The following is a 60948-nucleotide window of genomic DNA, read 5'->3' on the forward strand; positions in this document are numbered from 1 at the left end:
AGACAGACAGACAGACAGACAGATAGATAGATAGATAGATAGATAGATAGATAGATAGATAGATAGATAGATAGATAGAGAGAGAGAGAGAGAGAGAGAGAGAGAGAGACCATAAATTTAAAAGTTAGTTGAAAAGTTCTAATTCTAAGAGCAGTTCTAAAATACATATATATGTCTACACTTAAACAAACTCTGTCACTTTCTACAGACAAGTGGAGAAAAGGAGGAGAGGAGGACCTGGTGTAACAGACTAGAAAGATGTCCTTGGAGAAGACTCTAATGCGATTATGAAAATAAAAAAAGTTCTTCCTTTAAATAATTAATGTTCCTTCTGAGGCTTTAGACTTGTATAATATACAGCTTTGTTTATAATGAAGTTAAATAAATTGCTGGAACACTCATTTTAATAAGGCACACGATTCAATTCAGTTTTGCTGAGATCATTTATAAGGCTTAAGTGTTTTCTCTTCGTGTCTCTCCAAATTCGCTCGAGTGTTTTTTCTCTCTTTAATCACAAAGTTCCTCCGTCATAATGGAAATAAAACGGTGCCTGATGGGAATCGTGATTGGAGCAGATATGATTTTCATCCGTAATTCTATGAGCTCAGACGCGACTTGAACACATCCCTCAGTCTCTCTGGTACGAGCAAATAAATCTCCAGCAGGGCTCCTGAAGTCCAGCTTGCCTTTGGGGTTGAGTCGTCATGAGGAAAAATAATGAAATTAATTTACATACAATACCAGAGAAAACTTCTAAAAATGTATTTCACAGTCAGATCTCAGATTAGTGAGATCTCAGATCAGTAGATTAAAAAAAAACTAACAAGGGGTTTAAAATAATAATAATAATAATAATAATAATAATAATAATAATAATAATAATACAATTATAAATACCTAATAATTAACAAGATCTTGTAAAGGACAGATAAAATAATAGTCTAAATAGTCAGGTTAATAACAGTTTAAAAATAAAAGATGAAACAAAAAAAACAAACAAACAGAGTAGAGCCTAAACATCAGTCCATGAGGAGTGTAGATGATACTGAGGTGTTGTCTGGTGAAAAAAACCCCTCAAAAACTGGTGTTCCTTCAGATCAGGTGTGTTATTTGTCTCCAAAGATCAGATTAAAGGTGAAGTCGATTCCTTCAGTTATCCACAGCAAGGCAAGCTGTTATCTCTGAGTTTATAACCTAACCATGTGTTCACACCTAGTCCGCTTCCTGACTCTGAATCAGTTTGTTTGTTTATTTGTTTTTCTTCCTCAAGCAAAAAAGCTAAATGCTTTGAGTGGGTGAAGAGTGTGTAGAATTGAAAACCATTAAAGTAAGCAGAACTTTGCAGGGCAGTTCTGGTGTGGGGGACGACTAGCAGGTTGCAGGGCTCTCCACAGCATTCCGTATGGTAATAATAATAATAATAATAATTAGCCTTTATTTGTCACATATACATTACAGCACAGTGAAATTCTTTTCTTCGCATATCCCATCCTTTGGAGGTTGGGGTCAGAGAGCACGGTCAGCTATGATACAGTGCCCCTGGATCAGAGAGGGTTAAGGGCCTTGCTCAAGGGCCCAACAGTGGCAACCTGGTGGTGCTGGGGCTTTAACCCCTGATCTTCCGGTCAATGACCGCTTTAACCACTGGAGCCACCACCGCCCCACAGCAGCAAAGAAGTACAACATGGAGAGCTGGGGTGCTATCCGGGGTGCTGAACCACCACTGTTTGTGTTTTGGAGGGAGAGAGACGGGACAAAGAGTGGTTTTCTTTTTCCTTGACATAGGCTGGTTTTCAGCTAGGAATGAATTAACGGACCTCTCAATGTATAAATCAGGAAATCGTGGAGTGAAAATGCCTAACACGGTACATGTAGCATGTTTTTTTTTAATTTTTATAATAAATAAAAAGAATAAATAGTATATAGAATATAGAATACTAGTGTTAGTGGGTCAAGGTTTTTTTTATATAATATATAAAAGAAATCAAGTAGGGGTAGCCTACAAGATTAGCAGTCTGGTGGATTACATGAATAGGATGGCAGCAGCAAAGGTCCTGGGATTGAGTCAAATTCCCGGCCTGATTTATTGTCCCAGTCCGCCATTGCATTGACGACATGACCATGGTGGAGAGATGGATAGATAGACAGACAGATAGACAGACAGACAGAAAGATAGATAGATAGATAGATAGATAGATAGATAGATAGATAGATAGATAGATAGATAGATAGATAGATAGATAGATAGATAGATAGATAGATAGAAACAATAGTAACTAATTTAAAATTCAAAGCTGTTTCTTGCACAAGTGTCAGTAGCTGAGCTATAAGCATCAGCTGTACAGATTTGCTCCTCAGTAATTCTGGCTGTCAATTGAAGATGTTTCAGTGGTGTAATGGTCTGGATAACGGCTGGGTCTTTGGTTAGACCTTTTTATATGTTCCGGTGATACAAGTGTGCTGTGCTTCTGAAAGACAAATCATCACCTCAGGCTTTACTTACAGCAAGCGATGGCTTCATGGTGCGTTCGATCGTCACTGATCTGGCTGGAAGATGTTTTTTTTTCCTCATCATCTTTCACATGGGGAAATAACTTCAGTTTCAATTTGGAGAGTGCTACTTTTAATGCTTGGCCACTTCACTACAACAAAAACATGGTGACTGATGACTTCATGGTGTGGACACGTTGCCCAGACACGCATTTAATTTTTGTTTAGTGCCAAAAATGATTCATTATATCTGAATGCAAGGTGGTCTTCAATCTGTAAATTCATAAAACACACCTAAAATCCACAGACATGGTTGAGGTGAGAGATCTGGTAGCTGGTTCCTCCAAGAACCTGAAGAACCTCCAAGAAATTCACACATTCACTGAAAGAACAGTCCCTTGTGAAATTGAAGCTAACCTGTGAAATTAAAATAATCACATTTTTTTTCTCTCTCTTGGTGGGCAAAGATCTGTCTACAATCTGTTCCTGCCAATCAGAGCGACATTAGTCAATGATGTCTGTCTGTTAGCTCATGTATGTGGAAGAGAGCAAAATAACTCTTTCCTCTGAGAGTGTTAAACTGCCCCGGGGAAGGTTATATACTCTTCTTCACTTAAGCATGAAAACAGGAGGGGATAAAGTTTCAAATTTCAATTCTGAATTTAACATTTTTTTCAATAATCTACAAGCAACAAATGAATTTTATTACATTACAATTAGATTACATAACATATTCGAGTATATGTAGTATAGAGTAATTCCAGACGTGGAAAAATCCTGTTCCAATTTCATTATTAAAATGGTGAGAAAATAACTAATTATAATGAATATTAATTACAGTGCAGCATGTGTCTTGTTCCTCTGGATATCGAAGTTAAATGTAATTTCGATGAGTTAATAGTCGCAGATGATGTTTTATTGCCATGGTGTTGCTTTGTCTCGATGCTTGAATGTTTCTGCTGATCGAAAATTCTAGCCTTTGGGATGATCTATTAAAAACAGCCTGTTTACAAGAGCTTCATCTCTTTCTCTCTCTCTCTTCTCTCTGTGTCTGTCTCTTTCTGTCTCTCTGTCAGTCTAACAATCTTTCTGTCTGTCTTTCTCTGTTTCATTGTCTGACTGTCTCTCCCTCAGACTCTCTCTCACTCTGTGTCTCTCTTTCTGTCTCTCTCTTTCTCCCTGTCTTTCTGTCTCTCTCTCACTCTTTCTCTCTCTGTCTTTCTGTCATTGTCTTTCTCTCTCTCTCTCTCTCTGACTGTCTGTCAGTCTCTCTGTCTGTCTCTCTCTTTGTCTGTCTGTCTTCCTTTCTCTCTCTGTCTGCCACCATCTCTATGTGAATGTCTCTGTCTCTCACTTTCTCTCTCTCTCTTTCTGCCCCTCCCCCCTTCTCTTTGTGTACCCCAGTATTCAGGAGCTCGGTGTGAAGTTAATGATAGTGCGTCAGCAAAGAAAAGATCTGACCTTTTTTTGAATACAGTGTAGACGATATGAAGGTTATATAAGAGATTTACAGCAGCCATAACTGAAGAATCACTGATTTCAGCACAACCGTTTTTCATTTCTAGGTTCCAGGAGGTTGAAATAAAACAAAAAAAACCCTGCTACTCAAAAAAACCCTGTAATAAACTCTAATGATCTTGAGATTCAGCAGAAAGATGACAAACTGAGAAGTGAAGCTGAAGTGTTGGAGCATGGAAGCTGACAGAATCTGAGCAGACATGTAGAAATGCTTTTTAATGTGGTGTTATTAATACACTTGTATTTTGTGCCAGTGTGTCAAAGTGGAGTCAAAATGATAGACATAAAGAGGTTAATCGGCACAGGTTTTATGTTCTAATGATGTTAACATGAAGCAGCTATTTCTGTTATAAGTCTGTTAGCTGCTAATGAGTGTCACAAAACAAATGTTAGTTTATCATAGCTAGCTAAAATAATTACTAAGTATTGAATTTAATATAAAACCTAAAAACTTTGACTACTGTGAAAATGTTCACTTTTGCCTGAAAATCATGTAGCTCATGTTTCTGTATTTGAATCTTTATTGAGATTTTATGGTAGACTCCTGGTGGTGCAGCAGATCCTGCGCTCTCATTGCTATGGCCGGGGTTTGATTCCCAGGCAGGGTGTCACCCCAGCCACTGCCACAGCCACTCTCAGTGCTGGTCCCAAGCCTGGATAAAAATGGGAGGGTTGCGACAGGAAGGGCATCCGGCGTAAAACCTGTGCCAAATCATGTGGATCGAATGATCTGCTACAAAACAGCAGACCCTGCCACTGTGTGAGACAAATGCTAGAAAAAAAATGGGGATTTCATGGCTGTGAGTTTTTAAAATTTCATAACTGTAACCTGATTTTTCAGCATGATTCTATTCAATTCTAGCAAATGAAAAAAAAAAAGAAGCAAAAATATAAATGTATTAAATATACACCAGAAACAAAGTATTTCTTATTTCATTTGTCATGTAGATCATATATACAAAAAATATTACATTTATAATCAAACACTTTTGGGAGCTTCCAAGTTCCATCATAGGCATCATCTTGGACAGCAAAAAAAAGAAAAGAAGGAAAAAACAAGATGTATAGAACAATCTAGAACGTTCTTTTAACAGACTCTCCCTCAGTCAGGTCTAACATCAGTCACTTCAAAAGTGTTCAGTGCCAGTGTGTGAAGGTGTGTGAAGAGCATCATTTTAAATGGGGAGTCATCCTGAAAGAAACCACGCCCCCCAGGATAAAAACGTTAAACATAACGGATAAACATGAACGATCTCAAGAACTCTGGATTGGATTAATTTGCAGTAAAGCTTTCATCTAAAGGGGAAAGGAAATGAGGAGACTAATCATGTGAGCAAAAATAAATGCCCCCCTATGGCATAACAGAGTACCATTGATCTGCCTCCGCTTGTTCTGTTGATACTACTCAAACATGTACTAATGTGTGTGTGTGTGTGTGTGTGCGTGTGTGACAGAGGTTTTGGATGATGCCCTTAATGGATGTTTTTAAAATTTTCATACTGGAGCATATTATCGTTCCAACCCATAATCCCATGTCTCTGTCTCCTAGCAACACCCACATCCTCGCTGACCTGTGTCTATCAGACCCAAACTGTAATCACAGGGAGATGCAGCCAAACAAACAATTTCATTTCAAATGTCAATACATGTCGTCGTCATTGGGAATTAATGTTGACTTTTCTACTTTTGGGGAAATCATCAAGTGGAATCAGGTTCTGTGGCATCATGGGCCTTTGTTTGGGTTTAAAAAGCCCAGATTATGGTTTAGAGGAAATCATATCAAAATCATAAGTGTGTGTGTGTGTTTGTGTGTGTGTGTTTTTACATTATATAAAAAATACTGAAGACTGTTTTGAAACTAAAGAAACTCACATGCAGGCTTCTTTCTTTTCCCCACCACTTTCACCATTCCAGAATTAGCCCAATTTGGTATAGATCTGGCAACCCAGGTTGTGGGGGAGCGCTACTATAATGTAAGTTATAATACGAAATAGATCAGAATCAAAAATCTATATAAAGCTTTGGATTTTTTTTCTCATAACTGAAATTAGTAAATGCAAAAGAAAAGAATAACAAGAAATGACACGGCTGTTGGTGTGTTGGTGCATGTGGTCCGATGTGTTGGTGCATGTGGTCCATACCTGGCGCTTTGTGTTTTGTTGTTTATCATAACCCAAAACCATCAGAAGGCGGATGGTGAGATGGCGAGACTCTGAAGTGCAGTCTGTGTTTTGAGCCAAAACTGTAATGTTCTAATTGACTGCTGCCAAACGATTCCGAACAATAAGTCTGCCGCTGCGTTTTTCTCTTTCTCGCTTCACCCTCCACACTCTGCTTTAACCACGATTGCTTTGTTCCCCATTCTCTTTGGCTGCTTTTTCATGACGAGAGCCATCATCTAATTTTTCATGCTGCAGTAGGCCGAGCGTCTCTCCGTCCCCTCATTAGATCCACCTGTCTATCCCTTTCACCCCGTGTTCAGGTGTTCAGACAGATAGCACTTATAATAAGCGTGATTCTTCCTGATGTTCTCTCGCAACTCCACTCTTTCTCTCTCATATTGGGTTCAGGTGAGAAGACGTGGAAATACTGTAGAGCAGGAAAGAGATGATACCGTATAGGTGAAATTGGAAACATTATTTTACTTTAATTTGTCACGGTGCTGAGATGCGTCCAGTGCAATCGCACTTCTTCAAGGCATTTAGTTCCAAATTTTTGCTAAAAATCTGCACTGTTTAATTTGGCTCTCAAATAAAAAGAAAATTCATTCATTTTTCATTCATTCATATAAAACCCAGTGATACTGGAAAGCTCTTTCTGCCCTCTTCCACATACACAAGCTCAGAATTGGTTGGTTTCACTGTGTTTGGCAGGTGAGCATATGAGAATGAGACCCCTCCTACCCTTATAGCATGGCTAATTTTCTCTGTCAGTTGCTAAAATGACTAAAATCACATGACCAAATCTTTTCCTTCATAAAGCAGCTGATCTTTTAATATTATAAGTTATTTAATGAGCAAATTTATTATGCTATAAAAGGATTTTTTTTTTTTTGCCTGAACATTCACAGCTATGCAGTAGACTTGACTCCAAGTCGCTTCCTGGTAACAAAGCGGAAGCGGGAAGAGTTCAGCCGTGCTTCACTGCTCTATCGTTCCACTCGAGCGCTCAACCTCACACTGATCTCCACAGAGGACCTTCTCTCTCACGCTCTAGATGTACTTAAGGTTCGCTTCCTTGCTTCTGCACTCACTTTCGCACACAGGTGCAGTTTTTCTGTCGGGTTAAGTGGCTCTGAGTCTCTGTGTGTGTGTGTGTGATAGATGGTGATTATCTATCTCTCATAGGTTCAGTGGAATGTAACAGGCAGCTTCTCTGCTCCTGCTCTCAGCAGAAAGGTCTCGTATCGCAGGGGGGTTTGCATATTCAAAAGTTTTTACGCTCGCTCAGCAGCGTTAATTAGAGAAGTAATAAAAAGAGGAGTGTGTAAAAGAGAATAGAAAGTTAAGTAAATCCCTTGTATCCTTTGTATGACTGCACAATATTTTAAAGAATGCATCATTATGAAAAGAATGAAAACTCTCAACAGGGATTATCTCAATGTTATGCAAATTAGGGATGAAGCTTTAAAGCAACAAATCCGGACGATTCGCTTGGATGATTCTGCAGACGCAACCCAACAACTTTACTGTTTACTGCACAACAGTGAAAAGAAAGTGGGATGTGGTAGTTTAGTGGTTAAAGCATTGTACTACTAATTGGAAGGTTGTGAGTTCAACTCTCCACCTAGCATACTAACAAGTCCACCTAGCATACCCCTGCTAGGCCCCTGAGCAAGGCCCTTAACCCTCAGTTGCTCAGTTGTATAAAGTGAGATAAAATGTAAGTCGTTCTGGATAAGGACATCTGCCAAATGCCAGAAATGTACAGAAAATTTATAACTGTGCTTTCATCTTATCCTCTTAGCAAGCCTATAGGTTTCTCTAATTAAAGCAAAAAGATTTACATGACAGTTATTTCACTGGCTTTATAAAAAGCTGGCTAGCTAGCTCACTCTGATGCGTACATTCCCGTTAAGGAATGTTACATGACCATCCGCACCAGAGCCAGCAGGTTCAGGGCCAGTTTATTCACAAAAACCATACAACTACTGAACTCTACAGTAAACCAACTAACCCACTAACATGTCACTGCGTGTATGAACTTAAAGTTCTGCTCCACACTGTACATTCTGCTATGTCTCTACATAATTATATAACTATATAATATATAAATGTAAATTCATTGCTAAGACTAGACAGATAGTGTATATACAAGCATAACATATTGACCACTGACATGTGAAGTGAATCACACTGATTATCTCCTCATCATGGCAACTGTTAGTGGGTGGGATATATTAGGCAGCAAAGTGAACATTTTGTCCTCAAAGTTGTGTTAGAAGCAGGAAAAATTGGCAAGTGTAAGGATTTGAGTGAGTCTGACGAAGGGCCAATTTGTGATGGATAGACGACTGGATCAGAGCATTTCCAAAACTGCAGCTCTTGTGGGGTGTTCCCGGTCTGCAGTGGTCAGTATCTATCAAAATTAGTCCAAGGAAGGAACAGTGGTGAACCGGCAACAGGGTCATGGGCAGGTCAAGGCTCACTGATGTGCAAGGGGAGCAAAGACTGGCCCGAGTGTTCCGCGCTAACAGACAAGCTACTGTTGCCCAAATTGCTGAATAAGTTAATGCTGGTTCTGATAGAAAAGTGTCAGAATACACAGTGCATCGCAGTTTGTTGTGTATGGGGCTGCATAGCCACACATCAGTCAGGGTGCCCATGCTGAGCCCTGTGCACTGACAAAAATGCCAACAATGGGCACATGAGCATCAGAATTGGACCAGCAAGCAATGGAAGAACATGGCCTGGTCATGTTTTCTTTTGCATCACGTGGATGGCTTGGTGCACGTGCGTCATTTACCTGGGGAACACATGGCACCAGGATGCACTATGGGAAGAAGGCAAGCCGGCAGAGGCAGTGTCATGCTTTGGGCAATGTTCTGCTGGGAAACCTTGGGTCCTGCCATCCATGTGGATGTTACTTTGACACGTACCACCTACCTAAGCGTTGTTGTAGACCATGTACACCCTTTCATGGAAACGGTATTCCATGATGGATGTTGCCTCTTTCAGCAGGAAAATGTGCCGTGCCATAAAGCAAAAATGGTTCAGGGATGGTTTGATGAGCACACAGCGAGTTTGAGGTATTGGTTTTTTAAATCCTTTTTCAATGAATAATCGACATTCTTGTCATTCAGCTGACATGTGATTCACTGAACTCACCTCCAGCGAGGAGAGCTGTCAATCATCCACAAACAGAAATCTAGATACACTTTGCTTGTCCTTATCCTTTACCTTGTAGTCAGAATGTCCAGGTGTGAAGGAGGAGTGGCTGTGACTCTCAGACGACACCGTTAGAGGATCAGCGGTTTGGAGAGCAGCGACCTGAAGCAGGGTCTAATGGCTGACGGCTGGAAGCTCGCTGATTACTGAGTCCAGGTGCAGCTGCACTTCAATCAGTGGTACATTTAAAGCTTAAACACTAACGAATCCCTTCCTGTCTCCATCTGCAGGTTGCCTCAAGCGAATCTGAGAAAATAAGACTTTCACAGTGGGGTTTTAAAACTTTTCCCTAAATGAAGCCAAGTCTACTTTGTGTGGCTCAAACTTTTTTTTTGTTTAAATTCACAGTTCTATTAGTCACCACAGTTACTACCGAAGTAGTTTCTTATGTTATGAGCTATTATAAGCACTGTAATGACTCTTGAGCTAAGTTCACGCACCAGTCACTGTACTGTGAAGTCAACAGGAGGCATTCCTACAACTGGTTGTCATAGTTCTAACGCAAAGCAGTGGGTCATGCAACTAGCATTGCAAATTTAATGGCTCTAAATGACATCCTACTTATTCCACCACTATGTGAATTACATTTAAACTCTAATAAACAGGAAGTGACAGGATGTTACCAGAAAAGCCAAGGCAAGAAAACAGGTCTATGCTAACCAAGTGAAAATAACAGCACTTTTCCCAGTATGTTGTTCTTGATGCCCAGTTACTCTGTCATTTACAACATTGAATTCCTGAAGCATTTATCTAATAAGCTAATGAACTTGTTAATACACTTCGATTACATTTGCTAACATTATATATATAAAGAGCAAGTCTAGTAGAGTAAGCTCATGAACATGTACATGTATGCTTTTCATGGTTACTATACAAACCAGGGAAACACAAGCACAGCTAAATTAAACCATTGATTATTACTAAGAAAGTCATTCATTTTAGTATGAGTATGAATGAAACCCTCATATCTGCTAGCTAGCAACTTGTTCCAAAATATTACAAAATGTTCCAAAATAGTCCTAGCTAGTAAACCTAGAAAATATTAGAATTTCAACATAAACATTAAAATGTAAACATTAGAATGTGTTCTAAACAGTAGGAAGCTAAATAATAAATGTAAGAAAATTTCCAAATTAGAATGGGAATGTTCCAAAACAAAAATAGCTAGCAAACATCGAAAAGTCCCAAAATAGACCTAGTTAGTAAACATTAGACCATGTTCCAACACAAAGATAATTAATAAACATTAGATGTTTAAAATGCTCAGAACAAAACTAACTAGCAAACTTTTGAAAATGTTCAGAACAAAGCTTGCTAGCAAACTTAGGAAAATGTTCCAAACAAATCTAGCTAGCTAGCATACATTGGTGTTTGCTAGCTAGCTAGCTAGCAAACATTGGTGTCTGCCAAATGCCAGAAATGTTAAGAACAAAGTTATCTAGTAAACTTTAGAAAATATTCCAAAACAAACTAGCTAGCAAACTTTTGAAAATATTCTGAACAAATCTAAATGGCAAACTTTAGAAAATGCTCTAAACAAAGGTAGCTAGCTAGCTTCCACTGGAGCTCAGGCACAGTTGTTGATGCAGTTGGACTGGTTTCATGTCTGCTGCTGTCTTTGTGATGCACTGTACCATGCTGGAAGTAAATTCCTCATCACTCCATCAATAGCATCCAACTTTATTCGTTTCTCTGCACATTTCAGGAATCAGACGGATGAGTGCAAGCATGTGCTGCGGAGTGAGCTGATGGATTTCTAAACCTCCAGCTTGCTTTTCCAGCTGATTTGCGCTGCCTGGATTTCACTGGAATTACACAACCCTCCTTTTCACACAGGAGAAAGTTGGTTTCAAATGTGAGTCTGTCATTTTATTGCAGAGTGATACGTGAGGAGGAGAGCAGGAGTGTAAACAAGAAGAAAAGTTTAAATCATCTGCACGCCTTGTCAGTCTTGAGCTATGAGTGGTGGTGTCATGGATTCTGCTTTTGTTTATAGAGCTACAGACATTTAGCCTGCAGACCCCTGGGGAATTTAACACACTCTTTATCACAGAAGATACAAAACTTTAGCCTTCAGTCATACAGATGGGATGAGGAACATTGTGAAGTGACTGAACAGTTCCAGTGTGGCTCATAGTTTAGATAGAATGCTGTTAAAAGTGAAATAAAGTTAGAAGTTCTAGCAAACATTAAAACATGTTCCAAAACACTGCTAGCTAGTAAAGATTAGAAAATGATTTTTAAAACAGTTTAAAATGCTAAAAAGATAACTAGTAGATGTGAAAAAGCTAGCTAACAACCAAAATATATTCCAAAACAAAGGTAGCTAATATACAAAAACATGTTTCAAAACAAAGCTAGTTAACAAACAGAAAATGTTCCAGAACAAAGCTAGCAAAGATTAGAAAAAGTTTCCAAAGAAAACTAGCTATCTAACACAAAATGTACCACAACAAAGCTAGCAAAATTAGAAAACTGTTCCATAGTAAAATGCTCTAGAAAAGATTCAAAAATATTTCAAAACAAAGCTAGATAACATACAGAAAATATTTTTTTTTAAAAACCAACAACAAAAATCTAACAAACAAAAAATATTTGAAAACAAAGCTAACTAGCTAACAGAAAATATTAAAAAACAAAGCTATCTAGCTAACAGAAAATTTTCCAAAACAATGCTAACAAATAGCATATATTCCAAAACAAAGCTCGCTAATATACTGAAAATGTTCCAAAACAAAGCTAGCTAACAAATAGACAATATTAAACTAGCAAACTGGCAGAAAATGTTCCAAAACAAAGCTATCAACATTATAAATGTTTCATAGTAAAGCTTACTAGCAAAGATAAGAAAATGATCTAACACAAAGTTAGCTATCAAATTTAGAAAATGTTCCATAACAACATGAGCTAGCTAACAGAAAATGTTCCTAAACAAAGCTGAAAAAAATTAAACTGATTAAAGTCAAGCACAATGTGTTGAACAGAACGTTTTTCTGAAGTTATTTTCAGATGTTACAGTGTGGTGATCGTGTCTCAGTGATGGGATGCTGTTGGTTCTGGGTGTTTCTACAGTCTGAAGTGCTGATGCTCATGTGTTCAGCCTCCGGCACACAGACAATGTGATATATCTTCAGTCGAGCTGGAAGACGTGAGCAGGATCGATGTGAAGGCCTTTCTGGGCTGCACGCCATGTTCCAGTAGTCTGTCTTTAAATGCCATGCCAATTGCCCTCATGCCCCTGCACCCCTCCCCTGCCATCACGTAGAATCTCCTGTAACAATTAATGCAGCCAGGTTAACCACAGCCCTAATGAGGTTTGTTTCAACTCCAAACAAGAGCAAGCTACTCCCAGGTCATGAAAATTTCACACTTGAATAATCACATGATGGAATTTACATATTTTTCATATCTAGTACACAATATTTTTTAAAATATTTCATTTTAGTATTTTTTTTCATTTGCATGTACCCGCTATTTTAACAAATTTTAGAAATATCACATTATTTACACGCAATTCATTTATTGTTGTTTTTCTACACAACTCTTTAATTTTTTTTCTGATTTTTTACACAATTCTTTTATTTTCATCCAATTTTTTTGCACAATTTATTTATTTCTATGTGATTTTTTTAACACAAATAATTTATTTTTTTAATGATTTTGTAATATTAATTATTTTCCTGTCATTTTTAGATGATTCTTTTATTTTTATGTGATCTTTTTCACAATTCTTTTATTTATATCTTTGATTTTTTTTATTCCTCTATTTATTCTCCATTTAATTAGTTTTACACACAATTTATATATTTTCATATATCTAATTATTGACTTATTATTGATTAACTGAATAGTTCTCTCACATGATCCATTTATTTACAAACCTGTTTTTTTTGTCAAACAGACAAAACAAACAGCTAAATTTCACGTGATTTAGAAAAAGAAAATAATTTGTCTTTATTTATTATTAATCATGTCAATTTTTTACTTTTTCATTGTCCAGTTCATTCTCTCTCTCTCTCTCTCTCTCTCTGTTTCTCTCTCTGTGTTTCTCTCTCTCTCTCTCTGTTTCGCTCTCTGTCACTCTCTCTCTCTCTCTCTCTCTCTCTCTCTCTCTCTGTTTCTCTCTCCCTCTGTCTCTCTCTCTCTCTCTCTCTCTCTCTGTTTCTCTCTCTCTCTCTCTCTCTCTCTCTGTCAGTATCTGTTTCTTCTTCATTTTTCCCTACTTTTTTCTTTCTCTCTTTCTGCAGCATGGTAATGAAATCACAGTGTGTAATGTGTGAGAGGCTGAGGGCCATTAGCTCACAGAAATCAGATTATAGAGTCAGAGACAAAGGCTAATTTAACAGATGCTCGCTTACATCCCACAGCTTCACACACACACTCACACACACACACACACACACACAGTGAAGAAGACCAGATTCACATGAGAATGAGTTCATTTGAAAGTGTGATACAAAGAAAGTAACCAATCAGGCGGTTAGTGGTGTTTGCTGCTCACCTACTAATTACCATATTAGTGCTGCAAAGTGTACCACCCCCAAGCTCCACCTCGAACCATGAAAACAAATATGCATTGGCTCGGAATGCGTTTTCAAATTACAAGAGGAAGCAGTAGTTCCATGTGTTTGTTTGTATTTTGCCAGCTTTCTAGTGTAACATGATTAGTGCTGAGTGTTAAGGTTCTTCAGTTTGTTTCAGTACAGAACACTTTAAAGGTTCTGTGTAGAACCAGATTTTTTTTAAAGAAAATGACTCTTAATTACGTGAAGAACCTGCTGAAGAACCTACGAGGAACCCATAGATTATAGTGATGTTACAGAAAGCAGCATTACTGTTATCCTCCTGGAGCCTGCATCTTTTTTTTTTCATTTGTACCACAACCATTTGGCAGAAATTACAGATTATTTTTAATTTATTAAACAATGGAAGCTCACACCAGACTGACACCAGACACTCATTTCATAAATGTTCTCACAGAAAACTTTAACACTATTCATCAGTGTTTTATTTTTTTTTTACATGAATCACTTAATCCAGAATTTCAGATTTTGAGTTCGCAGAAATCAAAAGATATTTGGAGGAACTTTTATGAACACAGATTTTTTGCAGATTTGGGCCGAAACTCATTGTGTGATATCAGTTGCAAATTTTTGCGTATTTGCATAGCAGATTTTGTAAAAATAAATAAATAAATAATAATTGAAAAAAAAATGTTGCATAGCAAATAAACAACACAAACAATTTTTTTGCTGTAATAATCACACAAACAAACAAATGGAAGGACTGCAGTTAGAACACACAAAAATAAATAAATATAAACCTGTAGTTTGATTTCTGACCAATTGGATTTGAGAATTGAACATCGCTGTGGTGTTAATGCTCATCGTTTTCCTGTTAAAGCACTTAGCAAACATCTAGTGTTAGCGCTGAAGCTGCAGGAAAATGGCCGACTTTTCCTCATTCCTGGTATTAGTTCTGGTTTTATTGTTCATTTATAGTGTTTATAATATGAATAGACATTTCTTGTGCCTTAGAGAAAGAACCCATGAGTCACCAGCTTGTGTTGATTGCTGTAAAAGAACAGTAATTATGCAGCGAGAAAGCCGCAATATTTCCACTTTAAGCTGCATGTCATACTTCATCGAAGCATAAATTACACATCAGTGTTGCTATTATATTCTTCTATTTTGTGGTCTGGCTGTCTGTCTTTCTGTGTGTGTGTGTGTGTGTGTGTGTGTGTGTATCCACCTAGACTCTAGCGCTAATCTCAGGCTTAGCCAAGCGAGCATTCAGGATACAGTCTGTTAGCATCCCATAATCATAACGAGTTTATTCACAGACTTGCGAGACAAGCAAGACGCAAATCAGCCACTGTCAATAAACGAGTCGATAAATATCGACTAGCATGTGAGTGACAGAGTGGGACAGAATTGAATTTCAGTCTCTGATGAAAGAACGTTGAAGACATGTGCTCGGGAGTTAGATAAATTCTACTTTTAGTACCAAGATGCAGATTTGCTAGCCAGATGCTCAGCTACACACAAACAAACCACAATCAGATCCACTTATTAAACTGCTGCTATTGAACCTTGTCTTCTGTTAATTAGAGAAACCACGAGAGATTTTTCTTTTAATTAGCTCCATTAATGTGTTTGGTACTGATGCGGATTCGGAGAGCAAGATGCCTGATTAGAAATTACAAACAGCTCAAGGACAACACGAGCAGTCGGGCATGTGGGGTAGTGCAGCTTTCTGACATTTTGTGAAGCCTGAATACGATTTGTGAAAAGTATCTTAATGAAGAGAAACCTTTCGAAAGTCAGACGGACTTTGATTGTTTTGTTTCAGATGAATCAGAGAGAATTTTAAGATATGCAATTTTTATATCCAAGAAATGCCTGGATGTGAGTAAATTTCTGTACCCACACTAATGCTGTCAATCAATCAATCCACCACCAGTTAGGCTCAAACTGATGGAACCAGTGGAACCTCGGCATACGAATGCCCTCCCTTACGAACTTATGAAGCATTTTCAGAAAATGAAGAAACCGAACTGAAATAAACATCAGCTAAGTTGTGCATACGTCCAGGAGCTGTTCAAAACTTGTCTGCGTCAGTGGAAAGTCAAGTGAAGCCAACTGAAGCTAGTTTACAAATTTGACAGATTTTTTTTTTTTCTATTATTTTTCTCTTTCGAAAGAGTCAACCCACAGTTGTGTTCAGACAATGTTTTTAATGTTTTCTATCTAGCTATGGCTTCCTCTTTTTCTTCATCTAGCTTTGGTTTGAAATGTTTCCTACTTTCTATCGTTCTATAAAGGAATATTTAATGAGAGAAGCATATTTTTGTTTTGCTTTATTTTGAGTAAAAGGAACCTTAACCACTTTCTGATTTTGTTGGTTCTTGTGAATTATTCACAAATGTATTATTTGTAGGCTGAATGTCAAGAACGTTCACCGTAAACCATCATGTACTTTCAGAGTCACTGACACAAAAATAAGCTTTTCACAGTGCTATATCTCTATCCTTTGTCATAATCAAATCACCAATTACAGTCCAGACTCAAAGAGCACACTTTAGTCATGTAGGTATTCAAGTTATGTTGAATTGAAAAAAATGGCTTACAAAAACCCTTATCTAACATCTCACTGCTGCCTCAGTAGACACGAATGCTGTACTTTATTCCAAAGTACATTTTACTGTCATCAAAACCACATCTCCAATAGCACTCTGCCGACACAGCAGACAATTCAGGACCAAGATTGGTTTTGTTCATGACCAGTTATGTCAAATATTTTACAGCGTTGTGGAATTTGAAAATTGTGGAAACAGAAAATAGCTGTGGGGCTGTGATTTTAATGATAAACCTGGTGGAGTCATTTTCTGAACCTGAGCTAAACTTCTCTTGCTTGGTATTTTGGTTTTATTATATACAGTATATATTTATATATATATATATATATATTCTGTGTGTGTGTGTTTCATCTTTGCTCACTTACATTTAAAAAACAGTTGTCTCTGCTACAAACACTTGACCCACAGCTCCTCTTAATTACTCTGTTAAGACAATAAGTTTTTTTTTAAATTTATAACTATTCTGGGCTTGTGTTTATTGTTCGATCTGATCTGAATAACAATGCAATGATTCCTCACACTTGAGAGTAAAAAAGTTTTAATACAGGAGTTTAATGATATTGATCACTTGTACCAATTTGAGTAGCATAAAGAGACAAAATTCCTCATCCATGGCCTCAATCAGCTTTTCACTGCTGGATCTAATTTCTAAAAATAGCTGTTGACCATTATCACTAGGTAATAGCTAATTTAGCAGAAAACGGTGGACTATTAGCTTGCAAAACTCGTCTTGCCTGTTTGCATTTATTTGTAATAATTCAGCTAGAATGAAAAGCTTTGATGGGGTGTGCACCATAATTACAGTGATTAACATGCTAAAAGGCATTTCTATCATTATTAAACTAGCTATTATAGGAAAGATTTTTTTGCAATTTAAAAAAACATATCCCCAGCTTCCTGACCAACCATGTGCACTTAATAATAATAATAATTATTATAATAGTCATGGTTTTAGTCACATCTTTGAGTTCATCAATCAGACATTTGGCAGATTTATGTATCTATGTATGTATGCAGGAGAAATAACATCCTTTCTCTCTAAGCGTGTATGGCGTGACCCTGCCGAAACTCGTTCAGCACTCAGTCACGGCTCCCTGTCTGCCCTCGACAGTGAAACTGTGAGCGATTGAGCTGAGATAGCAATCTGCAGCAGCTCGGGATGCTGGCTCGAGGCCTGTGGGGAGAACAGGGCACTGAGGATTATTCACTTCGGGACCCGTGCTCTGCTTAGACAGAGGATCTCTAACTCCTAGTCACAGAAGTAAAGACTCCTACAAAAAGTTACTACTAGATATGTCTCAGTTGAAGAGTTGAAGGAAATCTATTAGAGCTCCACTGCTAGAATTAGGCCATATCCATTTTACAGTTATTAAACACTGAAAAACAAATAAAAATCTGAGATATATTTAAATATATTTTTATGCAATTACGCCATAAATAAACACATAGCTATATATGAACATAAATAAACAACAATGGTATATATAAACACATAGCTATAGATAAAGAACTGAGGTCACAAAGCCTTTATTTTCGCCACATATACATATACAGCACAGTGGAATACTTTTCTTCACATATCCCAGCTGAGGAAGATGGAGTCAGGGCCCCTGGAGCAGGGAGGTTTGCTCAATTGCCCAACAGTGGAGCCTGGTGGTGCTGGGGCTTGATATATACATATATATATATATATATATATATATATATATATTACATAGTTCAAGCCCCAGCACCACCAAGCTCCACTATATAGCTATATATAAATAGATAGCTATGGATACACGTACATAAAAAACAATGCCATTTATAAACACAGAGCTATACACAGATGTAGTCATATATAAAACATGCACCTAGATACAAACAAATAAATAAACAATAAAGCCACCAGCTACGTAAAAACCAATTCTAAACATAAAGTAGCCAAGTTTATAATCCTAAGAATTTTTGCTCTATTTTGCCGCCTAGTGGAATAACGCTAGGGCCCGATATTGCCATGAACATATTTATGAATCTATAAACAATTAATAATGTTCGTACATCCTTATAACAATTCATTGTTCATTTATAGAAAATCTGTATGAAATGATATGCACAGACTAATACTAATTAAGACATTCCATAATTCAACCAGAGACTCCCATAATTCTGCCATGGTGATCAACTAAAGAGACGGCTCAAAGAATCACGTGACTGCTGTTTGCTGCTTTTATGGCGTTTTGTGTGTACAATGTCCTAATGTGCTGGTGGAGAGGAGGGAAGCTGTGGACCTGCTGTTCTCCTGCTCAGTGTGGAAGGATACTCCATTACACACCGCTCTGTCTGTGTGTGTGTGTATGTGTGTGTGTGTGGTGAGAATGATGGAGTGCAGCGGGGACCAGACGACCACGTGTGACTTGTGACAGCAACAAATGGGGATCAGACGGTACCCAGAAGGGATTAGACAACACTGTGAAATCTGCCTAGTTTTTCTCCTGACAACGTGTAGAGCACAGACAGGAAGTGGGCGAAATGTAAACAAGAAATTCAACAGGATGTGTGGTCAAAAGTAATTACATCTTAAGACCTACGAGAATTAAATGACATCATAATAACATCAATCCAAAGGGGATTCAGATAAGAAAGAAAGAGTTTATAATACACATGCTGACATCATAATAACAATTGTGTTGATTTTTCACTCCCATTCATAACACCAACGACGTTACTTAGTATTTAGGGCATGTTTATGTAAAAAACATCATCTACTACAAGAAAAATGTAAATATTCTTAATTGTCATCATAGTTATATTAATTTTTTGTACCTTAATTAATGACATAGTAATTATACCATAATGAAATGCATGCATGTTTTGTGTTCTGTGACTTAAGTTGTTTTTAAATATAAAACATAACATATATATAAAAACACTACAATGCCTTACAATGTAGTGACAAGCTTATTAGTATTTATAATAGGGTTATAAGCCTCCAGCACTACACTGTCATATATGTTTTCTCACGTTTTTAATAAATATTATTAGATCTTTATGGAAATATGTAATAATATGACACTTTAATGACAGATAACATATAGCATAATAATAACAACATAATGACAGTTATGTATGTATTTTCTGTCCCTGAATTTATAGATATAACTAGTACATAAAATGTATGACATCACAATGACACTGTTATGACAGCTTAATGATAACATAATGACAGTCATGTGTATGTTTCTCCGAACCCTCTAAAATTATGACATCTTTAAGAATTGGTATGACACTACAATAGCACTGCAATGACTTCATTATAACATAATGACATGTATATTTTCTCCTTCCGTTAATTGATATTATTATATATTATGAAAGCTATATTCTATGTTACAATGTTTATGACATCTTAATGATAACAATGACAGGTAAGTATATATTATCTGTTGCTGAAGTAATATACACTATATTGCCAAAAGTATTCGCTCACCCATCCAAATAATCAGAATCAGGTGTTCCAATCACTTCCATGGCCACAGGTGTATAAAATCAAGCACCTAGGCATGCAGACTGTTTTTCCAAACATTTGTGAAAGAATGGGTCGCTCTCAGGAGCTCAGTGAATTCCAGCGTGGAACTGTGATAGGATGCCACCTGTGCAACAAATCCAGTCGTGAAATTTCCTCGCTCCTAAATATTCCACAGTCAACTGTCAGCTGTATTATAAGAACGTGGAAGTGTTTGGGAACGACAGCAACTCAGCCACGAAGTGGTAGGCCACGTAAACTGACGGAGCGGGGTCAGCGGATGCTGAGGCGCATAGTGCGAAGAGGTCGCCAACTTTCTGCAGAGTCAATCGTTACAGACCTCCAAACTTCATGTGGCCTTCAGATTAGCTCAAGAACAGTGCGCAGAGAGCTTCATGGAATGGGTTTCCATGGCCGAGCAGCTGCATCCAAGCCATACATCACCAAGTGCAATGCAAAGCGTCGGATGCAGTAGTGTAAAGCACGCCGCCACTGGACTCTAGAGCAGTGGAGACGCGTTCTCTGGAGTGACGAATCGCGCTTCTCCATCTGGCAATCTGATGGACGAGTCTGGGTTTGGCGGTAGCCAGGAGAACGGTACTTGTCTGACTGCATTGTGCCAAGTGTAAAGTTTGGTGGAGGGGGGATTATGGTGTGGGGTTGTTTTTCAGGAGCTGGGCTTGGCCCCTTGGTTCCAGTGAAAGGAACTCTGAATGCTTCAGCATACCAAGACATTTTGGACAATTCCATGCTCCCAACTTTGTGGGAACAGTTTGGAGCTGGCCCCTTCCTCTTCCAACATGACTGTGCACCAGTGCACAAAGCAAGGTCCATAAAGACATGAATGACAGAGTCTGGTGTGGATGAACTTGACTGGCCTGCACAGAGTCCTGACCTCAACCCGATAGAACACCTTTGGGATGAATTAGAGCGGAGACTGAGAGCCAGGCCTTCTCGTCCAACATCAGTGTGTGACCTCACAAATGCTCTTCTGGAAGAATGGTCAAAAATCCCCATAAACACACTCCTAAACCTGGTGGACAGCCTTCCCAGAAGAGTTGAAGCTGTTATAGCTGCAAAGGGTGGACCGACGTCATATTGAACCCTATGGATTAGGAATGGGATGTCACTTAAGTTCATATGCGAGTCAAGGCAGGTGAGCGAATACTTTTGGCAATATAGTGTATATAACATCTACATGAAAAACGTATGACACTACAAGGGCAGTCATGTAAATCACTTTCTCTGTCTCTCTCTCTCTCTCTCTCTCTCTCTCTCAGTCTCTCTAGTATTATTACATGTCTATGAAAGCATATGACACAACAATCACTCTGTAATAACAGCTTAATAATAACATAATGGCATATATAGTGCATATAGACCTAACATAATGGTATATATATTTACTCTTACTATGCTTAAGTCACTTCTCCCAGGTGTTAGATCAACGTGAGAAGTGACATTTCTGATCTTTACGTGACTGTTGGAATAAGTCAGTGGGGCAGTGGTGGCTCAAGTGGTTAAGGCTCTGGGTTGTTGACCGGAAGATCAGGGGTTAAAGCCCCAGCACCACCAAGTTGCCACTGTTGGGCCCTTGAGCAAGGCCCTTAACCCTCTCTGCCCCAGGGGCGCTGTATCATAGCTGACCCTGCACTCTGACCCCAACCTCCAAGGCTGGGATATGCAAAGAAAGAATTTCACTGTGCTGTAATGTATGTGACAAATAAAAGCTATTTCTATTTCTAAGTCGCTATATACAGTTGTGCTCAAAAGTTTGCATACCCTGAAAGATTTCTTTTTTAATGATAGTGGTCACCTGAAGTCATTAATTATCACACAGTTGTTTGACTCCTTTTTAAAACCTAATGATAACTGAAATCACTCAAACAACCCTGATCAAAAGTTTACATATCCTTCAATGTTTGGCCACATTATAAACACACAGGTTGACACACAGAGGTTTAATTGGCTATTAAAGGGAAGTTTCCACACCTATGACTCATTGTAATTGTAATTAGTGTGTGTGCATAAATAGTCAGTGAGTTTCTCAGCTCTTAAGGTGAAGCACTGACTTGGCTGGATACTGCACCATGGGGAAGACAAAAGAACTGCCAATGGACCTTCGTAATAAGGTAGTTGAACTTTATAAAGCAGGAAAAGGATATAAAAAGATATCTCAACACTTGAAAATGCCAGTCAATACTGTTCAAAGTCTGATAAAGAGGTGGAAAATAAGAGGTTCTGTTGATACTAAGCCATGTTCAGATAGACCAAGAAAGATTTCACCCACTACTACCAGAAGAATTGTTTGGGACGCAAAGAAAAAACCCACAAACAACTTTGAGAGAAAGACAGGCTGCTCTGGAAAAAAGTGGTGGTGTTGTTTCAAGGAGCATAATAGGGAGGTACTTAAACACAAATGACCTGCATGGTCGAGTTACCTGGAGAAAACCTTTACTGCGCCCATGCCATAAAAAGCCCCGCTTCCAGTATGCCAGACAGCACCTAGACAAGCCTCACAGCTTCTGGAGCAGAGTCATTTGGAGTGATGAGACCAAAATGGAACTTTATAGTCACAACCATAAACGCTATGTTTGGAGAAGTAAAAAAAATACCCGGATCTCTTGTGTTTTCGGGCTGTGTGCAGAATGCAGCATGTTATCAGAAAATACTGGCAGACAATTTGCATTCTACAGTATGAAAGCTGTGCATGGGTGACCCTCCAATGGCTACAGCAAAAAAGGTTGAGTGGCCATCACAGTCTCCTGACCTCAATATCATTGAGCCACTTTGGGGAGATGCCAAACATGCAATTTGTGCAAGACGACCAAAAACCAAAAAATTTACAGGATCTTCATGCACAATTATTACAAAAGACTGCATGCCGTCATTGATGCTTAAGGGGGCAATACACGATATTAATCATTGAAGGTATGCAAACTTTAGAGCACTATTATATAATGTGTAAGTATATGTTTATGTATGTTTCTATCAGATGGTACTAAGGACAAGCTAATGTAGGTGTTACGTAGGTTTATGAACACTGTTCCTAAGCACAGGAAGTGATATAATGGGACGTGATGATAAACTGAAGCATTTACAACATGAAAAAATTTCATTCAAATGTTCTAAATAATTTGTAGTAATGAATGAATGATATAATAATTATTATTATTGCAAAAGGTTTTGATACATTTAATATAACCTGTTAATATTTTGACATCAGGTTATTTACAAGTAATAATAATACAAACAATTTTAGTTTAATAAGGATTTTTTTAAAAATTCATCATTATTTAGATTTTAACCTTCATATCAGTTGAATTATGCCTTGAATTGTGCAACTACAAATCCTTATGTACATCTTCACCATAATAACATGAACTGCGCTTCATCACACTCTCCCACTGTTGATTCATTTCCTTTACCAGCACGTCCCAAGCCTTACCAAACACAGACCGGATGTAATCATGAAGCCCTTCTCACCAACTCAATATTTGGGATGCAATAAATCACAAGAACCCAGACACGACAGCTCTCGTCTGTTTGTTTCCCCATGATGCTCCTGGAAAAGAAGTGTTTATGGAGCTATTTTAGCTCGGAACAGTGGGCTGATACGCAATGTCTCTAGAGCTGCGTGTTGTTATGAGCAACTTAACCTTTTAGCCTACGTGCTGAGCGACCAGCTTAAAATATCTCACCATCTTAACACGCCTACACTTGGAGACTCTGTACATCATGTTTATCTCTGATGTCTCAAATCTAGCCATTTTATTTTCTGTAAGCTGATTTTTATATTATATTTGTGTTATGTAAACCACCATTTTATCTATCAATTATAGGCTCGTTAGCACTAATATGTTAGAGGAGGTCTGCATAATCTAATTCCAATCAGAATTAAAAATAAAAAAAACAGTATTCAACAAAAGAAAACATAATCTGTGAGGCCAGCATGAGGAGGATTTCTGTTTGATAATTATTAATTTAATTATTTAGCATTTTATGGAAGGTTGCAAAGATGAACCAATAGCATTTTTTTCATCACGGATGTTTTCACAACAAAGAACCTTTTTTTTTAAATCAAGAAAGGGAAAGGCTAGCTGCTATAACGTAAGCAATACAGGAGCTAACTTGTCTCAGGGATGCTTTCTAACATTAAAAGTAACTAAAAATGGATAAACATTCTGACGAATAAATCGATCATTAATTATTTTTTTAGAAAGAAAATCTCACACACACAAACAAAATAAAACTTGTGGTTACAGTAAAATAATATCAGCATGGATTATTTTATTTTTCCAACATGCCCCTGAGCATTTATCCACAGAGTTTAGAGAAAATATTTCAGAAATCAGATTCTGTAAAAATAAATAAATAAACAAATAAATAAATAATAAAAAATAGCAACTTTTGGAACTGGAATTGTTTACAGATAAAGAGACTTCATTGATTATTTTTTCTTCTCTTTGGATTGACTGTATTATATTTACAATGCAAGTCATTTTTTCCACACACTCCATTGTTGAAAACATCAGAATCACCTTTTTTTTTTAAACTATTCACCACAGACCTCCTCTAAGGACACTCATCCTGGAGTTTGTGAATAAAGACCTGAGCGATGTCTTCATCAGAGCGAGCAGCTCAGGGTTGTGCCTTTGAGCATTTCAGTCCCTGAAGCTTTTGTTTTCTTCTTTTTTTTCTCTGCTTATTCTTATTGCACTGTCAGTCATGATGATGATGATGAGGATGATGATGGGCTGCGTGGCATTTGATGACATTTTAGCACACAATGGAAGTCGACGAGCTCAAGACGAATCCATTCAGCTCCGCTCTTGACAGATTTAGTCATGAATCAATGCAGTGAAACGTCTATTGTGTATTTTTCTTTCCTTTTTTGTTTTGGTGTTTTAATACTTTCCCAGAGGAGAGACTAAAGTTGGGGGAACTTTTGACATTCAGTGCTATTTTTTAATTTGGAGAAACCAATCTAATGTTAGAATTAGAGGTCTGGGAAATGAAACAAGTCCTCCAGAAAGCATTAGACACCACCAAATTGTGAATATTTTTCTCATTTTATTTCTTGCTGTGAAATCCCGCTTGGCCCTCTGTAAGCACTTCTGAAGTGGTCACTCTCTTTCTTCCAATTACTGAGGTGGTTCAGCTACTTCGAAGCTAAATCGAAGTGTTTTTTTTTTTGCCAGATTTGTTTGTCTAGACTCAAGGGTGTTAAAGGAACATGTCAGCAGTTTCAAATTCCTTCCTCCGTCCTGGCTCAAATTGGTGTCAGTTGTGGTGGCTGCCGCAATATTGGGTTGTTTGTTTCCCTTTTCTGCTAAGCAAAGTTGTTTTTTTTTCCCTCCTGCGGCAATCCGCTAGCTGTAATTAAAGGGGGGTTACCAAAGAGCGGCTAAGTGGAACACCTTTCCAATCTAAAATCCAGTTGTTATTAATCTCTCTCTCTCTCTCTCTCTCTCTCTCACATGTGTGTCTCTCTCTCTCTATCTTCTCTCTCTCTCTCTCTCTTGTGTTTCTCTCTCTCTCTCTCTCTCTCTCTCTCTCTTGTGTTTCTCTCTCTCTCTCTCTCTCTCTTTCACCACCCACCCAAAACTAATCCACAGCTCAGGGATATCCAGTCTAGGTGACCTTGCTCAAAGCAGATAAATAAGCTTTAAATGGATCCGTACTTCTTTTTCTCTCACACCACATATATGTTTTTTTCCCACACTTTCACTCAGACAATCATTTCTATTAAAAAAAAAAAAAAAAGCGTGAGGGAGGTGAAACTTTGTGATGGATTTTGCATTAATGGGTTGTTTTTTCTTCTCTGTGTTAATCTTCTGCCTCCTTAATGGGTTTCTTGCTTCATCCCCCTCATTTTTAACAAAGAATTATCTTCTTTTTTTTTACACTTACAGTAGATCTCTGATTTAGACGCATGTTTGTGCACTGAAGGGAAAAAAATGGTTAAATTTACTTCCATGTGATTTGATTAACATTTGTTTTTTTTTTGTTAATTATGTGTAATATTTTTTCTTTTAACCTGACAGAACACATCTTCCTATTTTTCAGTTTATTCCATTATATTTTGTGTGTGTGTGTGTCCTTGAATGTCCCCACAAGGATAGGAATATCTGTGTAAACTGTAAAGTGTAGACTCTGTGGTCTCATATGGCTGGTCTCTATGAGTGCATTAAATAAACAAACAAACAAACAAATCAATTAATTTAACCAGACAAACAAACAAATAAACACACAAACAAATAAATAAAAGTTTGTACCATACACATTTTTTTTTATCCCCATCTAAGGAAGAAAACCAAACCAAGCCAAAAAATATTTCAAAAAATATTTATAAAATATTTTGGTTTCTGAAGTAGACTGTAGAGGTTTAGTTTGGGGGTAGCATGTGATTAATTAGCTCCAGTAATCAGTACGTCTTCACGTAAATAGTAAAATAGAAAAACGTGTGTGTGTGTGTAGGTGTGCTTTTAGCTATTGACTGCATATCCTGTCAATTTCCTTAAAGCTGAAGTCCTCTCACAGAACCTCTCACTATTAACTGATGAAAAAAAGCAGAATTTCATCTTTTTATGTAAAATGCAGTTTTTATCTTTTTCAGTTCCTGTTATTTCTTTTTCTTTTTTTTTTCAAATCCTGTGAAAGCTTCATTGTTATTATTAACTCCCATGCAGCCTGATTTTAATACCAGTCTGAGCACAGGGAGCCTCGCATTGGCATCGGTGCGTTGTGGAAGATAAATGGATTTTCTTACACACTCCTCCACACACACACACACACACACACACACACACACACACACACCGCCCACTGTGATATTCTCAGCCTGCTATGCGGAAGCACCAACTGGCTTATGCTCAGTGCTGAAATCACATTCTGTAGAAAGAATAAAAAGTTCTCTATGCACAAAAGTTTGGTGAACTTTTTTTTTCTGTTGTTTTTTCATCTTGGGTTCCATTTCCATCGCAGGAAATGATTCCATCGTGATTACTGCAAGCTTTCACACCCTGGAACGTTGAAAAGCACTGGATGTGAAAATGATCCAAAATTAGAAGGCGCTATATTTAGAGACTCTTGACAATATAGTTAGAAATGAATAATATGCTTGCATGTGGTTGTGGTTGCCATGGCAGCTGTTGGCAAGCGCCAGCAGTCATTGTGGGCTTGTGGAGTCCAATATATATATATCTATATCGATTTGTTTAGCATCATGTTTTTCACTGTCTTTTATTCTGGTCAGGTTCATCAAGCTTCTCTGCTGCTCTATATCTTTATAATTGCTTTAGAAAGATAAGTTTTCAAGGTACATGTCCTACATATGTAAATATAATAATGAATAATATATTTGATAAATTAATATATTCATATACATCCATGTATATTTGGAAAAATATAAAATGGGAAGAAAGACTTTTTAACAAAAAGAAGAAAGAAGATTTTTAATAGGGTTAATTTTTTTAAGACACCAAGTGATTCTGACAACATATTTATTTGTTTGTTTGTTTATTCATATGTCTGTTTATTTGTTTATTTGGAATTTCAAATTTCAATAACACTTTTTTCCTGCCAGTTTTTTCCACAGCAAGCTGCTTGTGTGAAGCCACAAACCGAAAATTTTCCTCCTGCCGATCAGCCGTGTTTAGCCTGGCTCTGAGACGGTATGACAAGGATGACACGGAGAAAGAGATTCAATCAGTGATTCAGTGAATCAGTGTGCGACTGATAAAGTGCTACTGAAGACAGGTTGGAGGAAGTGCAAGATTAGGAGAAAGGGACAGGAAAAGGAGCAAGGAGAGAGACACATGCTGCCACTGAGTTATTATACAGTACCTTGACATACAAATTGGACAAGTCAACATACTGGATATCACAGTAGCCGAGAAATGCAGAACAAAGTAACAAATCCAAAAACACAATAACAACTCAGAGAAACTGGAAAAGGTAGGTATAGTTTGCAAATGGAATTCTTATTGCTGATTGGATTAGACATCTGCGACTCAGGATAAACAGGAAGTCCAGCAGGCTGCAGCAGTAGAAAGTGGATTTGTGTGTGTATGAACATAGCTCGGCTCTTATAGCATTCCTTACATCGTTTAATCTGGAATAGTTTTGTCTTCAAAACCTGCGTTCTTCAGGTGTGTATTTGGACATCGCAAACTAATCTTTATGCCATGATAAGCTATAAGTATATACAAAATCACTGCATATGAATGTCCTTCCTTAAAGCAGCATTGAATGAATTCTACTTTCTCCTTGTTATTTTTTATATCAATATAAATATATATATATATTTTATTTTTCTTAGATTTAAAGTTGCTCTACCGAAAAAAAATTGGTTTAAAGTGAACGCAGCACTCCACACGTACAAGAAATAAAGTAAGATACACAGTTTCATACTTCTCGTATATCTTGAGTGGCAGATGTCTCGTACAGTCAGCGGTAAGAATTCCATTCGCAAACTATACCTACCTTTTCCGGTTTGTGTGAAATTCTTGTTGTGTTTTTGGATTTGGTATTTTGTTTTGCACATCTTGGCCACAGTATTATATGCTATACTCTTAAAAAGAACTTTTAGATGGTTCTATATAGAAACCTGGGGATCTCTACTTAACCTTGAACCTTTTCCAAAAGAAAAGGCTAAAAGAACCAAAAAATGTATGTAGAACCCTCAGAGAGTGACTGAAGGAATGCGTCAGGTGAAATGGATGCCATTACTTTTGGAGTTTTATCTCTATGTAGAACAAGCAGCGGGATGTTTCAAAATGACGTGTTTATGAATGAGAAATTTCAGAAAAGATATAATTTGTTAAATGAATTAAAAAGTATGACATGACGAAACAATAAGTAGGAGGAGTTTCGAGGTTATCAAAACTGCAGACAATTTACATCCACCATAACACAGTGTTGTTTATGTTGAAATAAATTTCAACCATCTGACTTCCACTGGCATCTTTTCGGCAAAGCCTTTTAAAACGGCTCTATATAAAGAACCATTCTAGGAACAGGTGAAAGAACCCAATCAGGATTTTTTACAGAAACTTTCCTTTTTAAGAGTGTATTCAAATTTGAATTTTAATTGTCACATACACAATCATACACAATATGACGTATGATTTTTACGACTGTCCTTGATATCAAAATAGCCAAATGACAATAAGCTAAAGAATAAGACAAGATATAATTTAGACAGCAAGTAGAAATAAAACATCTAGGGCATTTAGGGCTAGTATACAGTATACTTTATAATGTATATTCAATTCAATTCAATTTATTTCTATAGCGCCATTTATAATGGACATTGTCTCAAAGCAGCCTTATTTTATCTCTATTTTATCCCTAATGAGCAAGCCTGTGGTGATGGTGGCAAGAAAAAACTCCCTGTGATGATATGAGGAAGAAACCTTAAGAGGAACCCATCCTCATTTGGGTGACACTGGACAGTAAATAATGTAAATGTAACTAAATAATGTCCTTTCTACAACAGCAATCAAAGGCCCATGAGGAACTATTAGGTCAATGTAGTTTTTGAGTTCATTATAGGCGCTAATTCCTTGCTGTCACAAACTGACAGATGTAATGGCAGATGTTGACGGTGTTATAGTCCCCAAATGGCTCTGTCCATGGCTGTCTCCTGGTCACAGGCTGTCCACACAGATCCATCCACAGCATCAGTGAGCACCACCAAGCGACGAGACTCCGACCAAGGGTAGAGCCAGTCACTATATAATGTATACTATATACAGTTGTATTTTTGTAATTTGTAGTTGTAGTTTTGTCGTAGCAGTTGTTCAAACCTGTATGAGATGGTTATTGTACACTTCTTATTTAATAGTGTTTCTATGTAATTGAGTTTGCAGTGAAAACATGAAATGAGGTAACACTTCTAAACAAAAATATAACTTGTCAGGAAGAGTAGAAACAATCAAACTCTAGCAGAAACTACACCTGAGAGACGTTTGAGATGAAAAAACTACAAAGAACTAGCTCAAATGGATGTCCGAAGCAGCTTATTTGCAAAACGCTAACTGAAACACAACCTGTTTGTTTTTAGGCTGAAGTTTAGCTCATGGATGCTTATTAAGTATTTCATCATTTTCATGACAGCAATATAGTGTTTATATAGCAATGCAGTGTTTTACTGATTGAAAAATGACAAAATGTATTTTTTTCCAGTTTATAGATATTCAAGTTATACTGTACAGTGAAACTTCGGCATAAGAATTTAATTTGTTTTGGAGACGAGATCTTAAGGTGAAAATTTGTACTGCAAAAAGAATTTTCCCATAAGAAATAATGTAAATGCAGATAATCCATTCCAGCCACACATAAACATTACCAATATTACCAATACAAAGCGTATGTAAACTGTATGGTTGCTTGCAAAGAACTGACCCAAGCCAAGCATTACATGTCAAGGCTCCTCACAGGAAGCCGTGCCACCATGCTTGGGCTAAAAATAGAAAAGACCACCCACGCCACCAATCTGTAAAGAAAAAACACTCAAAAAATCACTTAGCTGTTCAACGCATGGCGAAGGCAACATTGGTATAGTGGGTTGACTCTTTCAAAACAGCTTTCGCTGACTGAAAAAAAATTGGTAAACTTTGTAAACTCGCCGAAAATTCGTAAGGGAGGGCATTCATATGTTGAGGTATCACTGTATTTAATGTTACATTACATCCACAGAACTCATCAGTTTCAGTTATTATTTATAGCAGAATAGCAACAGACGCTTTTCTATCTTTCTTGAAGAAATAAAAAGTAAATGCTGCTTAAATTACGAAGCACTGATGCTGGAGACTCCTTCCAATAATCAGCTCTAATATAAACAGCTCATTTAATGTGGTACGTAAAGCCTATAAATCCCTTTGAATGAGTTACTATAGAAACTGTAACATATTAGAATATGCACATATTAATATAAACAGTGCTGAGGTATGAGCTACAGTAACACTAACAGGATAAATGCTACACTGCAGGACAGCAAATGTGCCCTTTTAGAGCCTGTATGAACATCATGTAAAATAAAATTGCTCTAAATGTGATTTAGACGATAATATTTGAGGCTCGTTCGGAGGCCAGACGCTGTTCGCTCGGCGTGGCAGAGCCCCGGCGCGAGGGACTGTTTTCGTCTCTGAGCTTTTTCGGATGGACAGATTCATCTCTCTGCAGGAGCGCCGTTAATTACCTTTTGTCACAAGTGATTTATCGATTTGGGTCTCTGTGGCCGTGAAGACGGCGTGTGCAGACGCACCGGGAAACTGCGACCTCGACAATTTGTATATCCATCATCCGTCCATGAAACAAATAACACAAGCCTGCTTTGCATAGAGAATCTTCTCATGTCACTCACCACGATCGTGGTGGGGTTTTTTTTTCCGCTCATTTAATTTAAGTTGATTTAAAATATAAATGGCAGAAGTACACAGGGGACAAGACTTCGTGTTCAGTAGTGCATAGAAATAAGAGTCTGTTATTAGGAAATAAAGATGTTAATTAAAGAGTTCAGCGAATCAAAAATAAACAAATAAATAAATAAATCAGTATCAGATTCAGGATTTGTGAACACTAAATTTCTATTATAGATATACAGTATAAAGATAATTTAAACAAATAATAATCCTGCAGCACGGATTCCCCAAAATACGATCTCCAGCAGTTCTTAAAGCTTCTGCTTAAAATCCACCCAAACAAAAATCAGTGACTTTCAGAATGCATTAAGGAAGAAAAAATAGGTCTCTAACAGCTGAGTGAATAATAAAATAAGGATTTTTGTTTTTTTGTTTTTTTTTTGCTCATTGACTTCACCTTTATTTCCACTCATGTTCATGAAGTTCTGCCCCCCAAAACCTACGTCAGAGTTAGCATGCTAACTTGAGTGAGCGTTAGCAAGAACGGTCTTGACTTTCATCACTTTCACATTCACCTGCTTAGATAGTCTATAAACATGCAAGAAAATCACATAATAATGTTTAATGAGGAGGTAAAGGGTAGTTTAAATACATGCAACCAATCTGGAGTTCTTCTTCAGCTAATCAGCACTTGTTCTAGGAAAACAGCTTAAACTATTATTTTTTGTAAAAGATTTCTACATAATTCCATTTGGACTAGTAATAAAAAAGTAAAATATTGGCTATTTTTGAAATAACGGCTTTCAGACCATTTCCATTTCACATTGTAACGGATTATAACGTTGTTTTGTGTCGTCCCTGCACTCCACTGATGTCTAGAAAAGGTCAGTGAAGTTCATTTCTTATTTAACTGGTCAAAACACAAGTATAAACACTTCTCTAAGTTTGCTGAAACACATTTTATTGGCTTACAGCTAAGGCCAGAAACAGGATTAACCAATCAGAATCCTGAATTTGGACTACATCTGGATTTATGAAGTAAAACCTTAATTTCCCTCATGTTATTTGAACATTTGTCGTGGATCTGTCATAAGAGTATTTTCTTTCTTGCTGCTATTAACGTTAATAGAGTAATATAGTGAGCTCTGTTTCAGAGTACATGGTTTTATTGATCACACTTCCTTACCCCTGCGAAATTAAACTCCACAGAGGAATAACTCAGTCACAGGCAGGTCATTTCACTCCTCAGTGTATGTTTGGGTTTTTCTAAAAGTAGACTAAATAAAAATATTCCTGCTTTGTTTACTTAAAATTGAGACATCAACACATGGTACAGGCCGATTTATTATTATTATTATTTTTTATCTCGCCTTATCCTGAGGTTTATTTCAGAGGGATTTTCCCAGAACATGTCATATATACTGTTTTGTTACAATGCTTAAATATGTATAAATACAAGCATGGTATAAAACTAGCTACTTACTTTTTAGCTATATTATTTCTTGGCTTGCAGGAACAGATCCATTTTGGTGCAGACCAAATAATCAGTCTTTGTCCCTGTGGTGTTGTGGTCTTAGTTTCTGGGTGTTCAGACAATAAGAAACCCAGAAGGAGTGATATTTCATTGTATTGGAGAAATCGCCTGTTGCAGGAGCAATGAATAAATTTAATAACATCCATGTTTGGAGTCAGCGTTTTGTGGATACGTTAAAAAACCTCAAGAAAGAGTGGGATCACAGGAACCAAGCCGAAGCTACAAATAAAAAAAAGAAGAAATTCAGGATAATTTCAGGGAGTTTTTCCTTGTAACCGTCACCTCTGGCTTGCTCATTTAATGCATTTCCGGATTTTATATATTTCTGGAAAGCTGCTTTGTGACAATGTCCATTGTTAAAAATGCTAGTCATCAATCTATCCTTCAATCCATTAATCCATCCATCCATCCATCCACTGAACAATCTGTCTATCCATTAATCTATCATTTCACTAATCACTCTGTCCATACATCCGTCCATCCATCCATCCATCCATCTATCCATCCACTAATCCATCCATCCATCCATCCATTCATCGTTTTTAGGGATCAGATTTCCCTCTGTCGTAAATCTGCATTAGCAAATCCAGGACTCTGAGCTCTCCAAGACTCCTAGTACAGTCTTTAGGAAGTCTGTGCTTGATTAATTCCACACTGAGGTAAAGAAAAGCTCTTACTTTGATTAAAAATAAAACAAACCGTAAGGATTCAGGTGCTTTTTAGAGTTCAGATGAAATAGACGTATTATTCTTGTCCAACAGTGTTCTCATGTTATTTAGCTGATTAACTTTGTAGAGTGCGAACTCAGCACCGCTCCTGAACAAAGCTTCAATCCGTCCATCTGTCTGTCTGTCTGTCCGTCAGGCTTTCAACATAACTATTAACTGCAAAGTGCTGCATGAACAGCCGTCTCTGCCATCTCTACTGCTTTCTAATAAATGAGAAAAGAGCATAATGATAATTAAACAAACATTTCCCAACAGTCTGTTAGCGCAGGCAGAATGTTAGTGACACAGAAGGCAGTCTGCTAAGACAATTATAAAGCTTTGAAATAGTGATATAAAATTGAATAGTAATTTACTTAAATAAAATTTTAGATGGCAGAAAGTCAATTATAAGCCTCATACTGGCTAGCGAAGCTTGAGTGAAATAAAAGTGCTAATTTTTGGAAGAAGAAGATCTACATTAGCCAGAGTGGAACTATGTTGTAAACTAAGAAGACCAGATGCTTCTACAGAGATTGTAAAGCAGTCTCATAGACCTGCAAAATATTTATTAAAATATGTAGCATATAAAGCACGGTAAAAAAACGAAACAAAACAAAATAAAAAAAACTGGAACAGCGCTACACAAAACAGGCAGTAATATTGACATGAGCGGAGGATCAATACATTTTGCAAATCCTTTATTGAAAAGTTAACAGTAAAAATAAATGGTGGCCATTTAAATTATTACATAATCTTAGGATAAAGACGTTTGTAAATCTGTTCTTAGAGTAGCATGGAGCGATCAAAACAAGTCCGTGGCAAAATACTGGAAAAATATTAATTATGTCAAATCTGCCCGAAGGAGCATGTCCTCCAAAATCAGAGATCATGTAAGGAGGCCAAGGGTAACTTCAGACCTTGAGAGATGCACAGGAGAAGAAGCTGCAAGCCATATGTGCAAAAGGTGAAGGTTAGAGCCTCGATCTAATGATTTGATCTTGGTGGAAACACATCACTGCTCATCAGGCTGAGGAAAAAACATTCCTACAGTGAAGCATGGTAGTGTTAGCATCATGATGAGATTTTGGTTCGGAAAAGAGAGAAGATAGAGAGATTTTGAATATTGCTCAGGGCCTCGGTCTGGATGTGGTCATAAAGGTCTGGCCTGCTCTGTGTGTGTGTGTGTGCGTGTGTTTGTGTGCGTGTGTGAATGTGTGTGTATGCAGTTATCACTGGACTATATAAATATTGGTGGATAGGTTCCTCATCATGCCATGCCAAGTAAATTGTAATCCATAAATAAATTCAATGCTGGTGTCTGGCAGGTTTTCCACACAACAATCAATGAATAATTAACAAATGATAACAGAGTCGGAAATCACAGTGTGTCACAGAGGTAATTAAATGCAGAAATCTAAACTCTTCCTCACATTTATTGCGTGTTCATTTCATATAATGTCATAAATTTCTAACTGTGTTAAAGATTCCAGTTTAGTTCCACTAATTTGTTTCGTTTAGCTTGATGTTGATGATGTTTCCGAGACATTGAGAATTTCTAGATAGTTTCTAGATAAGTTACTATAAATGGATAAAAATTATGATTATGTTATTATATTAGTATACGAGTATCCAAATTCAATATTTTCCTATAACAGCATGCCTATAACATTAATATATGGGTATGTCTTACTGGCATTTTAAAGTTTATTGCATTGGCTCATGATTTGGTTAAAACTCATGACTACAATCTGATTACATCATCAGGATAGAATCAACAGCAAAGCGTAATAATAAGAATAATAAAGTATCTGAGAGAAACACAGGATATTGATCACCTCATAAAGTAACAGCATGATAAAAGAGAAGCTGATACAAACATACATGCACGCGCACACACACACACACACACACACACACAATATCTCTCTCTCAAAGTACCTAAGGGTTTTTTTCTGGATCAATGCTGAACTGCTCTCAGAGTATTCAGGCGTTTCTTTAAGGTTGTGAATGGATCCTTTAAGTAAACAATGATGAGTAATTCACACCACCATCAAATAACTATCAATGAATCACTGGTTACTTTGATATTCCACATCTGGGGGTTATGTCAATGACATGTCCAATACAAATGTTTGTATTTCATTATTTCCTTTCAGTACCTGGTGAATATCCAGAACGTTTACCAGTCCATGGTCAGGTGTGAGCCACTGATTGAATGGTGATCTGTGGGACAAAACACACCTCCACATCTGTATGATGTTTTACTGTGACTCCTCATTTCTGTGTAGGACAAACTCAAAATCAGTAACAAGTTGAAAAAATCAAATAATGAAGAATGTTAGCTTTAAAAAAAGTTTGACCAGTGTTTTCCTCACTGTTTTTCCTTGTTGTGGACAGGAAATAGCTAAAGTTATCAAACGAAACATTATACTCTGTGAAAATCCTCTCCAGTTCAAACTTTCAACAGATGTAGTAGGGGTTTGTTATTAATAGGCTTTCAGAGCGAAATTTAGAAAGTTGATCACTTTTGCATCATATGACATGCTGCAGCTTTTTTCCTAATTTGCGATGCAGCTTAGGAAACTGGAGTTTTTTGGGCTTTTTTTGCTGCTTGAATTTGTGAAATCACAAGCACAGGATTCTTCTTTTAAACTCCTACTGGTGAAGACACATCTGTAATGACTTTATATGATTTGACACAAGCAAATGGAAGAGGGATGAATGCATGTGGTGTTTGCAAGCACAGTGTTTGGTTGATTTGCATTAGCTTCTGCTCTTGCAAAACCATGAAATCCTGGAAGGGCTGATTACTAAGAACTCCTGCTATTACTAATAATAATAATAACAATATTAATAATAATAACAATAACAATAATAATAATAATTTTACAACAACAACAACAATAATAATAATAATAATAATAGTTATAAAGTCTGGGTGTTTTATTATTAAAAAGACAGTGCAGAATTTTCCTCATCAAATCCATCTTGCTCTTCTAAACTACAGCAATCAACATTCAGGTGGTTATAGTGACACTGATCATTGATACCATCACACAAAGGTGTCTTTGATTATTTTTTATAAATTTTTTAATTTTATAAGGCAATGACGCCACAGTTTTCATTCTTTACTTAAGAAGCAAAGTATCATCTAGAATCCACCAGTAAAATTTGCAGGCATTTTTGAGAACATTTGATATGAAAACACTTAATATCCAGCAGAATATTTTCCAGCACATCGATAGAGAAGCGGCTGTAGTATTTTTCCTTCTCGTAGGTGTGTGTTTGTGTCCGGATTCAGCAGTTTGAAAAGTGTTTAAAAGCGAATGTGTGTCCATGATGGATGTATTGTGTTTCACCCATTAATGGAAAAAGCAGAATGGCTGAAATTCATCTGTGTGAAATCCCTGAAAGGATGCTCTTCAGTCTAGCGTGTGTGTGTGTGTCTTTCTATTGCAATACTAATGCTCCGTCACACTTTTGTTGCAAAGACACTCTCGTGGGCGTGTCCTTGTGCATCTTGCCTTGAGTTGTTTTACTTCTGTGAAGAATAAAAAGGAAAGGTCACATCGACCGATATGTACTTGAAAAGATGAAAGATCCGAGGGAAGGTCAAAGCTTTTAAGCAAACTGCTTTGCTATTCTTGACCTCCTCCTCCTCATCCTTGTCTTCATTCACAGCAACACACACACACACACACTGCTCTCCTTCTCATCATCGCTTCCTTTCCTCCTGTTGTTCTCCTGACTGACCTCATTCACACCTCATAAACTCTTCTCTACACACGATGATTCCTCTGTGACATTTGAGCCATTTTGTAGCAAGGAACAGACGTACTTAGTTTTGAAGATTTAAATCACTGGACTATTAACGCTTGTAAACTTGTGTTTTGTGTAGAGATGGCGTCTTAGGTTCATAAAATTAAATCAGAATTAATGTTGGAGGCTCCTGAAAAGCACCGGCTGTGAGATTCCAAGTTCCAGGCATGCCAGAAAGCTTGGGAGAGAAGAGTGAAGCTAACTCGGTTGGTGGGTTGGATGATATATTTAATCACCTGTCAATCAGAGCACATCTAGATAATCAGGGGCAACTATGAGCTTGTGTATGGGGAAGAGAGCAGATATCACTTTCCTTACTGATTACCAATTGACCAAATTGGGAAGAGATTGAATTCATATTCAGTTGAGTTATGCAGGTTATTCTTTTCATTCAAACAAAAACATTTATATGTTATTAAAAAAAGAAGTATTATGGTTCATTCAAACGGTCTGACAGTGACCAGTGATGAAACTGTGAAAATTTTTAAGAAAAAAAATTAGATCAAAGTTGAAGTTAGGTTTAGCTTCGTTTTAAAAATAGCATTAATTAGCTGCATTAATAATTATGTTTGTGGAAGTTTAGTAAGACAAACGAGCATGCGTGTGTGTGTGTTTGTGTAGAAGGCTAATTTCTTATTATAATTTTACTTCACTGCTTCATTTGTTAAAAGGCTGTTTTTGTTGTTGTTTCTTCTCTCCTTTGCAGGAAGCCTAATTACATTTGTTGTGGTACTGATTCTGCAGTGTATGTGTGTGTAGTTAGTTTTTCCCTATAATTAGATTACTATTCATTCACTACAATTTGAGTTATATCGTTGACATACATACCAAAACTTTTATTTTTACATTTTTTAATTTAAAGGATAATTCGAAGGAGAACGAAGTGTCACTAATATAAAAAGCTGTAAAAAAATAAATAAAAGTTGGGATTTGATGGTGGTTTCTGCCTCAGTGTGGTTTTCTTCTTGGGTTTAAAGTCATAAATAAGGCAGAGAAAAGGAAACTCATTTCAACAGTGTTTCTTTTATGGCTCCCTCAGTGTGTGTGAAGGCCTCACAATGGACCTGAAAATAACCACGAGGCAACATGATGCTCAGTGTTTCAGTGTAATTTCATTAAGGCTTAATGATAACTGCTCACAATCTAACTGCATCTATAACCAAACTGGGAAAAGACAGAGAGAGAGAGAGAGAGAGAGAGAGAGAGAGAGAGAGAGGAGACAGAGAGAGAGAGAGAGAGAGAGAGAGAGAGGGAGAGAGAGAGAGAGAGAGAGAGAGAGAGAGAGAGAGGAGACAGAGAGAGAGAGAGAGAGAGAGAGAGGGAGAGAGAGAGAGGAGACAGAGAGAGAGAGAGAGAGGGAGATGACAGAGGGGGGGGAGAGATGACAAAGAGAGAGAGAGAGAGAGAGATGACAGAGAGAGAGAGATGACAGAGAGAGAGAGAAATAGAGAGAGATGACAGACAGAGATAGGGAAAGACAGACAGAGAGAGGAGTGAAAGCTATTTAGAACAAAATCTTTATTAACTAAAAATAAAACATCATACTTTTGATACTTCATTTTTCTTAATGTTAATGAATGAATGAATGAATGAATGAATGAACTCATTAAAGTAAAATCATAATAAGTTTTGATTATTGGAGGAATTGAAACTACATGTGGCTAAATCAAGGCTAATAAATAGGAATCCTTAGCAAGGATATCAACTTTCATTACAACTAATCAAGCTAGTTGATCAAGCTAACAGCTAAATTAGGAGCCGCAGACCATCTGTGATACAGGACTGAAGATTTCTAAAGAGGATTTCTAAAGTAATGTTCAACAATAAACAGCCAAGCGTGTACGTTTGGGGAGGGGGGAAGAAGCAAGCAATAAAAAGTAAATTGTGAATTGGAGTGTAATATATATTCATTTGGTAAGTCAGATATCAGTAAAAGATGCTGATGGATTTGTTTGTTCATTTGTTAATTATTTATTGATTGTGGGATTGTTGTCAGGCCTGCCATATGTCAGTATCACATTTATTGCTGCATGAATTCACTTGGCATGCCACAAAGCACAATCTATTTCCCAATATTTATACAGTTCCATAGGCACACATACAGCAACTCCCACTGAGACACCCTTAATTAAGATTGTTTATCAATAATTATTTGCTTTTCTATACTTTACATTCAAAGTGTAACTCACAACAGTCTGTGTAGACAAGTGAGAAATGGATTATTACATCCAGACTGAAATCTTGACTGAGACAGAAAGCCAAGATTCAGGACAAGACTCTGAAGACCAGAATTGACAAGACTCTGAGAACAGAAAATCAAACTTCAAATCTGTGCAGTAAAAGGCAGAATAAGAAACCATTTGGAACCTAAATACTACAACCAAACCAAGACATAAGAGACACCATATAAAATGAAGACCACCAAGAAACACCAAGTCCCAGATCTAGAACATGCCCTTGGTACCTGAAACCTAGAAGAGAGAAGTGAAAAAACAGTAAGCTCCAGAACCAGACCAAGATTTTGGGCCTTGAAACAAAATGAAACAAAATGCTAATGCTAAACAATAAGAACAAGAACCAAACTTATAGAAGCAAGGCCAAGATTCACTTTAGATCCTGAAACCCAGAACCAAACCAAGACACTGAACACAGGATGAAACTCCCAAGCAAATGCTAAAAAGAAGTCAAATCTCTGGATCTAGACCTTGAAAACAGATAATTAGACCAATAGTTTGGGCTATAAAACCCACAACCAAGATAAGACCTGGAGTACAGAGGATCCAACCCCAACCAAACTGCTTAACAGTAACACCCAAAACCTGAGACCCAGAACCAAAGGAAGACCCTAAGCAGCAACACCCAGATCCAGAACAAGATAACCTGACACAGAGAAGCAAACCAAGACTGGGAAGAGAGTATCAATGCTGAAATGACTTTGATCCATGAGAACCAACACCACACCAAGATCCAGAACTAGACCTACAGCAAATCATAGGGCACCAAAACCCAGATCCACATTTGACTGCAGCCTCCTTTGTGCAGGTCTGAATGTGAATCACTCATAATTACCCACTGCAGACCCAAATGATTCATCACCTTTAGTTTTGAGCAAGCCACAAAAATGTGTAGCGTCCCAGGTGTGTGTGTGTGTGTGTGTGTGTGTGTGTGTGTGTGTGTGTGAGTGTGTGCACAATGAGTTCGGAAAGACAATGTGAAATATTGTTCCTGTCAACATCCCCATGGGCTCCCGTTTGGGTTTCCAATCTTCTTTCAGTCCTGTGCCAGGTTATGGAAAGTGAACGATGAAGACGGAGGACGTCTCCATCATTCAAGAGCGTGGTGAATGTTTGGCCTGCGTTTGAAAAATAGAGTGATCCCCCAGAGCAACTTTAAAGGTTTGATGCATTGCTAAGAAACGCATACAACAGACGGGGAGGGGATGAAACAGAGGCAGGGAGACTACAAAATAGAGAGATCATTTGTGTTTGATGTTGAAAATAGCAGGTGGAAGTGTGTGTTTATGTGTGTTTTTCTGAGTCTGAGAGCAGGAGGCAGTCAGTGACAGTGTGATGCAATAGCACAAGTGGAGCAGCGGTTTGTCTTTCTGATGAATGGCTCACTGGCCCGTGGGCTAATAGACCCTGTCTGAGATTTATGGGAAATTTCACCACAACAGAACAAATGAAACGGAACTGGGGCAAAAAATAGATGCTGCTGCATGGAACAGGAGAGAAAATCGCATATTCAGGCAAACTATATATATATACTATATATATACAGTATATATACATAAAGGCTCATTGATGCATGTGGGGAGGGAAGCCTGGCCCATGTTATCCAATCCAACAGACGAGCTACTGTTGCTCAAATTGCTGAAGAAATTAATGCTGGTTCTGATAGAAAGGTGTCAGGACACAGTGCATCACAGTTTGTTGCAAATGAGGCTGCATAGCTGCAGAGCAGTCAGGGTGCCCATGTTGACACATACCACCTACCTAAGAACTGATGCAGACCATATACACCCTTTCATGGAAACGGTATTCCCTGATGGTTTTGGCCTCTTTCAGCAGGATAATGTGCCGTGACACAAAGTAAAAATGGTTCAGGAATGGTTTGATGAGCACAACAATGCGTTTGAGGTGTTGACTTGACCTCCAAATTCCCCAGATCTCAATCCAATTGATCATCTGTGGGATGTGCTAGGCAAACAAGTCTTATCCTTGGAGGCCCCACCTTGCAACTTACAGGACTTAAAGGATCAGCTACTAACATCTTGGTGCCAGATACCACAGCACACCTTCAGGAATCTAGTGGATTCCATGCCGCAAAGGGGTTTTGGTAGCAAAAGAGAGACAGACACAATATTAGGCAGGTGGTCATAATGTTATGCCTGATTTTATATATATATATATATATATATATATATATATATATATATATATATATATATATATATATATATATAATTGTATTTATTTATATTATAATATATATATATATATATAATTGTATTTATTTATATTATAATATATATATATATATATATATATATATATATATATATATATATATATATATATATATATACATATATATATATATATATATATACAGTGAGGGAAAAAATTATTTGATCCCCTGCTGATTTTGTACGTTTGCCCACTGACAAAGAAATGATCAGTCTGTAATTTTAATGGTAGGTTTATCTGAACAGTGAGAGACAGAATAACAACAAAAAAATCCAGAAAAACACATTTCAAAAAAGTTATACATTGATTTGCATTTTATTGAGTGAAATAAGTATTTGACCCCTTTGCAAAACATGACTTAGTACTTGGTGACAAACCCTTGTTGGCAATCACAGACGTCAGACATTTCTTGTAGTTGGCCACCAGGTTTGCACACATCTCACATCTCAAGGAATTTGGGCCCACTCTTCTTTGCATCCATGACCCATTTTCAATGCCCTGGCTGAGGGAAGAAGGTTCTCACTCAAGATTTGACGGTACATGGCTCCGTTCATCGTCCCTTTGATGCAGTGCAGTTGTCCTGTCCCCTTAGCAGAAAAACACCCCCAAAGCATAATGTTTCCACCTCCATGTTTGACGGTGGGGATGGTCTTCTTGGAGTCATAGGCAGCATTCCTCCTCCTCCAAACAGGGCGAGTTGAGTTGATGCCAAAGAGCTGGATTTTGGTCTCATTTGACCAAATGACCTCTGAATCATTCAGATGTTCACTGGCAAACTCCAGATGAGCCTGTACATGTGCTTTCTTTAGCAGGGGGACCTTGCGGGCGCTACTGGATTTCAGTCTTTCACAGCGTAGTGTGTTACCAATTGTTTTCTTGGTGACTATGGTCCCAGCTGCCTTGAGATCATTGACAAAATCCTCCAGTGTAATTCTGGGCTGATTCCTCGCCGTTCTCATGATCATTGAAACTCCATGAGGTGAGATCTTGCATGGAGCCCCAGACCGAGGAAGATTGACAGTCCTTTTGTGTTTCTTCCATTTGGGAATAATCGCACCAACTGTTGTCACCTTCTCACCAAGCTGCTTGGCAATGGTCTTGTAGCTCATTCCAGCCTTGTGTAGGTCTACAATCTTGTCCCTGACATCCATGGACAGCTCTTTGGTCTTGGCCATGATGGAGAGTTTGGAATCTGATTGATTGCTTCCTTCTGTGGACAGGGTGTCTTTCATACAGTTAACGAGCTGTGTTAACGAACTCCCCGAGAGTGCTCCTACTGTAATCTCAGCTCGTTTCCTGTATAAAAGACACCTGGGAGCCAGAAATCTTTCTGACTGATAGGGGATCAAATACTTATTTCACTCATTAAAATGCAAATCAATGTATAACTTTTCTGAAATGCGTTTTTCTGGATTTTTTTGTTGTTATTCTGTCTCTCACTGTTCAAATACACCTACCATTAAAATTACAGACTGATCATTTCTTTGTCAGTGGGCAAACGTACAAAATCAGCAGGGGATCAAATAATTTTTTCCCTCACTGTATATATATATATATATATATATATTCTGATTTGTCAGAAGGTTTTTATAACAACAGCTGACAGTTAGTCGTACTGTTCTGCCACTGATCTACATTCATAATTATCATTTTAGATTTTCTGTATACATTTCCCTTTCCCACTTTTATAGTAATTTTATTTTTATTGGATTGCCTATTCTTAGTCTATTTGATTCTTTTTTGTTTCTTTTATTATAACACTTCGCTACACATCGTACTATGCACAGGTGTGTATGTGACAAATAAAATTTTAATTTGCTGTAATTCAGATCGCAGGTTTATTAATGTGTGTGCTTTAATATTGTTTATATAGTCAAACAATAGTTTCTAAAGTTACACAATGACTTGTATAGTGCACCCTCTACATAAACAGGTTTAAAGTAAAAAGATGCTAATTTTGTGTAATATATACAAGGAGTCTCCTGTGTTAGCACTTTGTAACAGTCAGTATTAAAGCTGTAAGTTTTCATGTCTTTATGTCTTCAGGACAGAAGAATGACAAGCTGCCAAAAAAGAAATAAATTGAGGGAACGACTATTTACAGCTGCTGTAAAGTAAGTGATAAAAGGAACCCGTTTCCCAAATGTTCCACACGTATAAATGGATAAAAATAAAAATAAATGTATTATCTTTTTCATTTGTGAATATTAATTATAGACAAATTGCTGTGGTATAAGAGGACTCTTCAGAACGACCTGTCACTTTTATTGTTCATCAAAACAAAGTTTGTGACTATCCCGTCACCAATACTAATATTTATAAATGTTTTTGTTTTTTGTTTTTTAAATATTGACCATTTTTTCTATTTATTTTTGGATTTGTTTATACATGTATATTTAACATCTGAAGTTTTTTCTGGAGTTTATTTGAAGCAAAATCCATGTCACACAATATTTTAAAGTCTTTCGGTTAAATGATGGTATTTCTGTTTGCTTCAAGGAAGCACACTGTACATTGATCATGTTAAAATCAAATGAACAGGTAAAATAAATACAGCAAACATATCTAGAGGACTCAACACGGTCACGTGACTCACACAAAAAACGAGAAAGGTGACAGTTAGGGCTCAGGTCGAAGTCATCTCTCAGGACCTTATTAGAAAACAATCCACTAAAACTGCTTGGACTCATTAAAACTCCAAGAAAAATAATGTGAGATTTTTATGTGTGGTGCTTGAGGAATTACGTCCTTCAGCCTCAGCCCTGAAGAGCCATCAGAGCCTCAGACGACGTCTTTATCTCTCCATTTTCTTTCTTTTACAACACCTCCTCCGTTCACAGGGTGTATAATTAGATTTGATAGGGGTCATGCTTTAAAACATGAAGCGAAATCGGAGAGAAGAATTACAGGCTTAATGCAATGACACATTATCTCTGCTTTATATGGAAGCCTTATTCATGATTTAAAAAGCTTCACTATGTTGAATAAATGTTGGTCATAGAAAAAAATCAAAAGAACAAAGGTACTTACACTTTTCACCTTATTAAGAACTCCAGATTGTATGATGCACTCACTCATATACACACACACACACTTACACACACACACACACACTCATCATGGGCTATATATGTTATAATTCATGAATTTGTTGCTGTTGATTTTTTTTAAACTGAATTTTATTTTTACTTTGTGTTTTTCAGCATTGAACTTTTGATGCCATGTGAAAACAAATTAATTTCACCAAAGTCGCATGAGGGACAGGAACTGAATGACTTTATGTTTTACAAAGTTTTCAGATAAAAGGCGGTGTACATTAGGCCATCAAGCTTTCTTACAGTTCTGGTAAGCCATTAAAAAAGTAATGTGAAGCAGTACTTGCTGTTTGGTTGTAGCATACAAGTTTGGCTTAAGCCCAATTTTTTTTCTGTGTGTGTTATTGTTCTTGCTATGTAGTATTTTCCTAACAAAGTAAAGACTCTTTTGGGAGATGAGGTCCTTACAACTTTGTGCAAGAGTTTAGTAGTGTGTGTGTGAGTATAGTTTAATGTGTGTGAGAGTATAGTAGTGTGTGGGAGAGTATAGTTGTTTGTGTGAAAGGGTTTAGTAGTGTGTGTGAGTATAGTTGAATGTTTGAGAGTATAGTTGTAGGTGTGAAAGGGTTTAGTAGTGTGTGTGTGAGAGAGAGAGTATAGTAGTGTGTGGGAGAGTATAGTTGTTTGTGTGAAAGGGTATAGTAGTGTGTGTGGGAGAGTATAGTTTTTTACCTTTTTTTACGATGTAATAACACTTGTCTGATACATGTGACTGAATTGAATCATCTTCCACATTTGAACTAGGTTTCACACTCAAATTAATTTCTCTAAAAACATTTAATCACTTTCTAGAGAGCATAAAAATCCTTCGAAGTTAGTGAATCTTCTAATATTGCTTACCACCAGCATATATTTATGTTTTCGATCGACTTATTTGTTTTGCTGTAGATACCAAATCATTTATAGTAATAAATGAGTATAAAATATGCAAATTTATAGTTAATTAAGTCTTAAATAAAATAATAATAATAAACTACTCTTTTCGGTTTCAACTCACCCAAATGTAGTCCACTTTAAATTGAATTTTAAATATTAAACTTTCAATTAAAAAAATTTCTGTATTATTTGTTTTTGTTCTGTATTTTCACCTTGGGTTTTACTGGGTTTTTTTATTCCTGTAATCATTTATTGATTTATTTCACTTTCTTGTGTAGTTTTTAGTGTAGTAATTGAACAGCACTTTGGCAGACACGTGTTGGTCATTTAGAGGTGTTGTAGAAAAAGAGGTGATGACTTTAAACACTTTGAGCTGGAACAAAATATAAAGTTAATTCCCTTAAATCGCTTGGTATAAAGAAATGACATTGAATGAAAAGACTGAAGCAATGTTTGTTCCTCAATGCATATCTCAGTTTTAAAGCTTATTTCTATAAAATCGTTATGCCTACAGATTATTTCTATAAAACCATAGAAACAAACAACCCAGTAGAAACGATTATGGTCTGTGCATCTCGATAATACCCAGAAACGTCTCCAATCTGCTATAAAATTAAAGACAGGGATTTGATTCTTTTGTAGTGACCATTACCAAAGCGAGAGTGTGTTATTTGCTTCCATATCACATAAACAAGCACGAAGAAATGATTATAAACATGACTATAAACAGCCTCAGGCTGCAAGAAAGAAACAAAGACATTCACAGTGTTTTTTGTTTGCATTTATATTCATAACTTGCTGCTCTGTAGTGATCAGGGTTGCCAGATCAATAAAATCCTCAGAAACCAAATCTTAAAATATCTAATACACTGCTTTTAAATTCCAAACCCGCAATGTGTTACTGCCACATGCACTCTAATAATTCTTCACCATAAAAATTCACACAGATACAGGGCCTTGCAGAAGTTTTCACCCCCCCCCCATTATTTCTGATAAAATTTTATTATGTAAGTTTTTTTTTTACACAAAATAAACACATATTAATATTATTATTAAAGAGGGGTGACAAATCTATATAGCTGATAAGTTTGTTCCAAAATAAAACTGTATTTGCATAAGTATTCACCCCCTTTGTTGTAAGTGCTTTAGTTCTTTTGTCTTCAGAAGTCATGTAATTATTTACATTTATGTAGGAGTCATGTGATCTGAACAGAAATAGATTATATTATTAGAAAACACGCTGAAACAAACAGCATCATTAAGACTAAAAGTATCAGTCTTTAAACTTCTCACAAACCCATTATTACGAGATGGAAAGAATGTGGCACAAATCTGGCTTTACACACACACACACGCACACTCTCACAAACACACTTACACACACACTCATACACAGTCACTCATATATACATACATACATACACACACACACACACACAGACACACTCACCCATACACTCACCTCACAGACACACACTCATGACACACCCTGACCCATTGGTTTTAAGAGCTCACTTGTACCCCATTGAACACTGGGGTTTGAATCACAGCACTACAGCTCTGCTGAACCTTGTCTGCAGGAAACGTAGCTGCTCTAAAACTGCTCTAAAGTAAAGACATGCTGAACTCTAACATGGAGGGACGAATTAAACAGATGAAATGAATGAGGGTTTTAAAACGGTGCTGTGAAGCAGGAGCAGATGGATGACAGACAGAACAAAAAAGACTTTTTTCTTCTTTGCTGAGACAGAACACAAGTGAGAACAGGATGTTTTCTGAATTTAAAATCTCTCTCTTCTGAATAATTTACCAGCTTCTCCTCTTTGAGTATTTTTCCCCTCGATAAGCCTTCATGGACGGTGACAGAATTGCCACCTATTTATTCAAAAGGCCAGGCTGTTTTCATAACCTGCATTGGTGTGAGCGAAAGGTCCGATCTAAATATAGCCACTGTGCTGAGTACTCACAAAATGATTTAGCAGGATATTAAATTTGGAAAATCGGTCCACGGAATAACGATAACGGCTGCGCACACGAGCAGCCGAGCTGCCAACGGCTCCAAGGTGCCCTTTTGCAAAATGACCATTTTGTCAGGAACAAGATAGGGGGAGGCTGATAAGATGAAAAGGGGAGGAATCTTTCCAAGAAACATGTTGTACTAAAAAAACAAGAGGTGATTCAGATCAAAACAAGAGAGGAGTTACAGATCTGTAAAGAAGCTGGAAAAAAAATTGAAATTAAAACGGAAGAGTAAAAAGAGTAAAAGGATGCAACAAATTAAATAAATTAAAAAAAGTAATAAAACAAGAATACATAATTTTCTTAGCATAGTTGTACACTCAAATTCAATTTATCTAACATTGTCCTCCTGCCTGCATTTCAGAACAGCATACCGGGGCACGTAAACGTCCATACTTCAGCAGGAAGTCATCCTGTGCTCGTACCAAAGCTTCTTCGTCAATGTACACCGCCGCCCTCCTGGCTGTGAGGTAGTACTGCACCTTCCTGAGGCTCCAGCCGAACACGTACATGAGCAGGCCGCACACAGCAGCTGTGGATCGACCCACGCCTGCGTTACAGTGCACGTACACGCTGTGACCATTTTCCAGCAGCCCATACAGCAGGTACACGGCCTGGGGCAGCATCCGCACGCGTCCTGCAGGGGGAGACATACAGAAAGACTTTCATTTTTCTTACACGTTAGATCTAACACAAGCTGACAGAAACAGGTGAACGGATCTGACAACCTTCTCGAATTTTAAAATTGCTGCACGCTGGTAGAAATTATCACTCAGAAATCTGGCCATCATACTCCTCGAAATAAAAATGGCAGATTAACTAATCGACATATGAATCTGAAACGACTTACATTTGCATGGGTAACTAACCAATAACACTCCTTTCAGGATTTTGTGATTATTTTGTTAACTCAGAAATTAACACCAAATCAAGCAAAATTCATGCTATTCGGAGAAGCTTGTGATTTTTCAAAATAAAAGCCACAAAATCAAGCAATTTTTGGTTGCGGCAATCACAAAAAAACTATAAAATCCCAGAAAGATTACAATATTAATTGACACCACTTGAAGCCCCGCCCCTTTCCCTTCCTGTATCTTGACTCACTTTAAAAATGCAGTTTTTTCTGTCATATGGAGAATATTTTTTCTATTCAGAACGACTTATGACTTTACAGTCTTTAAGCGCACATCTAAATTATGTCGGGACTCCAGAATGTGTCGTTTCAAACCGTTATGCTGAATACAAAAACGTTTCATAGGATTTTAAGCCCCAGGAATTCACTAAAAATGAATCTCAACACCTTTTTTATCACAAAGAAAGATGGAGAATATGAACAGGTATTAATGCAAATTATCCCAAACTTTTCTCAAACTACACGCACACACACACACACAAAAACATTATATATGCTGTTATATATTTATTTACTTGAGGAGAAACAAAGATTTCTGCGCAAAAAGATTAGAGAACAACAATATTGATGAGAATAAGAACCAGGGTGAGAGTTAGCGACTTTTCTTTGGGTTGGTAGCATTAACATCTTAGTCACATTAGCCTCATAGCTTCAGGAAGTCGGCTCGAACTTCAGACACCGGGTCGATTTTTAACACTCATGCTCTTTTGTAAAACACTTTCCAGCATTCGCTTCTGAGCAGTGGGACGCCTAAGGTTGGGTTTTAATAAAAAAAAATTATTCTGTAGTTACCTTGTCAAGAAAAAAAAATCAAATATAATAACAACTCCAAGCAATATCCAGTTCTCTGTGGTGTAAATAGAGAGTGCTGTGCTGTCTAATGCTTTTTCCAGTGGACAGGGAAATAATCTAATAACCTTGTATTAGTGCAGTAAGAGATATGTTTACCCCTGAGTGTGTTATGGGTGTGTTTATCTTTTATCAGACCTGCTGTACTAACACCTCCTAGCTTCCTATCACACAGTTTTTTTTACCCGTGTGTAATACACAGATATCGGTTCTGCAGTGTAAACAGAGACGAACGTCTCCGCCGAGGAGGGAAATCGGGGTCGAGTCTGGCTGAGGAGGTATGAACTCAGGTGGAGGTTGAGCTGATTTTAGTGTTAGCAAGTCAACAAGCCAAATCCTCAGTGTGGAGGATAAATGGCTGGTGTTTTGCTCGCATGAATGACCAGGATAAAGATATCGTAGTGTAGCTATGTAACAAGTAGATGATCATTATCCTCGTCTAATTGTGTATGTTGGAGGATGACCAATCAATAAAAAGATCAAAGATATCACTCAGGTCTGGCTGCTGTCTTTGTTTCCTTCTAAGCAGGAGAGTTACAAGTTACATGAAAGCTTTGTTTTGCATTTCATTTAGCTCGATTGTTTTGCAAATATCTCTCTATAAAAAAAAGTAATTCATCATTCATGCTTGAAAATTAATCCGCTTAGAAACAAATCATTAAACCGTCAACCGTCCCTCATGATGACTGAGGCTGACAGAGGCTAGGATTTGGAAACAATGTCTATACTTACGTCCACATTTTTAATATTACAGACTATTTCATCATTGTACATGGACATGTACAGAATAATCTAAAACCAGGACAGAGAGCATCAGGTACATTTATTCAGAATCACAGTAGGATTATTAACCATTTAATAATTTAATCCATTTCAAACTTATCATTGCATCTTTTATATTTAAAGAGCTTTTTTTTTTCTTTTTTTTTAATTTATGCACTTTTTAAGAAAAACAAAATTTTCCAGAGCTTTGGGCTTTACATATATTTTGTGGATTAAGTTCAAATAAAAAAAAGACAAAATCAAGCTTTTTTTTGTTTTGTTTTTTTTTGTCTTCTTTTTCTGGTTGTTGAGGCAACCGTAAATAAACTGCTACCCCAGACTTGAAATCTGCCTGTGATAAAAACAAAGATATTGTGATCTGTGTATCTAATTCCAATAACATACACACCCTCAGTGCTCATGTCAGGGGTTGGGATCCAGACGTAAGCCATACCGCAGTCTCTGTACAGGTGCATCATGATCTCCGGGGTCATGTGCTCATCTGGGTTACAGCGGCAGCCATGAGAGTTGTTCACAACGTCCCACTCCGTCTGGAAGTTCATCACGGCTGTGACGCCCAGCTCGTGCTTCAGCTTCAGGGTGACATGCTCGACACGCCGAGGGCAACTGCCCAGCCAGACATGGGGCAAAATCCTGCAGGGAGGGGGAGAGCTTGAAGTGACATGACCAAATATTATATGATTTTTGCTTTAAGCTTATCCTATGCTGAAACTCTTTTTTTTTATTATGATAGGCATAGTCTCTTCCAGCCTGACTCCTCCCCCTTCCACAGGACACGAGGACTGAACGGTTTGATGAAGATGAATATGATGTAAAACATGATTAATGATGGCCTTTACAGTGAGATCGCAAACAAACACCTAAGTGAGGGAAAATCTTTTGGAAGAATGATGTTCACGTCTCTAGTTAGGTTGTGACGGAGAATATATTCTTGAGAAGATTTTCAGAGGAAGATTCTAGCACTTTATTTTCCTGTGGTTTCTATGCTAGCACTTTCTTTTTCTATGCTATCACTTTCTTTTCAGCTGGTTTCTATCCAAGCATATTTTTTTTCCCTGTGGTTTCTATGCTAGCATTTTATTTTTCTGTGGTTTCTATGCTAGCGTTTTCTTTTCCAAGTAGCTTGAGATTTTCACACTGAGATTTTTCCAGGCATTACAGATTATTTCATCATTTATTTACAGAATTATCTAAAACCAGGACAGAAATCGGGTACATTTAGTACATGATGCATAATTTAAAACATTTCAAACTTATCATCACATCATTTACATATAAAGAGCTTTTTTCGTTAATTTATGCACTTTTCAAGAAAAAAGCCAACTTTTCCCAGTGCTTTGGGCCAGACACCTTATTAAATTAATTTTGTCTTTTAATCACATCAGAATAAAACATAACCTGCTCTGAAGTCATTATCAGTGTGAGATGTTACCTTAAAAATCTATTAAAGTATGCAAATGAGCCAACAGATGATAAAATATCAGTTACTTTACATAGACAAAAATCCACTTTTTTTCTGCTCAAATGTTCAGATATCAAACAACTAAAATGTTGTTAGTTCTCGGAAATCTTCCAAATGTATGAGATGAAGGTATGAGGATGCTGCATGTGCATACTTTTATGAAAAAAAAATACAGTGAAATATTTTTATACGGAAAAACTCTCTCAAAGTGACTCATGCCGAAATTGTTGATAATCGTTCTGAAGGAGGACAGAGTGAGGAGGAGTGTTTAAATGGTGAGGAGAGTGATATTTGAACAGAAAGGAGAAATGGACCCTTGAGGAGGAGAGGAAGAGGAGAAGGATGCTCTGTGCACTCGATGGATAGAATATGGAGGTATTTTTAGAGCCCCGGTGGACAGTCAGACCCCCGGCTTCTCATTTATCTATTTGTCATCCTCTCTGAGACAGACAGACAGACAGAGAGAGAGAGAGAGAGAGAGAGAGAGAGAGAGTAAATGACAGGGATGTAGATTTCACATTTCGAAGAAATAAAAATTCAGTACAGCCTTACTACATCCTTCTTCCTCACACACCCTTCTCGCTCAGGCACAGTGAGCTCTTTAACCTTTTCTTCCTCTTTTCTAATGATGTGCTCTCTGAATCTCTGAGCTCAGACTCCTGTCATTACAATCAGTGTACAGGGTGAGACAGAAAATCTTCCAATTTTAGGAGAAAAAACCCACATGAATTTATTTGGACCCATGAGCTCTCATATGAAGCGAATGTTTCTTCCAATTAGCTTGATTTTCGACCCAATAATTCCTCCATCCACAATATAGTTTGGTGTAAAAAGTGAAAACACTAAAATGTAAACACTGAATATAGAATGTAATCAATTGAGTGCTTTAATCATAGAGGCCATGTGGTTTTCTGCCCTAGACTAAATTCCACATCATTGTGTGTCAAAGCCTTCATGAGAAACTCAGTAAACTGTGTCCTGTGGTTGTTGTATTAATTAAGATGTGCAGCTCGGAGCAAATGGACTGTGTTGTGTAGGTGTATACGTGGGTGAAAACCGAGGACTGATAGATACAACGGGGGACCTTGTAAAGGATCTGGCCAATTATTAATCCTCAAGTGTGTAGCTTTTTTCTCCCACCTGATATCACACACTCCTTGTTGATGTGTCAGTGTGAATAACTAGCACCTGGTTTCACTCCTATTTTATATTTTATACCTATACTTTGGTGTGATCTTAGGAACAAACCTCTTCTGTCTTTGGAAGACCAAAATACATCAGTATAAGGTTTCATTTTTGGGATCCAATTCAGATTATTTGCCAATAAAAGAGCAACAGCACCACCAGTAGACCAGTAGGACTGCTCAAGTGGGTTTCTGACTGACATGTAAACCAAACCAATCACACGTTGTTTTGCTCAGCATCATGTTTAGGGGTGTGTAAATGTAAAGTCCCTACAAAAACAGACCTTGTTTGTTTAAGAAACCTGTGCAAATGAATGAGTGCAACTGAGTCATAGAGTGAACTTCACATAATTTGGAAAATCCAGCATTTTCCAAACACGACCGATTCCTTCTTCCACGGATTTGTTTTACAGTCAAAAAACTCCACATACACATCCACCAGAAATCCTGTAGAATCCAACCGATCAGACAATAACTCAGAAACTCCTAAAGTGTTTCCAATTCTATTTGCAGTCAAGCGTCAGACGTTCAGCAGACGGTTGCTGGGTGTAATGTCTGACCCTGAGACTCCAAGTCGCCTTCACTCCATAATGACTTTATAGCACTTCCACTACCTCAAGCACTATAACGAATTCCGTTCAAGTAAATAACATGGCTAAACGGCCCTCGAGATGGTCGCAGAGATTTACGAAGTGAGAGGAAGTCGACAAGGGTGCGTTAAAAACAGAAATCACATTGATTCCTTCTCTCTCTCTCTTTCTCTCTCTCTCTCAGTCTGTCTTTATTTGCTTGTTGTGAATCGTGAGCAAGCGCACACCTAAGCCACGGCCCTGCGGCACTTTCTACACCCAGATCGATTTAGCCTCTCTAACACATTCAATTTGGCCTTTCTCCAATGGATTTAGCCAATGGCATCCCATCACAAGCTATTTATGAGCTCCCTCAGCAAACAGATATATTCTGTGTCAAAACTGTGCGTGGGTACAATCTGTTTTTCTCTCTCCATTCATCACATTTATTAGAGGACTGGGCTGTGGGACATGTCCACAAATTATTACAGGGTAAACAAAGAGATTCGACAAAGAGAAGAAACGTTCGCTAGATCGCTAGTCATTACACGTTAAACGTCAGACATTTCAGGGTGCCAGTATTTTTGGCATAACTGCCCAAAGAACTACTCAATTAAAGGTTAACGTGTTTACATCCTTCCCCTGCCCTCAGCTTCAGGTCAAATCCACTTCATAACCCCTGAGTCAACTGAAATAGGAAAAGCTTAGCTTCACTTTGTGGCTTCCTTTTTCTGTTTTAACAGAACGATCAAAGGGATCGAAATTTGCCCTAATAGCTTAATATTCTGTTATATTTTTATCAGTTTACATTAACATTTAATGTCATCACATCTGCAAACAAGTTAGCTCTTATTATTGCCCTTTATTTTTTTCCTCGCTCTCACAAGGATATTTCCTGTCCCATGGTTTAAAACTGATTGACCTCTAATGACCTTCAAACGCTGACACTGGAGACTCCTTCTAAATGTCACATATCCTTACAGCAAAACACCACATCAATCAACAATTTTATGTGTTAAGTAACAAAACATGTTTTAGATTAGATTATTAGTAGACTCAGATTATGTGGTGAATCAGTGGATGCTACAGAAACAACAACGTTTCAGGATCAGATCTCAGAATTCAACATTAATTAACAAATGCGGCTTCTGTCCTTCAAAGGACGAATGAGTGAATGAGTATAAATGACAACAAAATATCGTTTTAATTACTTACTGTAAACTACGAGACTCTTGTATAATGAGTGACCTTGCGTTTGTTTTTCTTTTTTTTTCGATCACTGCATGATTCGTGCTCCACTAGTGTGAATCGGGACTGCTGGACAAGCATGAGTTTCTACAGTGCAGGAGAAGCGCTTGATTTTTTACATCCTTCCACAGAGGCTGAGAACATACATCCATTAAAATGGGTGGAAATGAATAATATGGGAAGCAGCCGGCAGCAGGAGTGAAGCCGTGATGCCACTGTGCTGCGTTCATCCAGCCAGTAATCCTCTACCCCTTGGGGCTTAATTAATTTTGCACTATAAATTAATATACATGCAAATTTGCACATTACAAAAGGCAGCCAGAGAGAGAGAGAAAGAGAGAGAGAGAGAGAAAGAGAGAGAGAGAGAGAGAGGGAGGTTATTATTTCTTCTACTTGAGGCAAAAAAACAGTTATTAGGTGATTATTCTCTTCTCAAAAGGTTTACAAATAATAAAGACGCCATTTTCCGTGAAGAAACTCATCAGGAAGACTTAAAGACTAGAAGGTCTGTGGCACTAAACCACAAACAAGGAAACAGAAAGCCTCAAAGAGGCTTAAAAAACCAGATTTCTCCAAAGCAGAGTTCATGTCTCACGTTGACGTTGTTTAAGTGTAAATCATCAAGTGTTTAAAAAAAAAAACAACAACACTGACATCCATCGGCGCTTTTCTAAAAAAGTTGATATTTTCACCTCTTAGAAGTCACAGATAAAAATGAGCCAGTTCCTGCAGGACACCCTGTAAAACACACGCAGTTGAGGGAAAAACAGTGTGAAAGGAAACTAAAAATCAAAACTGGTATGAACTGTGTTGGTCACTCTCTGCAGTAAACTTCTCCCATCTTTTCCACTTTTCCACACTTGGGATTGATTCTGTTCTTGTTTTGAGCTTATAACCACTGCTTTACCTCTAGACTGACACTGGACACTCCTTCCAAATATGTTAGCAAACTTTGTCTCATCAGTAATCCTTCAGTTTTATATGTCAGAAATTTGTTTATTATTCGACCTTGCAGTGAAACAACGCTTACTAGAAACAGTAACATTCACAAAACATTAAGCTGTATTTTATGTTTACCTTTTTATTGATTTTGGTACCAACACTCAAGCTGTGAAAGCAGTTTTAGATTTTAGATATCTGTGTGTCAATCAAGGGGCCATGCAGACCGGTAAAGACGTTCGTTTTGTTAACAAATAGGTGAGCTAATTACAAAGATCCAGTCTTGTGAACGCCTGGTTTTAGGTGTCAATAAAACATTGCCATAGAAACTCTGTCCCCATCACAGGAAGAAACGTGACTAGTTGGGATTTTAATCGACACGCAGAACTGACAGCCGTTTTCTAGAAGGTTACTTAAAAAAAAAAAGCAAACCCAGTCCTCACACTGTTCTAATATTTCATGTTATCATTTTAACTCCTATTTCGAAAATATATTTTTCCAACCTCAGAGCAATTTCAGTACCTTATGATGCCTCAGTGATGTATCAGGATACGAGGATCAGGGAATCAGCACCTAATCAGGTCTTTGGGCTTATGCGTTTTTCCGATAATAAGCTCCGACTGTGGATCATTACAAATCTGAAAAGCCTGAGGAAAGCTCCAAAGAGGCAAACAAAATAATAAGGTGTACTGTAATGATCTTACGTTGTGGATATGATACTAACAAGGCTGTTTACACTGTGCTTTCAAGCAAATCATCTTGTTCTTCCATCGTTCCAAAAAAAAACTTCAACTGGAAGGCAAAATGATTAGAAGTGAAAAGTGGGAGGGAGGAGGGTTTAAAGTTAATGCGTCGGTATATCGAATGGTATTACCTTCAGAAACACACACACACACACACACACACAAACATGACACTTGTATTGTATCTTAGAAGCTGAATTTAAAAAGCATCTACTGAATAAAAAGCAATTTCTAAGACATGCTTTTTTTTTTATAGTTGACCTTTTGTCCTTTCTTTTTTTCTCTTTACATCCGTTGATGTGGCCTTCCCTCAAGTACTCACACATTCGCTCTCTTACACACACACACACACACACACCAGCAATGCTTTCCAATCATTTTTTTCCCTTTACTTGGAAATATTCATGAGCGAGTATTAATGAACTCGACTTACACACTGAAACATACACGCTTTTTCTTTCACGTTTTCTTTCAACCAGAAAACCAGATGTATGACGTCCTAACCTATGAGAGCTATGACCCTGTTAGAGTGTGTAATAGAACATCGCACGCACTCACAGCTCTGTTATTCACTAGCAAAAGAACTGATTTTACACAATGTGGAATTGTGGTGTATCCTACACACGACTGACGTGAACCTCGATTGATTCAAAATATAGAACTGTGGATGAGTTACTGGGATTTTATACGTGGATTAAAGGTTAGAGCTGCATTGGCTGAGCTGCATTAGTGGAAGATGTTTTAACGCATGCTGCCTTTAGGTGTCACTGTTTCGCCGTTTAGGTTTCGCTTCGCCATTTTCAGCTGTCAGCTTCGCCTTTTATGGTGCTTTGTGGGCGGGGCTAAATCTGAGTAAAGGTGCCATGAAAGTGTATGGTATTTTAAGAGTGATTTCTGTTTCTCAATATTTGCACGAAGTACGAAGAAAATCTGAATCTGACGGGAATTTTTAGTTTGGTTTGCCATCCAAAAAATATTTTAATTCATTTACTTTTTTTTTTTTAACTATATAAAGGCTGCAATCTGATTGGTCCCTAAACTTCTGTGTATAAACATTTGGCAGGGAAAATTCCTCTAAACCTCTTTGATTCTTTGCTTAATTTAGTCACAAAACTTACCTACTAAACTGACTTTCTACTGAAATATACAACTCTAACTCATGGGAAATTATTTTAACCAAACCGAATTATTATTACCAGCCGAGGAGAAATGAAATAACGTGTCAGTGGTGGTGTTTGTACACACTTGGAAAAGTGCATGGCCTGTTGTCCAGCGACGCTGAAATAGAAGTCTGTCGTGTGCTTCATCTCGTCCGTGTGGCCGTTCACCTCGATCCAGTGACCGATGGGGTGACAGTACGTACCATCCACCATGTTGCTTTGGTCATACACGCACTCCCGATCGTGATGTGGGCCATTACCTGGACACATAGAACACCATCGTTAGACATTACAAGTAAAATACTTTCTGTCCTCTTCTGCTCTGTTTCTTTATTGCAAACAGAAATTTGAAGATGTTTTCCTGCCTTACTTGAACACAGCATTGATTTAATTCAACTGAAGTGTTTTTCTTTTGCATTTTTAGTGACAGACTGTGCTAAAAGGAGGATCAATATGAGCAGATTAAATAAGAATGAGTCCTGCTATGAAAACAGAACAGTTTTTAGTTACAAGCTGAGTGTTTTAACTCACTCTAACCCAGATACAAAATTGCAGAAATGAAGTAAAAGTACAAAAAGGAGCTAAAGTTATTCATTCAGAGCTGCATTCAGAGCTTCTGAAGCAGTTAGCAGAAGTTTGGGGTGTTAATTTCTTACCTAGCTAGTACAAAATGAAATCTTAGGAAATATCAGGGTGCAAGATGCACATGTATGTATAAATATACAACAGATGCTTTTGCTGTGACTTGGCATTTACTTGCACTTCAGTAGCACTGCTCTCACTCAGCATGTCCGGCACTGTTTTATGATTTGTGTTTAAGTCTCCGTTGATACACATGCGGGAAGTGATGCCGTAGGCTCGCTCTGTGAGACGGCATCATATTTACGGAAAATGTCAGGGAGAAAAAAATGTCATGTTCATTTCTCATCAAGTTTCTTCTGTTGGCTGTGAGAATGTAAGCAAATACTCTATGGAAACTTTATGCGTATTAAATATTTACACTCAGGCCATCAGTGTGCAGTGTCCCTGGAATGGGTCATTGGTCAATTAGTCATCATTACCTTAAGTCATGATGTAATGTGTCAAAACAGAAGAAGGAGAAAATCGTGTAAAAGCGCAGAGAAACAACTCCATGAAAATCACATCGTGTTCCTATTAACAAGAAGCCTAAACATCCAGAGCTTTAACTATATCTCCTAACTGCCTCGTAATCCCAGGTCCAGCCGTGACTGAGTGTCCTACCTCATAATCTTTCACACAGGAGGATTTTTTATGTTCTGACTGCCAGAGGAAACTGAGATTAGTTTTCTGGCCCACATTTAGTGTTTCGACTTTAGAGCCATGTGGTGCGCAATCAAGCCTCATTGTTTTCTTAAAATGTCCAAAAGAGTGCTGCTGCATGATGAAAAGCAAATCACAGCATGCCATCTAACAGAAAAAAATCATTCTAACACAAGAAAGAAAAGAAACACATGTATGTAAGACAGTTTAGGTGCAGAATAACTGACGTCTGTAGAAACTGGTCCAAAAGACAAAAAACGTGAAAATGTCTTTGTAGATGTGAAATATCAGTCTGTTTTCACCCGGCGCTTTGTGAGTGCCAATGATAAAAATGCTGTGGAAGTCAAACCAGATTCGATTTAAATTCCAACAGGACAGAAGGATAAGGTGTGTGTGTGTATATACAGTATATGTGTATGTGTGCTAATGTGTTGTCTGAGGCAACAATGACATCTAGTGAAGAAGATGGTCCATTACATTACATTTGATTCTGAAACTTATAAACACAGTTACAGTAATTTTGTTATATTTTGGAATTTAATTCCATTTTTTAAAATCTGTCTCAATGAGTCAATGCCGGACTGTTATGACATTTTATGACAAAAAAAAAATTCCAGTAATATACCAGGGCAGTTGTAGCTCAGTGAGTTAGACCGTGTGTGTCTGTGTGAAAGGTTAAGAGTTCTCACAAGTCTTAAAAAACCTTGATGAAATGTCTACTGTGAATGTAAATGTATATAACATGACAGGGTGGGCTGGTGTAGGAAAATAATCAGTGACAGGATAGTGTGATGTGGGTTTATATGAAACGAAGCCTCCTCTTATACCACAGCAATGCTTACATTTATATACATTAAAGATACAAAAGATATTCTTTATTCGTTTATAGCTACTTTTTAGGAACGAAGTTACAAGTTAGTTCCTGTTATTGCGTACATTATAGAAGGTGGTTGAAGTACCAAGAAACCAGAAAGTGTAATCTCCTCTGTCCTGAAAAAAATCCTGTTTTCTTTTTTTGAGTTTTACAGAGAATTCTGACACCGAAGACTTAAAGAAAAACGCTACAAACCTCAGAGTTCGAGAAAATTCATCAACACCATCTGACCAATCAGAACTGAGAATCGTTTGTGATGTTTACAGATAAGTCAAACTATCAAGATATAGCTCCAATCAATCAACAAATACCTTCCCAAATATAATTCCCATCAATCCGCTTAAGGAACTTGAACCAGAATTTTTCTCTGTACGGCTCGCTGAGTTGCACTTCCCCGAGCCACAGGCAGGGGTCGCACCCAGACGCCAGCGTCCGCGTCGGTTTCATCGGTACCGCGTTCTGGGCGTCCCAGTGGCCGAGCTCCGGACGGGATCCCGATACAAACACCTCGATATCCGAGCGCTCGGGGGTCAACACAACCCCAAACCTAAATAAAAGCATTCTCTGTGAAATAAAAGTCGGTGTGGGGAAACCTTAGGAATGAAAAAAAAAGCGCTATAAATAAGCTTTCTAACGGCGTTAAATATTAAGACCTACAGCGCCTAAGACTTTCACGATAAAATCCAGTGTCTGTTTTAACAGTATATTGAAATAGAACGTCGCGTCATGGCGCAATCTTTTCATGTCGTGCTTAACCTTCATGGTGAGAAAGCCCTGCTGGTCGCTCTCGAACGAACCGACTCTTTTAGGTGAGTCGACTCACATATCTAACGAACCGTAATCAAGCCTCCTGCTGAAATCCTTATATATTTTGTAACACGGCAAAGCAATAAAATACAAATATGGAAATATGCAGATCAACAGCTTTGGTTGGTTTTCATTAAAAATGTAGCAATGAGCCGTTTGAGAGTCGTGACACAGAGCCAAATGAACTGACTCATTGTTCACCCAGTCAGC

At 37.5% G+C, this 60948-nt stretch overlaps 1 protein-coding gene across 1 annotated transcript; it reads right to left on the minus strand.

The window, feature by feature from the left end:
- Positions 1–46089: 46089 nt before the first annotated feature.
- epm2a (EPM2A glucan phosphatase, laforin) lies at positions 46090–60743 on the minus strand. The gene is made up of 4 exons (XM_058409116.1): positions 60243–60743; positions 57862–58036; positions 50860–51104; positions 46090–48563 (listed from the first exon to the last, which is right to left on the minus strand). The coding sequence occupies exons 1-4, from the start codon at positions 60490–60492 to the stop codon at positions 48262–48264; spliced, it is 972 nt and encodes a 323-aa protein (XP_058265099.1). The 5' UTR covers positions 60493–60743; the 3' UTR covers positions 46090–48261.
- Positions 60744–60948: the final 205 nt, after the last annotated feature.

Source organism: Hemibagrus wyckioides, linkage group LG15 (assembly GCF_019097595.1).
Source record: "Hemibagrus wyckioides isolate EC202008001 linkage group LG15, SWU_Hwy_1.0, whole genome shotgun sequence".
NCBI classification, from domain to species: Eukaryota; Metazoa; Chordata; class Actinopteri; order Siluriformes; family Bagridae; genus Hemibagrus; species Hemibagrus wyckioides.

Bases quoted from the DNA above. Each gene is read 5' to 3' on its own strand.
- epm2a (XM_058409116.1), bottom strand. From the start codon at position 60,492: ATGCTTTTATTTAGGTTTGGGGTTGTGTTGACCCCCGAGCGCTCGGAT. The intron at 58,037-60,242 runs GTATTTGTTGAT...CTATGTGTCCAG, and splicing joins TGGGAATTATATTTGGGAAG to GTAATGGCCCACATCACGAT. The intron at 51,105-57,861 runs GTGTGTACAAAC...CCCTCCCTGCAG, and splicing joins CAGGCCATGCACTTTTCCAA to GATTTTGCCCCATGTCTGGC.